We start from the raw sequence: 72089 nt of genomic DNA on the forward strand, positions 1-72089 counted from the left end.
TTTAGGCAAGAATTCCTTTTAGAGCTCCCAATTGCTTAGAACTTGAAGTTTGTATGTGTTTTTGAAGGATTTTTGGACTTGAATTTGAGGCGTAATTTTTGTATTACGACGTTGGATATTGAAGCTGCCCTCCCTAAATGCTGAAAATTAGGGGGTATTTATAGGAAAAATGGCTGGAAACTGCCAGCCATTGCCAGCGCAGCACGCCAAACCAGCGCTGGGCGCTGGTGACGTGGCATGCGTGCTGCCAAAATCAAGGACGCGGGCTCCGTCCTTGATTTGTCTTGTATTGATGTACCTTCGTACGAATAGTACGATGTTTGGCACGTAGTGTTTTCTTGGAGGTTAAGACTTGATTTTGCGTAAAAAAACAAGCCGTTTCGGGTTTTGAATTCCGGTTGTACGGGACGGGGCCCGACTTGCTCGGTTTTGTGGGTCGGCGCCCGAATTTGACTTGCCTAATATGATTTTGAGTGGAAAAGGCTTAGTAAAACCAATGGAATGGTCTACTAGATGAGATTGCACTTAGATTTTGAAATTGATTTTTGAAAATTGTATTTTGTACCGAGTTCCGGGAGGGGAACGGCCTCAGGGATTGGATTTTGGATTTTGTATTTTGGAGATGTTCTTAGCAATTGGGATTTCCGCACGGAGTTTCTCCAACCGCCTAGTAAGGATAATGGTATCGTCATCATCCCAGAGGGGAGACACAAATTAGGTGTCTACAGCCACCATTGGATATCCCTTGGCTTAAGGATCAAAGAAAACAAAAAGAGATTAGGGTGCTCAGTAAGGTATAAATTCAGGCCAAATACTCTAAAACCTGTATCCTTGTTACTGTCTACATCTTTGTTTGGTTTTTTTATCCTTCATTAAAACATGCTTCCTTCTTTCTGTCTCTAACAGGTTGTCGGAGATGCTGTTAGTCCTTCCAGCCAAGCATGTAGCCAAACCCCTCAACCATCTTCTTCTACTTCTACTGTTGCAACTAATAAAAGACAGAAGCAAAAGCAAGCAAAAGCAAGCAAAACAAAAACAACAACCGATAGAACAACAACAACCACCACCTAGGAAGAAGACAAAAACATATCAACTCTTTGTAAACAAGTGTTGTTTGAACTTATTTTGATGTTTACGTAACGGTGTATGACATTTAGTGCACTTACTTTGGGCAAGATAACAATGAACGACATGTAATATCGAGCCTTCATATGAAAAACAAATGGTATTTTTATTTGTGTGACAATTTAACGCGTGGCTATTTATTTTTATTTTATTACTTTCTACTGCTGCTACTACTTTCTATTGCTGCTAATTACACTAAGGTATATTGCTGCTGCTACTAGTTTTTGTGTGTTTGCACATATGCAGGGTACCAGTAGTCATCTATTTTTTGGCTTACATATTGCTGATGTCTGCTAGTGGTGTTATCAATAATGGCCAAAGTTGACTAGTGTTGACTTTGGCCAATACTTTCAAAAATAACCTACGTGGGATTCGAACCCACATTTTTGTACATTTGCACAATGCTCTACCATTGAGCTAGTAGGCTTGTATATTTTTTTTTTAATATCCTAGATAAAAGAACTTGAATTATAATCAAAAGATTTTTCACATTATCTTGTGTGGTCAAATATCAGAAACTTGATTTGCACAAGAAGTAGTAATGGTAAAGTATTTGTAGGTCTAACTACCATAAACTCCACGCATCTCAAGTTCACGGCCATTCTTGAACAAGGGCACAGCAACAACACATGAAATGTGAGAGGAAGTCATCAAAGGAGTTTCATTCTGAATATATAGTACAGGTAAAATAATACCCAAAATTTAATAGCATAAAACTTCACTAGCTCCTTTGAAACTCCTAGCGCAAAATTTAATAGCATACTTCAGAATGTACAAGTATATTACCTCCAATTAATAGCAAGTACCCAAAAATTTGCCTTCGATTAGAATATTAGATCAAGAGCTACAAGTATATTGCCCAAAAATACCCAAAAAATTAGATCAAGAGGTTGATCTAATACTCTAATTAACATTTTGTAAGAGCCCTTTTCCAACAATTTTTATGTTCAGCTATTAACAAACCTTGATTCAAAAATCCCCAATTCGATTTTTATATGAACCCTAAATTTAATAAGACGAAAAATTGAGAATTATACATATCTATTAGACAGATTAACAATCTCAATTAGTTTACCATGAATTAAATAGATTATATCTAGCAACAATTTCAATAATTAAGTGAAAAGATAAAACCCCCAAAATTTCATATTACCCCAATATTTCAGAAGAAGAACAAAAAAAAAATCCGTACCTGTTAATTAGAAGTTGATGATGCTTACATAAACAAATATAATTAGAGAACTACGATTCACGTTTTGAAGAATTGGAATTTTTTTCCCAAGAACTTGTAGTGGAAAAGTTAATTTGGGGAAAAAAATCGTGGAAGGAGTAAGGAGGGGATGGAAAACCGTAGAACAGTAAGGAAAAGGGAGGGAAATGAATATAAGTAGTTAAGTGGAACCCACATGGATGTAAATTTGGATGGATTATGTTAAATGGTGGTGATTATAAAATGTTTGATAAGTTTTAGGTGGTAAATGTAAATTTTTAACTTATAAGGTGGTAAATATAAAAAAGTGAAACTTTGTAGGTGGTAAATATGAAAAAATCCAAAAAATTACCTGTAAAAAGTTCTAATTGGAAGTCTCACCATCATACTACTCCATATCAATAAAGTATTGAGAAGAAGCATGGTATTTTGGAGCATTCCATTTAAATGAAATTTTAGAATAACCAAAAAATTGTTTCATGGTTTGAATGGTTTTATTGGGATTTCAGAGTAGATTGAGGATGGAGGTTTTGGAAGTTAAGGTTAGTTTTTATTTTTTTATAATTTTTACTTTTCTTATCTTTAATACCGAGTTATTTATTTTATTGGAAAATTTGTAATTATTAATCTAACCTTTGCCCGGTTTTCTTTAATTAAGCCTACCTATGCGATATTTCTAAATAATCCAACCTTTATGACCCAACTACTATTATTAAGCCTGGATGACCGGTTACCTGCTACAAACTCAAGGAAAATTTTTAATTATTAATCCAACCTTTGCCCGATTTTCTTTAATTAAGCCTACCTATGCGATATTTCTAAATAATCCAACCTTTATGACCCAACTACTATTATTAAGCCTAGATGACCGGTTACCTGCTACAAAGTCAACGTTAAAAACGTTGACAACCTAAAGTTGGTTTCCCTCCTAAAATATTGGACACGTCATCATCACTTGCCACCTAAACAAGGATTTCATTTTTTTTTCAAAAAACCCTTAACCCTTCTCTTCTCTGTACCGTGTTTCAATTCCTCTCTCCTCCATTACTGCTGCTTCAACCACAATTGTACTGGTTCATGACATCATTAGCGATTTTCTTGTGGAAATAGGTGACTTCATCCACGCGCATTCAAATTTCGTCTCCAAAATCGTACAATTGAAGGTGAACTTACGAACCTTAGCGTTTTTGTTCCTTTTTTGGTAAATTTTGAATTTTGGGCTTCCTTGATGGTCAGTTCGTAAAAACCCGAGCTGTTGCAATAATATAGTTTTTTTATGTTGTGGGATGTTGGTAATTGTGGTCTTGTTGAAAATTTAGAAATAAAAAAAACCTTGAATTTAAAGAAGATCCAGATCCAACAGGCAATTGCTTTACCCCAGCCATAGCAATTGCTGATTATTTTTTATGAACTTCGAATGGAGAGGTATAACCGTACGAGGGATCGACAATGGTGGAGAAGAGGTAGAAGAGAAATAATGGAAAGGAGTGCAGAGATGAAGCAGACAATCGCAGAGGAGAGAGGAACGAAAATTAAAATAGCAATTAAAGAAAATAAGAGGAAAAAAAATTTAAAAAAATTATAATTGTTATATGCCACGTAAGGGTGAATACCGCCTATAGCATGTTAGTAACTTGTTAGGCTTAATAATAGTAGTTGGGTCATAAAGGTTGGATTATTTAGAAATATCGCATAGGTAGGCTTAATTAAAGAAAATCGGGCAAAGGTTAGATTAATAATTACAAATTTTCCTATTTTATTTTATTTTTTTCCAAAACTGAATTTAATTGAATGTTTGTAAGTTAAGAGCGATTTTGGTGGGAGTGTGTAAAATTGCTCCAATGGGGGATTTGGAGGCCTCACATAATCCACTGATACTTTTATTATTATATAGGAGAGGATATTTACCCAACTCCACTTGATTTATTATTTTATTTCATTCAATTATTTTTCTTAATATCCGTGCCCGACCAAATGTATACCTTAAATGAATACGAAGGGAGTAATTCATACTCCCTATGTCCCTTAATACTCGCACTGTTTTGACTTTTTGCACTATTCACATAATTCACTTTCATCATATTTTATTTCTAATATATGAAAACAAACGTTAGTATATAATATATTGTTGGCTTCATCTTAATATATATTTTAAAAATATCAATATTTTTTATAAGTTTTTTTTAATATGTAGTTAAAAATATTGGTGGTCAAAGTTGTGCATTGGCAAACGTGTCCAGTCAAAACAGTGGACGGAGGGAGTACGTGATATTGAAATTTTATTTTGTTGGAGTAAACGTTGATTTTACACAATTGTTCTCGTTTCAAAAGTGGGGAACTCTCTCTGTTGCAGTAATAAAGCGAGTCTTCAAAGCATCATTCAAGCTCGGATCAATTCAACTTTAGATTTAACTGATCGATTCAATTCCCCAATTTGGAACCCTAAAAAGGGTTGTGGAGTTGCTTTCTTCAGCTCATCAATATGCAAAATTCTTCAGAAAATAGTCAAGCTAAACAAGATGAAAGGTGAAATGATCGTCTTATTTTTATGTGATTTAGTTAGTTTTCTGCACCTCTTGGTTGGTTCTTACCTTAAGTCATTGTTTAGTGTTTGTTCACTGTTTCTTTGATGATTAGCTTAAATGGTTTTAGGGTTCTCCCCCAACATTTTGGGCGTTTGATTTCCATACGTGGGGTGATATTCTTCTGTTTGCTAATTTTGTTTGTATTGAAAGTCATAGTATTGAGGAACTGAGCTTAAAAATTGATTGGTTATTAGAACAAATGGCGTAGAGGATTCACGGATGATGACTATTGAATACCTTCGTGCACGATTGCTTTCGGAGAGGTCGATTTCAAAAGCAACGAAAGAGAGAGCTGATGAGCTTGCCATAAGGGTTAGTTTTAGTCATATTTGGATTTGGGCTATGCTTTTCTTTTGTGGAAAATTCATTACTTTTCGCTTTGCAAATTTGTACATAGGTCACTGAGTTAGAAGAAAAGCTGAAAGTTGTGACTCTTCAGCGAAAGAGGGCAGAGAAGGCAGCTCTGGATGTTTATTCATATCTAGATAGCCTTGGGGTTAGTGACATTTCTGAGGTGTATGAGTCTGATTCCAATGAGGAAGAATCTCAGTGTGAATCAGAGATGGATAATGGTGACACCCCCAAAGACAATAACACATTTCCCTCTCCAGAAAATGATAAGGAGCTGTTAGATTGAAAGCCAGACTCTATCCCTTCATCTAGTAGATCGTTGTCTTGGAAAGGTCGCAAGGAGAACACTCGATTACTAGAAAAGAAAAGTCTCAAGTCTTCCATCCGAAGCCGAAATAGTCTCGCTGAAACTAACTCTTACCCTAGGCATCGCCTTGGCAAATCATGCCGCCAGAACAAAAGAAGAGAGCCAAGGTAAATAATTGTAGTTATTCCCAGATTTTCATGTTGTTTCTTTTCAATATTTTATTTTTCTCTTGTGAACGTACATTTATAATTGTGTTACCTCCATTTGTTGTTTACATCAGTACATATCAGAGTTTAATCTGTTTGGGGATAAATATTCCCTGCTTTTAATTGACATTTAAGATTTTCTTGCTGATAGATGAGTATATGACTAATGAATGCTTCTAAAGACTCTAATTGTGTCTGTCCATAGTATTAGGTGTTTTCTTATGCTGCAACTTACTTATGACCTTGGTAATCAGATTCACTATAATCCACTTACATCTCCCTTGATAGGTGTGATATAAATGGTGGTAACGGTCATTAATTAAGTTGTAGTTTTGCAAGGAAAATCGCATGCAAACATCCATGGTAAATTAAACTCATCCGTTAACATGTGTTTTCGTTCATAAATTTGAATTACCACTCAATACCACCTCTAAAGTAATAATAGATTATACTACCTCCGTTTTTTTTTGTTCTTATTCTTAGTTGTAGATACGTGGATTAAGAAATTTTTGAAAAAAGTACGTGATTTATGGAAAAAGTGAATAAAGTAAGAGAGATGGACTAAAGTTGAGTGTGAGTGTAATAAAAACAATTGACTAAAGCAAGAGTGAGTTGGTGGAATGGTGTAAAATTTTTTGGAGTAAGAGGGGTGACATAGCAAAAAATAGAATAAATAAAACGTGTGTGGAACAACAACAAAAACACCCCGAAACGAAAAGTGAATATAACAAAAAAAATGGGGTAGTAATAAAGTTGGGAAGGGGGGAGGGGAGGTGAACAATCCTTACCTTGGTCATTTTCATATGAGTTCCTTACAGAAGTTAAGTACAAATTCATTACAAATACCATTATTTTATCACCGTCTGCCAAATAAACCGTTTGGGTTCTTCTAGTTCCCAAACATGTCAAGTTGTCAACAATTGTCTTTCAGACTAGCATGATTCATGTTAACATCTAGTTATTCGGATATTCTTCTTTCTAACATTACTATCACATTTGCTAAGCATCCTTTGACTTTTGGGCATGAAATTAGATCCTTAGTTTGTCTTTGTTTCTGAACTTACTGAAGTAATTGGTTAAATTCATAGGTCGTGATTCTCGTGAATGGATTGTGTGATACATGTTATTTGTTTACAGTATGTTTTATCACAGTTGTTCTTCTGCTGGTGCTGGTGTTTTTCTTGGTTGAATATTTTCTCTAGTTCGAGGAAATTTAGCTATTTCCCTAGAGGATAATAGAAAGCCTTATTGCTGCAAATCTAGTGGATTGACTGTTTTGCCGATTGATTTTATTTTCTTAGAATTTTCTGTTGGGATGAGATGACAAGGTCATATTTACCAAATAGGTTCTTCCATTAGTGGAGGCTGAAAGATCCATTGTACACATTATTGCAGTTATGGTTATAGGGAACTGGGTTAGAAAGAGTTGACTTACTTCCTTTACCTCACAACTCATTTCAAATCAAGGATCTGGAATCACTTATTTGGGTGTGGCTGCATACAATTAATTCTATTTAACTCGACCTTTGCTGATGAGCAGTAGTTTAATATGCAGCACTGGGTTTTATCCTGATTAAGGTAGTACACTAGTACTCTTGGGATAGTTTGACTTATTGCCTGATTTTTTCTAGCTACATTTAACCTGTTACTCTCCAACAAATTAGCAAGGAATTCCATTAGCCTAATACTTGTTTGAGTTAATTTCGCTGCTAGATCATTTGCGTAGAGTAATTATTGGTGTTGCTTGATATTTTATGAAACCTAGCTAGGTTTTCATTTGTGTTGTTGCTTGTGGCTTGTTGTTCCCAAATTCAGTAAGGGTTTATTTGTATATTAAGTGTATCAAGTATCGTTGTAGTGTGCTTGATGGGTTTATGCTTCCAAGTTGGCAAAGTCATTAGAAACCACCTTTTTTTTTAGGGACATTAGAAACCACCTTTTAAAAGAGGGAATTTGTCAGAAATCACCTTTTAAACAAAATTGTGAGAAGAAAACCTAAATCATATTTTTTTTAGATGGAGTATTTAATTCCATTGAATACTTTACGTACTATTTGTGTGACCCTACGGGTTCAGTCAAGAGTAAGTTGTGGATTAATATCATTAATTCCACTTGAACTGAAGCGGCCTCTAGCTAGGCATTCAGCTCACTTGATCTCACTGAATTATTAACTTGTTAATTAATACTGAACCGCATGGTTGGCTCCACTTTCCGGCGCTCATTACCCACGTGGGATCCATGTGACCCACTTCATTCTTTTTCACGTGGGTCCTACGTGTGTGGTCAAGACAATATGAGTAGTTGGTGAAAGAGAAATTTTATGTGTTTTGCGTATCATGTCTCTCACTACTCTCGATCTAGACGCTCCTTATAATTGGAAGTTCTACGTTAGTCCCATGGTGGTGAGGAGGAGAGTGTCGGTGGTAGTTCTTTCTCTTCTTTTGATCTTATCAATGCTTTTTAACAACTTTCAGATGTATATGGAGAGTAACAAAGCGGGGATGACAGTTTACAATAGCCAAATCTATGATTATCATGTGAACCAATGGCATTTTCCTCTCCCGGTAAACCACCCTTATTTGCCTCATGTCAAGATCCGCCGCCTTCCTAACATCGACAATATGGACCTAGTTCAAAAAATATGCACATAAAAATGTTCTCATTCTTTCACTTTAAGAACGAATGGCATATTGCTCCCCCGGTAAACCACCCATATTGCCAGAGTTGTCCGAAATAAACTAGCAGAGGGAAAAGAGCCTAACATAGGTAGGAGTGTAGGACAAGAAAAAGCTAAGGAAAATGGGAGAGAAAGGAGGGAATATGATATAGAAAATGGGAAGAGAGTGATGGTTTATGTCACTCATCAAATAGTTACCAAAGCTAAGCAAAGCCCATGTCTCATTTGGTCTTGTTTTTCTTCAATCTGGTCTAACTAGCATAATTAAAAAATTCTAGCGGCCATTAAGCTAAACAGAATTAGCACAGCCTGACAGTTTTTAAGCATTCAGCCCTCTGTATTGAACTAACAACTTAATAAATACATTTAATGTAATTTAATTAACAGAACCAACTAAAATTTTGAACCAACATACCACAAGGAAAAATGGAAACTCTGTTAACTCTCTTACTATATCAAGCGGCACCAAATTACCACTCCATGCAAATGATGTGCCAAGAACGAAATAAACTAAGCAATATAGACGAGTGAAATCCCTCACTCTGGAAGGGACACACGTATCAAGTAAAACTCATGCCATGGTTATGATAAGCTTACAATTCACCCTTTCAGGCACAATACTCAATACTGATGCAAACACATTGTAACCAAGTTCTAACCATACGCACACAAGTTGGGTAGATTACAATAGTTTGAAGCCGAAGAAAGTATATCTAATAGGTAAAACTTAATGTTTGAGTGTTATAATGGTTTTGTGGTTTATGTTGCCAGGTCAACAGTTGAAGGGTCAAAACATGAGTCTTTTAAGTCTGATGCTCAGGAAAGCAATGCTGTGGACTGCTTGGTTCATGGTCTTGATTGTTTGAATTTCCAGAGTGAGGAATTGGAAAAATCTCATGAAAGATTCGGTGAGAGAGGTTCCGGAAAGGATAAAGGTTCTTGCACCTTTCAATCTCAAGCACAAGAATATGATGCTAGTAATTCCACGCATGAATGTGAATTTAGTGGTGAGATGGAAAGAGCTCTCCAACATCAAGCACAACTTATAAGATCTTATGAAGCTCAGGAAAAAGATCAAAGAGATTGGGAAGAGAAATATGGAGAAAATAATGTTAGTATACTCTAAATCTTTGTCTATGTTTACCCTTAACCAAAAAGTTTCACATATTACATACACGTTCATTGCATGTGGATTTTACCCTAACTTGTAAGGTCCTTGTTTAGATGATACTACAGGGTGTCACCCCATTGCATGATAATGTTTTAGCAGTTCACTTCCTCTAGGTGAGTCAGATATTTTCGGTAAAAGTGGATGATGTATTCACATCTTTTAATCAAGTTTATATTTTATGAAGAGACAACGGTGTATATAGTATTAAATTTGAAAGAACTCAGAGAAGAATAGTAGACTAAATAGATTTTAGGAACTTTTTAATGTTCGGCAAATTCCCGAGTAATGAGTATTATAGTTTCCAGAATATCCTTGCCCCTTCCCTTGCGGGAAGGGTTAGTGGTAGAGGTAGACATAAATCACATAATTGCATTTGCGTATGGTGTATTATTAGCTGTAGATTTCTTTCACCACCCAAAATGAAAGAGAATTACTGACTTGTTTGAAGTTTTATCATCTTGCATTTGCTTCATAGGAATTATGACAATACTTCTATCAGACCCTTAAGATATGCTATAGGTATAATTATTTATCATCACTCTATGCTTTGATGCTTCGACTTATGTTTCATATTCTTTCCTCAATTTGGTTCAATTTTATGTTCCACTTGCATCTCTGTCGATGGTGTGCAATTATGGCATAATTATTGACTAATTATAAACTTGTTAGGCATATTTCGTGTTGCTATCTTGTGTTGTCTGTTACATTTTGTCGAGTTGATGTTAAACACTAGTCTGCTGGTTTGTTAAACTCAAAGGTTCTGCTTTTAGGGAATATGCAAGATCTGATTATCCAAGTATAAACCTTTCCATATTGTAAAAGACGCCTCTTTGTTATTTTTATTTATTAATCATTTGCTAATAAAGTTTTCTGGGGCCTTGTAATTTACATCTACGCAGTAACTACCATAATCAGTTATTCACAGCTTCCACAACATCTCGTCACGTGTTAACTGTAAAGCCTATGAAGCTTCTTTACACGCTTGTGAATGATACAATATCAGCTAGAATTTCATAATCTTTACTTCTAATGTTGTCTAATTCCTCTGCATGACTATGACCACCTCCCTAATGCTGTCCCACATTTCAAAACTACCTCCTTTTCTCACTTGTGAATCTTTTTTGGACAAGATTATTTTGGTGCTGGGTATTTTCTTTAGGAAGACTGAAATTAAATACTCTCGCATTCTCTCTTCATGAATTCCAATCAAAACCATTAAGTCGAAAATTAACTGCTCATTTGGTACATAGTTACAGATTAGTGGATAGTAATAAGTTTGTTTGTAGTTTTACATGAATGTCAGAGGCTGAAATTCATAGCAATGCATCTGTACTGGCCATGTCTATCCTCTACTTCATTAGTTTTTATTTTCACCAGTATCCACAACTCTTGCTTGTATGAGGTATTTGAAGTGAATGAAGCTAAATGTCTTTGGTAGTAGAAATGCATTCGAAAGCAACAGGGCCGGCCCAAACAAATCGGAGGCCCTGTGCTAAAATTAAAAGTGGGCCCTTAAAAATATTAAAGACAATACTTCCTCAAAAATATGCAAAAACAAATACGAAGTAAATACAAAGTATACCCTAGAGTATTTCTAATGAAAACTGACCCTTTAAAAAAATTCTAGAACGGTTATAAAAATAAATAAATTAAAAGACAGATGCCAAATGATTAAGGAAAAAGAAACTAAAAGTACAATTTCTGACTTTCTCTGTATTGGGAAGGTAAAGGAAGAGAGGAAGGTAAGAAACTAGTGGAGGGCCACATACAATCATATACTATCACGTGATTGTGTGTTTAATTTTTCTCGTCTTTTTTTAATTTTTTTTACTGGCAGTACAGGTTTTAGCAAAGTTTGGGGCCTTTTTTCATTAGGGGCCCTGTTCCGTGTCCCACTTTGGGCCGGTTCAGGGCCGGGCCTGGAAAGCAAGATAGACATAGACATGGACAAGGTTATGTAAAATTGTATTCAACATGTTTTGCAATTACTCCAATCTATGCCCATGTAACTGGAGACCTGTTGAAGCTTAAGTAGCTCTCTCTTGATTCTTTTTAGTGGTAGCATTGACATGATGATAGTTATGAGATATGTTCCCTACAACTTTTTCCACAGCATCACGTTGATGGTCTATGTAACTTTTGTTTGATTTACTATTTCTGTGTTGCTGGGGAAAAGCTCACCAATTCTTTCAGCTTCCTCAAACAAGTTTGACAAAGTGTCGATTTCTCCAGAATATCTGAAGCTTTGTAAAACCCACGACTGTTGGGAATGTTGATAAGATTAAATTTCTGACAAGTAAAGGGTAGAAAAGAAATAATTTGAAGTGGAAGGGAGAAAGTAATCGTGCTATTGTTTTTTTAAGCTCGCTTGTTCTTAGTTCTTACCAACATTGTGCTGCTTTGCCCATGTAGTAGTTGTTGAACTTGTAGATTGTGCTTGTTACATATGGAATGAAACTACAATGATACCATGTGCCTGTTTAACAAATTTAGCTATTGGTGTAGCAGTTGTCAAATTTTGTTAATGGTTGATTATCAGTCGTTAGGTATTACCGATCTGTTATAACCCTGTTGATGCTATAGTGTTTGGTTAGCTGTTGCTATTGCGACTTTATGCAGGTTGATATAACGGGCATGCATTATTTATATGGATAGAGAATAAATTGTGATGAACATTTAAACATTACCTCCAAAAGGGCAGTAGCTAATTTTAGTAGCTTTTGCAAACAAGGCTACAAACTACTTAAACACTACCTAGCTGAACTGTAATAGCTGGGGTAAGTGATAGCTTGTAAAGAAACGAACTTCTGGGTAATGTCATATATGCCCCTTGTCATTTTTGTTCGTTGCTGCATTTGATTAATGCGACATTCTACGAAGTATCTGATTTTGACAGCTGAAATGTAGAATTTCTTCCCTTTTCCCGAATATTGATGAATCTAAACCTTGATAGTGCATGGGCATTGAATTTTGTAGGATTCATGTGAACCGGGTAGCCATTCAGACGTGACAGAGGAGAGAGATGAGAACAAAGCAGCAGCTGCTCAGCTCATTGACCATAATAAAGCTGGGATGCAGACCAAATCATCAATGACTGATTTGAATAGTTTCAAGCTATCCCCTGAGGCTGGTAGAGGTAGTTCAGAGAAACAAAACGTCAGTGAGATGCAGCCTCGTGGATCACCTGCTCCTGATTTTGCATTCTCTGTGGCGAATAGTAATCAATATTTGGAGCTTGCAGGAAGAAACTTGCTACATGAAGGTCTGGGCCCATCAGCATTCAGTGATAGTGCTTCCAATGATGAAGAACTATCTTCCAGTGTGGGAACAGTACTTGATGCCCTTCAAGAAGCTAAGCTACTGATCAAACAACAAATGAATAGTTTGCCAGAAACCAGGATATCTGTTGGGAGAGATATTGAAACTTGTGTTCCATCAAATAGAGATGTCGATTGGTTGAAATTTCCTGTCGGATGTCCTGGTCTTTTCAGAGTGCCAACTGATCACGAGGGTCAATCTCTCAGTCGCCAATTTGTTTCAAAGCCTAGTGGTGATTCCTTCTTCACCAGTCCGGACAACTCTATTAGGCAGCCAAGATTTGACTTTCATTTTGGCACCAACATATCAGCTTCTAGAAATTCAGACGAATTAACAAATTCAAATTCAAGCTTCCCAGACTTGTTCCCGCGTATGTTATCAAATCAGATGATGGGCAGCCAGTTCCTGGGGAATCAAGCTGGAATACTCCCATATGGAAACTCATCGTTCCAAAATCATGATGTTAGACCGAATACGTACAGATAGTGGAGTCATACGAGCTGCTCAAATTTGTATTTATCGGTAAGTAAACTTACTGACGTTAATAATTCAAATACATTAATTACCAGAATGGTACATACTGTTGGCATCTTATAGTAGCTGCATCTACCTGTGTATATAGTAACATTGCCACTTTGTAAAATTGATTGTTTGATATATCTTTTTGCCATCATTCATTTTATTTGTGTATTTTCCCTCTCTCACTCGTTTGAACCATGGGAAAAACAGAGATAATATTGCACTTCTACCTATCTACTCCGTATCTTTTATGAGTTCTACTCTATTACCGTTTCCTCCCCTTTTCGTCATTTTTTTTTGTCATCTCCTAGTTACCTCAATTCATTGTTTGCTTGGAATTTCATGTTTTATTAATGTGAGTTTCATTTATCTACTTATTACTCCGTATTAAATATTTAATTCAAAGCCCTTTATTCTAGGTCATTAATAAAAATACATATTCTAGGTTAAACTTGAGTTCGGATTAAAATGAGAAGAGCACTGTGAAGGAAATAATGCCCTTGGTCCAAGTATGCATTCTATGTTAAGTCTAATAAATGCGGTTCAGTATTAATTAACAAGTTAATAATTCAGTGAGATCAAGTGAGCTGAATGCCTAGCTAGAGGCCGCTTCAGTTCAAGTGGAATTAATGATATTAATCCACAGCTTACTCTTGACTGAACCCGTAGGGTCACACAAATAGTACGTAAACGGATCAAGTATTTAATGGCATTAAATACTCCATCTATGAATATTCGGAACCGACGGATCTTGGTTTCAGTGGGAGCTAAGATCGTCACAGGCAAGAAATGAATACTCCGGAAACGATGATATTGCCGGAAACGGAAATATGGATCGTATCGGAAATATGAATATTATCCAAGTCGTAGATGTTGCCGGAAACGGAAACATGGTACGTATCGGAAAATATTATTGGAAATGGAAATATTACCAGAATCGGAAATATTGCCGGAAACGGAAATATTGTCAGAATCGGAAATATTACCGGAATCGGAAAATAATTCCGGAAACGGAAATATTAAATATTTGTTCGAAACGGAAATTAATTCCGAAATCGGAAATATTAAATATTGTTCGTATCGGAAATAAATTCCGGAACTGGAAATTTAATCGGAAGCGTATCGTACGAATTAGCATCGGACGAGGCCTGCCGGACGAAGGCCCAGCACGAAGCCGGGCCATCGCCCAGCAAGCACGCGCGCCACAAGCCCAGCCAAGGCAGCGCCCAGGCCTACCGCAAGGCAGGCCCAGCGCGCGCCAAGGCCACGGATGCGTGGGCCGCGCTGCGTGGGCTGCTGCTCGCACGCGCATGGGCAGCCCTTGTGGCTGCCGTGTGTGTGTGAGTTTGTGCTCATGCGTGATTCCTAAATCTACAAGAGTTAGTGTATGATTAAATTCCTATTCCTAATTGGATAAATTAATTAAATAGAATTCATGTAGGATTCTAATTTCAATTAATTCGTATCCTACTAGGATTACGATTCCTTTTCCATAACTCTATAAATAAAGGCCTAGGGGTCATTATTTATACACAAGTTTTAAGTATTCAAAACTAAGATTTTTAAGCAGAAAAATCAGCCAATATTCTTGCCTACCTAACCGAAAATATTAGAACCTTAAGGGCGATTCTAGTTGGTCAATCTTAAGGCGGATCCGGACGTGCTGTGGACTATCTACGGAGGGACGACACTTGGAGTCCTAAAGACTTGTTCTTGTTCGGTTCGGGCGCAGCTAGGGAAGGCACGCAACAAAGAGTATGCATCTAAACTATGCTAAATGATTATGTGTAAATAATATGTTTCCTGGCTTTATGGTTTTTCCGCATGATTTATGAACTGTCATATGAATCATAACCTAACAGTGGTATCACGAGCCCCTTATTATTTTCATAATCTAAATTGCATGAACATGGTTAAATATTACAAATTTGCAAGAATTAAAAGGGTGATTAATTTTCGTAATTGTTAATTAATTGCAAATTGCGTTTATTTAATTATACGTACGCAGTTTTTCGGCAGTTTCTTCGTTACTCATCCAAATCGAGTGATTTTTGTGTCAATTCCGCATGTAAAAGGCATTCTAAAATTTTGACAAAAATAGTATTTTTCTGCCGAACCCAGAATTCTCAAATTCGAAGCCTAACTATGACTTTTCGAAGGTTTTAGTTTTTCGAATGCAAAATTTCGTAAATTTAAGATGTTAAATTAAATATTTGCGATTCTTGTTGATAAATCTTGAATTTTTGATTGACCTACTGCATATGTTTAACAAGTTTGAATGCCTAGTCTTGTTAATTATGCAATCTAATTTGTAATTATGATTAATTTGTTGAAAATTAGAATAATTTAGAATTAATTTGATTTTCATAATTAATTGTAATTTAATTAGAAACCTATGATTAAAAACCACCATAAAAATTGTAAATTTACGATAAATTTTAAATTTTTATGACCTAGACTTGAATCCATAACAATCGGAAATCAATTAGATAATAAATTTTCGATTTTTTCGCCCTAAAATTATGAAATTAATATTATTTATTAATTTGTCATTAATTTTAAATATAAATTTTAAATTTTTATGCGATTCGTTCATAAAACTTGCACGCACGAAGCAATGGACGCTTCGTGTTACCCTTAAGGGGTGTTGTATAATGCGGGCATGCGACGACGAGCAAAGGAGCTCGTCGCCCGTGCGGCACGAATGCAATGAGCAAGGGCGTAGTGCACGAGCACAAGGCAGCAGCCCTACCTTGTGTCGTGTGCCACGAGCAATGAACGAATGGGCATGGGCGAAGGGCGAGCCAAGGCAGTCGCGTGTGGGCAGCAAGCGAGCTGCGCCACAACGCGCGCTGCCTCGCACAAGAGCGCGCAGCCTCGCGCGCAGCGAGCGCAAGCTCGCGTGCCACGAGCGCTGCGCCCAGCATTACTCGCGCGCACAGCGAGCGATGTCGCGCGCCCAGCGAGCGATGGCTCGCGCGCCCAGCGAGCGATGTCGCGCGCCCAGCGAGCGATAGCTCGCGTGCGATGAGCGCTGGCGCGCGCAGCGAGCACCAATGCGTGCGGAGGCTTGCGATAGGGAAGCAGCAGCTATGCGACGAGCGCATGGGCTGCGCGCACATGGCCAGCAATGGCTGTGTGCGTACGGTCCATGGGCGTGCAACGCGTAGGATGTTTGCGTTACGATTAGATCGTTTTGAATGTTTAATTTGAAAATTTCAGTTCACGTAATTTTAATTAATTTTAAAATTAATAACTTGAATTATTTTCTTGGATTTTAATTTTGAATATTATAATTATAATAAATGTTATTTATTCTAATTATTTTACTAAAATTAAAATCATGAATTAATTTAAATACGACTGAAATTAAATTAAATTTTTGGATTCAATTATAAATTGATATGAGCTTTAAATTTTAATTAAATTTGTATGTTTCCGGTTAGACTAGAAATACATTTTTATGTTTAAAATTGGTAAAGCATATGAATTTATTGGTTTAAGTGGGAGCGCTTTTTAGTCATAAACTCTTGATTAGGTCTACAAATCCTTAAGGTTAAAACAACTTGATTAGAATTAATAAGGACTGAATAATTGGTAGATTATTGGTGCCCTTGATTAATTGCTGCAAATGTTTACGTGATGCATAATGTGTTTTACTAACCAGCTATGTGGGCCAGAAAATGGTGCCTCCCACGGAGATTTTCAAGACGGACTTTGAAGTCAAAGCTTCAAGATGAAGTCGGGCCATACTAGATCACAAATATCTTATGCATGTTTTAAGTTATTTATTGCTTTAAATATGTCTTAAAATGCATGAGATCAAAAGCTTGATTATGTTGCATGATTAAGGATTTTAGTTCACTTAAAATCTAACCAACATAGTAAGAGCCTTAAGTTCCAAACTTAAAAATTGAGTTAAAAGGTGCCATGCCAAAATATACACTTGCTTGGATATCCTTTACATCAATCTAGTAATAGTTTTCGCTCAGCGAGGTGTTACTTATTGGTCCTAAAGGGGCAAGGTACACAAATAATTGTGAGTACATGTTAGTTTTGGTGAAACTCAACGATATAAGTAAGGAGTCCTTTTATGTCGTGGCAAATTCGATAGGTTTACCTAATAAGTTCTTAGACGTACCTATCAACCAAGAATAGTTTCTAGACTATTAGCAAAAGGCTTTTGCTTACCTAAGATGTTCTAGGATTAAGTCGACAAACTGTGCTTAGTTCTTCAATGATTTTAGGATCTTGGAATCATTTTATTCACACCTGCCGGAACACATAACTTGAATAAAATGCTTAATAAACATTGAATTATGCATGTATGCTAGAATTTAAGTTTATTAAGAGAAACTGTGAATGGTTATTTATTTGTTTATTCTTTTCAATTGTAGTTTTTAATATGGCAAACAACAATTCATTCAACATTCGATCAATTCTCGAAAAGGAGAAGTTGAACGGGAAAAACTTCCTTGACTGGCAAAGGAACTTGCAAATAGTTCTTATGCAGGAAGAAAAGGAGTATGTCCTAGATGAGGCGATGCCCGAAGCTCCAGGCGACGGGGTCACTCAGGCAGCCCTCAATCGTTGGATTGATGCCAACAAGGATGTGAAATGTCTAATGCTCGCCACCATGAGTGCGGATCTGCAGAAAACGTTCATCAACTCAGATGCTTTCACAATCATCAGTGAGTTGAAGAACATGTTCCAAGATCTAGCTCGAGTCGAAAGATTCGAGACTCATAGGCAAATTCTTGAGACCAAGCTTAAGAAAGGCGAGCCCGTAAGTCCACATGTTCTCAAAATGATTGGACTCATTGAGAATATGAGTCGGCTGGATCAGCAATTTTCTCAGGAAATGGCTATAGACACCATCCTCCATTCTCTTCATAGCGGGTATGATCAGTTCAAACTGAACTACAGTATGAATAGTCTGGACAAAACGCTCACTGAGCTTCACGGTATGCTGAAGACCGCTGAAAAGACGCTCAAAAGTGATAAGCAGGATGTGCTTATGGTGCGTGGGGGCAAGTTCAAGAAATCTGGAAAGAAGAGGAATGCTAAGAAAGGTGGCAACAAGGCCAGCCCAACTAAGCAAACTGGCGCCAAATCTGCAAAGAGGAAGGTCAGTCAACCCACTTCTGAATCCGAATGCTTCTACTGCAAGAAGAAGGGGCATTGGAAGAGAGATTGCTTGAAGCTAAAGGAAGATCAGAAGAACGGAACAGTCGTTCCATCTTCAGGTATTTTCGTTATAGACTGTATACTTGCTAATTCAACTTCTTGGGTATTAGATACAGGTTGTGGCTCACACTTATGTTCCAATCCACAGGGACTAAGAAGAAGTAGAAAGTTAAGCAAGGGTGAAGTCGACCTACGAGTGGGAAATGGAGCACGGATTGCTGCATTAGCTGTAGGAACTTACTATTTGTCGTTGCCCTCCGGGCTAGTTTTGGAACTGGAAGAATGTTTCCATGTTCCAAGTCTTACTAAAAACATCATTTCAGTTTCTTGCTTAGATGCTAAGGGATTTTCTTTTATAATAAAAGACAATAGTTGTTCGTTTTATTTTAAAGAGATGTTTTATGGATCTGCTAGATTAGTCAATGGACTTTATTTATTAGATCACGACAAACAAGTATATAACATAAATACCAAAAAGGCCAAAAAGAATGATTCAGATCTCACCTATCTGTGGCATTGTCGATTAGGCCATATAAACTTGAAACGCTTAGAAAGACTTCAAAGGGAAGGAATTCTAGAACCATTTAACTTAGAGGATTATGGTAAATGCGAATCATGTTTACTTGGCAAAATGACAAAGCAACCTTTCTCTAAAGTTGGAGAAAGAGCAAATGAACTATTGGGTTTAATCCATACAGATGTATGTGGACCAATGAGTACAAATGCTAGAGGTGGTTTCAGCTACTTTATCACTTTCACTGATGACTTCAGTAGGTATGGTTATGTCTACCTAATGAAGCATAAGTCTGAATCCTTTGACAAATTCAAGGAATTTCAGAGTGAAGTAGAGAATCAATTAGGCAAGAAGATCAAGGCACTGCGGTCTGATAGAGGCGGTGAATATCTGAGCTATGAATTTGATGACCATCTGAAAGAATGTGGAATTCTATCAGAATTGACCCCTCCTGGAACACCACAATGGAACGGTGTGTCAGAACGGAGGAACAGAACCTTGCTAGACATGGTCAGGTCAATGATGGGTCAGGCCGAACTTCCATTAGAATTTTGGGGACATGCACTAAATACAGCTGCACTCACTATAAATAGAGCTCCGTCTAAAGCTGTCGAAAAGACTCGATACGAATTATGGTTTGGAAAGCCTCCAAATGTGTCTTTTCTTAAGATTTGGGGATGTGAAGTATACGTCAAACGATTAATTTCAGACAAACTTCATCCAAAATCTGACAAATGTATCCTTGTGGGCTATCCAAAGGAAACAAAGGGGTATTACTTCTACAATACATCTGAGAACAAAGTGTTTGTTGCTCGAGATGGTGTCTTTTTGGAGAAGGATCACATTTCCAAAATGACAAGTGGGAGAAAAGTAGACCTCGAAGAAATTCGAGTCAAACAACAAACTCTAGAGAATGCTCAAGATGACATTCAAGATGAAACTCAGAGATCTTTAGAAGAATCTGGTGAGAATCATGGTCAATCTAGAAATGTTACCCCGCGTAGATCGCAAAGATATAGATCTCAACCGGAAAGGTACTTGGGTATTTTGACGAACGAGAGCTATGACGTTCTATTACTTGAAAGTGATGAACCTGCGACTTACAAGCAAGCTATGACGAGCCCTAGCTCCAAGCAATGGCAAGAAGCCATGCAATCTGAATTAGACTCCATGTCTGAAAACCAAGTATGGGATTTGGTCGATTTGCCAGATGGCTACCAAGCCATTGGAAGCAAATGGGTTTTCAAACTGAAAAAGGGCAAGGATGGGAAACTTGAAGTTTTCAAAGCTAGATTGGTTGCAAAAGGTTACAGGCAAGTCCACGGTGTGGATTACGATGAAACCTTTTCACCAGTTGCAATGCTAAAGTCTATTCGAATAATGTTAGCAATCGCTGCATATTACGATTACGAAATATGGCAGATGGATGTCAAAACTGCTTTCTTAAACGACGTTTTAACAGAAACTGTGTTTATGACACAGCCTGAAGGTTTTGAGGATCCAAAGAATGCTAAAAAGGTATGCAAGCTAAAGAAGTCAATCTACGGATTGAAGCAGGCATCCAGGAGCTGGAATATACGTTTTGATGAAGCAGTCAGTGACTTTGGTTTCATCAAGAACGCGGACGAATCTTGTGTATACAAGAAGGTCAGTGGGAGCAAAATTGCTTTCCTAGTATTATATGTCGACGACATATTGCTTATCGGAAATGACATTCCTATGTTGAACTCTGTCAAGATTTGGCTTGGGAAATGTTTTTCGATGAAGGATCTAGGAGAAGCACAGTACATATTGGGCATCAAGATTTACAGAGATAGATCTAAAAAGATGATTGGACTTAGTCAAAGCACTTATATCAATAAGGTGCTTGATAGGTTCAAGATGGCGGACTCCAAGCGAGGCTACCTACCCATGTCTCATGGAATGACTCTAAGCAAGACTCAGTGCCCAAAAACACTTGATGAGCGTAGACGAATGAATGGGATTCCATATGCATCATTGATTGGTTCAATAATGTATGCTATGATATGTACACGCCCGGATGTTGCGTACGCACTCAGTGCTACGAGCAGATACCAGTCAGACCCAGGAGAGGCGCATTGGACTGCTGCCAAGAATATTCTGAAGTACCTGAAAAGGCACAAAGATGACTTCCTGGTCTATGGTGGAGATGATGAATTAATTGTTAAAGGCTATACGGACGCAAGTTTCCAAACCGACAAAGATGATTTCAGATCACAGTCTGGGTTTGTCTTCTGCCTCAACGGAGGAGCAGTAAGCTGGAAAAGTGCTAAGCAAAGCACCATTGCGGATTCTACAACTGAAGCGGAGTACATTGCTGCACATGAAGCAGCAAAGGAAGCTATATGGCTAAGGAAGTTCATAGGAGAACTAGGTGTAGTCCCCTCCATTAAAGGACCAATAGCCCTGTATTGTGATAATAACGGAGCTATTGCACAGGCAAAAGAGCCTAGACACCACCAGAGAGTCAAGCATGTACTTCGTAGATTTCACCTTCTACGAGAGTTCGTTGAAAGAAAAGAAGTCGAGATAAGCAAAATTGGAACTGATGACAACATATCAGATCCATTAACTAAACCTCTGCCGCAAGCGAAGCACAACTCGCACACTGCAGCTATGGGAATCAAGCATATTGGAGAATGGCTTTGATGTCTCTGTTTAATGTTTTAAAGTTTTAGAGTTTAAATCTTTGTAAAACATTATTGGTTAATCATTCACAATAAATGAAAGGAATTCATTTTTCCATTTAATTTGTGGTTTATTAAATGATGAGTCCCTTCAATTTGACGATATATTCAAGATAGACTGTCAGGACCAGTCCTGTGACTAAGAAATGTCTATCAAGTGAACTTGAATGTCAAAGGTTGAAAATGGTCCCTAATCGGAGTTTTCTATAAAATTGGACGCATAGAAAACGTTAGACGATTAGAATGCAAGATGACTAGTAGTTCTGTTTCTTGAACTATGTGGACATGGCAATGTCATAATCATTTGCATAGATACTTACTTTGGGAAGACTAGTATCGGACAAGACCTATGAAACTTTACTGTAAGAGATGAAAGTCTGTCATAAGTAAATTTCATTAAATTATTAGACACTAAATCCTCAATACCTGAGTGATTTGAGATTACTTGTTTGAGAACTGGTTGCTTTGACGTTGACCAACCGTCGCACCGTAAAAGGAGGCTATAAAGGCAACGCTCAGGTAATCACCTATCAAACGAAGTCTAATCTCAAGATCGCAAGATTGGGATTGTCCTCCCATAAATCGGGAAGAGATGCTTAAAAGTTGTACAAGGCCACTCGGAGAGCTAGAAACTGTGAAATGCATGGCCGTGCTCGGATGAATCATAGGCTATGATTATCTGTTTATTTGATCAGTTGAACTCTGAAACCGAGGAACGCCTCTGGACATAATAAGGATGACAACTCTTACCTTATGTTCAAGAGCAAGCATCGAGCGACAAAGGAATTAGGAAATGCACACTTGTCCCTAAGGACAAGTGGGAGACTGAAGGAAATAATGCCCTTGGTCCAAGTATGCATTCTATGTTAAGTCTAATAAATGCGGTTCAGTATTAATTAACAAGTTAATAATTCAGTGAGATCAAGTGAGCTGAATGCCTAGCTAGAGGCCGCTTCAGTTCAAGTGGAATTAATGATATTAATCCACAGCTTACTCTTGACTGAACCCGTAGGGTCACACAAATAGTACGTAAACGGATCAAGTATTTAATGGCATTAAATACTCCATCTATGAATATTCGGAACCGACGGATCTTGGTTTCAGTGGGAGCTAAGATCGTCACAGGCAAGAAATGAATACTCCGGAAACGATGATATTGCCGGAAACGGAAATATGGATCGTATCGGAAATATGAATATTATCCAAGTCGTAGATGTTGCCGGAAACGGAAACATGGTACGTATCGGAAAATATTATTGGAAATGGAAATATTACCAGAATCGGAAATATTGCCGGAAACGGAAATATTGTCAGAATCGGAAATATTACCGGAATCGGAAAATAATTCCGGAAACGGAAATATTAAATATTTGTTCGAAACGGAAATTAATTCCGGAATCGGAAATATTAAATATTGTTCGTATCGGAAATAAATTCCGGAACTGGAAATTTAATCGGAAGCGTATCGTACGAATTAGCATCGGACGAGGCCTGCCGGACGAAGGCCCAGCACGAAGCCGGGCCATCGCCCAGCAAGCACGCGCGCCACAAGCCCAGCCAAGGCAGCGCCCAGGCCTACCGCAAGGCAGGCCCAGCGCGCGCCAAGGCCACGGATGCGTGGGCCGCGCTGCGTGGGCTGCTGCTCGCACGCGCATGGGCAGCCCTTGTGGCTGCCGTGTGTGTGTGAGTTTGTGCTCATGCGTGATTCCTAAATCTACAAGAGTTAGTGTATGATTAAATTCCTATTCCTAATTGGATAAATTAATTAAATAGAATTCATGTAGGATTCTAATTTCAATTAATTCGTATCCTACTAGGATTACGATTCCTTTTCCATAACTCTATAAATAAAGGCCTAGGGGTCATTATTTATACACAAGTTTTAAGTATTCAAAACTAAGATTTTTAAGCAGAAAAATCAGCCAATATTCTTGCCTACCTAACCGAAAATATTAGAACCTTAAGGGCGATTCTAGTTGGTCAATCTTAAGGCGGATCCGGACGTGCTGTGGACTATCTACGGAGGGACGACACTTGGAGTCCTAAAGACTTGTTCTTGTTCGGTTCGGGCGCAGCTAGGGAAGGCACGCAACAAAGAGTATGCATCTAAACTATGCTAAATGATTATGTGTAAATAATATGTTTCCTGGCTTTATGGTTTTTCCGCATGATTTATGAACTGTCATATGAATCATAACCTAACACACTGATAGTTGAGATTATTAATGTTAATTTTTTCTGAAGAATTGTATAACAAAGAACAAGTAAAGAAATTATCCCGAACTTAGATCATTAACAAAAATACATAAAATAGAAAAGAAGAAGGCATTTAATTTATTTGGATGCAGTAGGCTTAGACACCCCAGCAGGGGCAGCACCTCCTTTAGCATCTGAAGGTGATTGCACTTGCACACCACCAGAATCAATAGGCTTAACCTTGAATCTTTCCTCCTTAAGACTCTTTTCATCTCCGAAACTCATACTCCTTTGTCTAACCATACCTACCATTTTACTATTCTTGTTTTTTAGTTGTTGCACATTTCTCATCTCGCTAAATATCGCGTCCAAGTGTTGCCTGTGTGCCGGCATTACTTTGTTGAATATGTCTTTCCTCCGCGTTTGAAGCTGCCTGAAGAAATCCAACAACGATACTAGCCGAGGATCAACGTCGTATGGTATCATCGATGTTGTCGTTGTTAGTTGTTCATTATTCAATGGTGTGGGTGTATTACTTGGTGTTGTCGAGTTGTTGACAATATTATCATCATTATTGCAGTGGTCGTCGCTTCCCCGCATAATAGTGGCTTGCTTGTCTTCTTCTTCTTCTTGGTGGAGATCTTCTTCAGGAATGTAATCTTGCATATCTAGCTTTGATGAGCTTCCAGAACAATTTCCCATGGTTTTTTTCTTTGATTTTATTTGCTTACAGGGTTGTAATATAAATACTTCTGTATAGTTAATGCTCTTCACGTCCATATTTAAATACGAAGTATAATGTTTGCTTACCTATCCAGGATATTCATCTTCCGTCCCTATTTTGGACCATAACCCACTTCTTTTTTAACTAAAATGACACATTTTTAGCATAAAAAAAAAATATATATATATTTAAAGAAGAGAAATTGATTTTTTTTTTGATAAACAAATTAATTCATTTATAAAAAGTCATACGACATCTACATAAAGATTTAAATCTAACAAATACATAACAATTGAATCAAATAAAAACTTCCTTTCACCATAGCTATGATCGTAGTATATCAAACATTCTGTATACCTTCTTTTATATCGCTGAGATTTACAGCCTTCATTTTTGTAAACCCTAAAAAGAGAGAGAAAAGAGGGAGAGAGGGGAGAAGCGGCTTAGTATTCATAACGTTGATAAATCAAGAACATAAATTGATTCATTAATGTTAAATCGAGTTAACCTAATGTTTGGGGACTCACCTTTTGAGTTTTTCTCCCTTTGGGATCTGCACCTTTTTTTTTCACCCTTTGGGACCTCAACTTTACTTTCCGGCATGTTAACTCACCTTTAACTCACCTTTAACCATAGCATAAATTTTTTTTAAAAAATTGAGATATGTTTGAATGATTTTACTAAGAAATATAGAGTAAATGCATAGCTACAAGCTTACGATTACGTACATAAGGAAAAAAAAAAGAGTGGCTTTTGGAAGTTTGGTAAGAAACAAGCTACATGCTTGGTTGTTAAAAATAAATCAAGCTACATGTTGCAACTAATAATTACAGTGTGTTCGATTTATCTGATTTTTACTTATATTTTTCTGAACTTAACTGAATTTAACAAAATTTGTTAGAATTTATCAAAAATTCAAAACTCATTTTAGTTATAAATTGTACTTGGTTAACCCGTATTTTTTCTGAACTTATCTTATCTGAACTTTAATGAACTTATTTTTCTTGAAATAAGTGGAAATAAGGTGAACATAACACTACTTTAGGGGAGTATATAGGTTCAAAGTAATTAAGAACAGAGATAAACACTAGAAATAATATTATAGTCTTGTTATCGTTGTTTGCAATAATCTGTATGGTATATATAAATTAGACTTAAACACAAACGTGAAAGCGTCTAATTAAAGTTCGATTGTGTAGAAATATAGTAGCATATGAACCTTGTAACTGATTGAAAGACATCCTTTGTTTTGGAACATGCAAGTTTTATCGTGTTTTTATAGTTTTAGATTGCATTGAGCCAAATTTATTGTAATGGGAAAGAATTTAGTTTAGTGAAATTGTATTTTAAGGTAGTTCCATATTTTGGGATGAGTGGGTAAATTCTACTTGAGCTAATGAGCTAAGAGAATACGCAATACAAGTTTAAACATCATTAAAGCTAATACGAAAGAATGAGAAAATAAGGTTTAGACTTTTAGAATGATGCTAATATTATGCCCCATCATGTATTATATGATCGTACTTAAATGCTTGTGTAAAAGCGTCTAACTAAAGTTCGAATGTATAGCAGTATATGAACCTCGATTTAGATTTGATTGAATAAATAAATATATCCAATTGAAGTTCGATTTTACAGTTGTATATGAACCTTCTTAAGTTTAACCGAAATCCAAAATGTTACGTTATTAATTGTTCCCAAGAACCCTGCTAAGCCAATGAACTAAGCTAATACAACAATAAACATTCTTAAAGCAAATATATAAGATAGAAAATGAGGTTTAATATTTTAGAAGGGTATCAATTTTTTAACTACTGACATTCTGGATTAAAAGGTTAGTCTATCTAAAATCTATTAATCTAAACCCTTTTTATTTTTTAATTAAAGAACAAAACTAAATATGTTTCACATTTGTTCATTTGGGGACTAACCTTTTAACTATGGGGACTAACCTTTTAACCATAGGGACTAAACTTTCAGACTTATAAGTTGATTTTGGCCGGAATATACTTTATGGGTCCTTAACGGTGAAAAAAAAAGGTTTAGGTCTTTAACGGTGAAAAATTGCAAAGGTAAGACCCCATTCTTTATCTTAACTCATGTTAAATCATACCACATCTGCAATAAACGTAAACAATCAACATTATACATCAAATCTAAGGGTGTTAATTAGATGGACTAGATTGACATTGCGATCCAGTGTTATTCACATTTTTTTTTTTGATTTCGAATCTGGTCAACTCGATCCAATTTTATTTTAAAAGAAACTTTATTTTGATAAACGTAAAATGAATCACAAATAGTACGAACACCGGATGCAGTACAAAAAATACTAAATGCAGAATTATTTAATGATTTTAAAAACAAAAGAAAGACAAAAACGCCCTTTTAAATTTTAATAACCTCCAAAACAAAATAAAAAACAAAACCCCTACAATGGCTTCAATTACGTTACTCGTCGTCTATACACGCTAGTTTCGGAACAACCAACCGACAATTGGCTTCCACTACCGAGCCCTATCACCGGAAACTGGTTTCGACTACCGGATTCTACCACCAGCAGTCCAGATCAAACCGTAAGCTAGTTGTGTCCGGCCAACCTTTTGTTGGTTGTTTCGGCCAATCTTTTATTAAGCTAATGGTCAATGTTTCCGGCAGTTAAGTTTTGGTGCTGCTTACGTTAACCGGCAGTCTACATTGGGTGCCGGGAAATCCATCCGACGGTCTACATTGGGTGCTGGAAAATCCATCCGGTGGTCTATTGTGGGTGCCGGAAAATCCATCCGGCGGTGCGGTTAAGGTTTTGTTTACGTTTTTCGGCGGTCTTGTTTGGTGCCGGATGATATTCAGCAGTGCAATTAAGGTCTTGGAAATTTGATTTTTGAAGTTTAGTTGGGTCCGTGTTATATTGATTCGTTTCACAGTATGATTTGACCAAAAATCTACCGTAAAATAGTCGTCTAATTCATCATTGTTGTCCATCGATTTGGAGCACAAGGTGAGAGTTAAGAGTTTTAGAATTATTATTTTACAAGTTATTGTACGGAGTATTAAAGTGATTATATAGATGTTGAATGGGAAAGAAAGATAGATTAGAATAAGGGCAATGTAGGATAATAATTTTTAAGTAATATTAAGTTATTCTACATTTAGGTAAAATACTACCTGCATTTAGTACTCCCTATGTAAATAATACTCTTTTTTTTTATATAAAGGTAAGGAAAAAAAAACTTAGGAGCCCCTCCGCACGAGGGTAAAACCTAAGTAATCAATGTTTACAATATCTTCTAATTTCGGACTAGAACTAGGGGTAATACATATAGGGTCAATAATGAGATGACTAACATTTGCAATCCAAACTGTCGCTCTATTTGCCTCTCGGAAAACATGTTGCGTGTGGACCGTATTAAAATGTTGGAGGAGAGTCTTGCTATCTTGAATGATATTTTGAAGCTTCCATGGGGGGTTCCATGCACCTTTTAGTGAGTTAATGACAAGTAAGTTGTCACCTTCAATGTAAATGTCCTTGATGCCAAGACAAATAGCCTCTTGGATGCCTTTGTGAAGAGCTATCGCTTCTGCCATGTAGACTTGAGTTTTGCCAAGATTGAAAGACTTGGCTGATATTGTTTTTCCATTGCTGTCTCTCATAATGATGCCTGCTGCCGCTGATGAAGACTTGCATGAACCGTCAAAGTTGAGTTTGAAGGCGTCCGTAGGGGGCGGAAACCATCTAACCATAATGGGAGGGGAAGTGGTTGGATGGTTGTTTGGGAGCTGAAGGGTGGTGAAAGGGGTACCTTTAAGTTGATGAGAATCCATAAGAAGCCTGAACTCCCATTCTTTGAACGCGTTGTAAGCTTTAAAGTAGCAACGACAAGGTGAGACATTGGTATTAGAAAAGACCAAAGCATTTCGTTCTTTCCAAATTATCCAACATAAATAAATGAACTTATGGAGCACAACCTGGTAACGTCTAAGGTAGTCTAAAGTTTTAAAAAAACCGGCCATAGGAAACGTACAGTCTAACCAATCAATACCTAGTATTTAAAACACATAACCATCATCATTTGAATGACACATAAGCAACCCAATCTTGAAGACACGTGTCCAAACTTTATGAAATCTTTCTATTTATTTTTTGTTATAAAAAAAATAATGGTCATTCATTATTCCACTTTATTGTCATTAGTTTTCATGTAGTATATTACTAATCCCCATCTCTTTAATTTATTAGAATTACTCCCTCCGTTCCATATTATACCCACGTTGACTAAAAACACGGGTTTTAAGAAAAATGGAATATAGTACACGAAAAATTGGAATATAATACATTGATAGTTGATTTGTATGAGAAAGTGGAATATAGTACGTAGAAAAGGGAATATAGTACATAAAGAATTGAAATATAGTACATGGGGAAGTTTTGTTGGGTTTTCAATGCATTTTAAATTAATATAGTACATGGGAAAGTGGAAAACTTAATGGCCAAAAATAGAAACATGACTATAATTTTGGGACGCTCGAAATAGAAACAAAATTATAAAATGGGACGGAGGGAGTACCAAAAATTAGGATCAGCACTCAACTTGATTATGCCTAACAACCATCCCCTACTTCATCTTCCCTATTCTTCAACTTCCCATTAACTCTCCAACCTTAATTATATTCAACGTCAATTTAATTAAATCCCCAAATCTTTTATCCTTCTCCTGTAGCATTCATTCAAAAGTTAACCTCCCACTAATAGAGTTTTTGACTGGTCCATTTTAAAACGGTAGGATATTATAGAGTGTTTTAATTCAACATTTCGATTGTTTATTTTCATGCATGAAATTCAAGTTGTAGTACCACCCCACCCCCCCCCCCCCCCCACCCCCCCGAGGTCTCTCTCTATCTAAGCACATTGTTCTTGATTTTTCTTAATTTTGGGACGCTCGAAATAGAAATAAGACTATAGAAACGAGACCGAGGGAGTACCAAAAATTAGGATCGATACTCAACTTAATGCCTAAACACCGTCCCGTTCTTCATCTTCCCATTAACTCTCCAACCTTAATTATTTTCAATGTCAATTTATTCAATCCCCAAATCTTCTCTCATTCTCCTATAGAGTTCATTCAAAATTTAACCTCCCACTAATAGAATTTTTGACTGATCCTTTTTGAAATGGTAGGAGGTTATAGGGTGTTTTAATTCAACATTTCGATTGTTTATTTTCATGCATGCAATTGAAGTTGTAGTACCACCTCCCCCCTCCCCCCTCTCTCTAAGCACGTTGTTCTTGATTTTTCTTAAGCATATTGGAAGTATGTTGTTTATTTTTCTTTCTTAATTTGTTGCAATTCATTTTGCAGATAAGGAGATCCTTATACTGTATGGTTTCCATGCAAATGATTAAAGGTGGGTAAATCGCCTTCAACATTTTGAGACTTTTAGGTGGTTTATTTGTATATGTTTGTTGTCAGGAAACTTACATTTTAGTTTTAATTCTCCTATAAGAAAAGTTTTGTCAATATAGTTCAATAGTTAAAATTTGTTAAGCATTTCCCTTAATTGGATATCATGAGTATAGTCGTACACTGTAACAGTGTTGTTTGATTTTTGTATAAATGATATGTTATTGGTGGTAATGGGTGATTTAAAGTGGATCTATTTTTCCAGGGGAGATGAACACAAGTAGAAAAATGTAATGATTAAAAATACAAGACTTCATAGGCAGTAACGTTTTATTATTGTCATTTGGTTTAAACACCTTCTAACACCAGCTTAAAAACAACATAAATTCTAAACTCCATTACACTACCAACATATAACCAGCCCGTTCATCGAACGGGACCAAAAACTAGTTTTTAGTTAATCTATGTGACCAAACATTTCTTGAATGCTCACATGCAAGTGAGGAAAATGTGGTCAATAGACTCACCGGAGATATTACATCTTGGACTGCAGCTAGAGGGAATCACTTTTCTTTGGAAAATGACTGCAAATAAAGAAAATCACTTTTCTTTAGTTGGGATACTTTTGTGGCATATTTGCCACAGAAAATTTTTGAGCTTTGGGGATATATTAAGCTTACAGATCCATTTGAATTTCCATTTCTCGCTTGAAACAGGGAGATCATGCGCAAGCCAAGTTGCTGATTTTACAGAGAATTCCCTCGAGTTTGTACATCCCCAAATAGGGTTATCCGGTAGATCGTTAACTGGAATGGGAATTCCTTTAATTTTTTGGACAATCTCAGGCGGGAGAATAGAAGAGAGTTTCTCTATGTTCCAATTTTTCCTATCGTCAATGAAATGAGCTACTGTAGTTTCCTCATTACTAGCATTTTGTGCAATAACAGGAAGGTCAATTAGAGCATATTGACCAATCCAGTTATCCCTCCAAAAGTTAATGGATTTACCATTTCCTAATCTCCATCTTATTCCTTTGCGTAGAATTTCTCGTTGGTTTAGGATATGGTTCCAAATAACTGAATCCCTTGTTTTCTTTTTAACAGTAAAAAAGGAGTTGTTGTTCTGGAGATATTTCTTCCTCATAATTTTTACCCAGAGATTATTTTCTTCCGTAAGAATTTTCCAGCCTAATTTAGCAATGAAGGCTCTATTCAAAGGGTAAGTTCTTCTTAGACCTAAGCCACCTTGGTCCTTAGGTTGGCAAACCTTTTTCCAGGCGATAAGGGGGAGAGCTTTACCTAGCTGGGATTGATTCCAGAAAAATTGACGGTGGATGCCTGTAACGCCCCGACCTCTAATTCACTTATTAAGGAATACTTAGCAGCGGAATTTACCTAATTCGGTCGGGACATTACTGCCGTAACTCCCTCTTGGGAATTACAAGGCAACATCATAACATAAGCCATTAAATCCTCCAAAATTAACATAATGATCCTTTATATTCCCAAAGAAAAAGTACATAACTTACTAAAAAAGCCTTTAATTAACTATCAAAACTTAGAATATTAACTAGGTGAATATTAAAGTGAAATCCTCGCCACTACTCGTTTCCATCGCTCCCAGCAGTACCTAAAATAGAAAATAAAAAATGGTGAGCCGAAAACTCAGTAACGAACTATTCTAGCAACGTAAATTCATTTCAATTCATTTTATTTAATAACACAGGGAGAATAGAATAACGTAAAACATTTTATAAAGTCCTTTATTTAATTCATTCATAACTTTTGGGTGCACATGCTAGCCGTGGCAAGTATGACATGGTGGAACGTCTTCCACGATGGACCGCTATCCATAAAACATGGGGCCTTGGCCCGAAAACATGAGAGCCTTGGCTCAATGGGCGGATGCCCCATGGGTACATGCATGACCGAGAATAGTAACCTGTGAACATATACTGCCAAACGGACTAGGTCTTTCACTTTCATTTATCATGTTTCGTTTAATTTTATATTTTAGCCTTTTACTTCAGTTGAAGTAACATAAATCCTTTAGATCATGAGATCATGATAAACATCATTTAGATCCCGGGATCAATAAAATATCAATTCTTTCATGGCATTGCATAAACATCATTTCTTTTTTGGTTTCTTATAAACATAATTTTATAAGAATTTCAATCAATCATATTATAATAAATAAATCAATCAAATCATATTTCATTTCCGCAATTCATAAAACATGTTAAAACATTCAGTTCATAAATCAGTCATAACATTATAATTTCGTAATCGCGTTTATAAGGGAATTGCGGGTACTAGCAATAGCCGTTACCTCATATCCGTGATTTGCTAAGGATATTCCTTGGTTCGTTCGTCCTGAGCTCCGAGTCCGATTTCTTTCAAAATATTAAATCATTGAATTAGTTATTAAACGATAAATAATCTAGAATCGATATTTTATAAATAATAAATTTTATAAGTAATGAACGAAAATATAATTTCGAAATTTAATGAAAATATTATTAATCGAAATTTCCATTGAATATATATTGATATTCATAAACCGATTTTCATGAAAATATTATTTAAATTCCGTTTTTGTTAAATAAAGCTAGTAATTTATTTTCGTAAAATCGATAATTAAACCTGAAAAATATTAAACAATTTATTAGTAAATATTTATATCATAGAAATTTATTAAAACATGAAAACTAATAAATTAGAAAATCTGGAATAACAAGTTGGTTTCTTACCCAAAAGCCCAAACTAGTGTGGCCCAATTTAATTGTGGGTTTTAAGGAGAATAAACTAAAACCAAATATTGATTTTGGTTTATGGAAAGGAACAAGGCAGAGGGTGGGGCGAGACAGGGGATCACGAAAGGGAAAGGAGAGGAGGAAGGGAGGCGGCGGTCTGGGCGGCGCAGGTTGATGCGACGGTGATGGTGGGGTGGTTTGCGGCGGCGTAGCAGTGAAGGGGAGGTGGTGAGTTGCTCGAAGAAGGGAGAAGCAGGGGAGGTTTGTGAGAGAGTTTCGTGGTAGTTTTGGGCGGATATAGGGGCGGAGCACCAAGGTTTTGAGACGGAGGTTGGACGGAGAGAGGAGGAGGCTAACTGGAGGTGGTGGAGCGCGACGGTGGTGGTGCAGCGAGGCAGAGGAGGAGGGGAAAGAAACAGGGGAGGGAGGCAGGGGAGTGTGACAAGGGGAAACGGTGGTGTGTGTGGTGGTGCTGGGGGGCGAAGGTGGTTGGGGTGGTTGTGTGGTGTTGGACGGAGGTGGTAGTCGGTGGTGGTCACGGTGGTTGCTGTGGTGGTGGTGGGTGGTGGTCCGAATCAGAGAAACAAAAGGAAGGAGAATTGAAATTCGTTTTTATCTTGATTTTTGGGTGACTGAATTTTACATTCCGAAATGGATTTTTTAGATGAAGAAGAGGAGAAAGAAAACTTTGAGTTTGCTATGTACGTGGATCAATTTCAGGGAAGAGAAGAAGGAAAGAAGAAGTTAACTTCTTCTGGTTCACGTGAAAAGCAGGAGAAAATAAGAGAAATAAAATTCTTACTCCCACGGGTATTTTGGTCATTTCACAAGATTAGGCCAAAATTTCTGAAATTTTTTGCTATTTTTGGAAACTACTAAAAATAAAAATGTTTAGTTAAAATAATTCTTAATAAAAATATCGTTAACGAAACATAAATAAATTTTCGTTTATAAATCTATCATTTAAAATAAATCGTAAAAACGTTTAAATTAACGAAATTCGATTATTCGTAATTATTTAAAACGAAATCAAGTTAATAAATAATTTTAATTTTAATAAATCACGTTTAAACATTTCGGGGTATTACAATGCCATCAAGCTGAAGGCAAGTTTTACGAGGCAAAAGAAAGGAGGAACAGATATAGGAGGGGAGGGCTTCTAGATTGCTTTGAATAAGAGTCGTTCTACCTGCTTTGGAGAGGAAGTTGGCTTGCCAAGAATTAATATGACTTTCATTTTCTGCATAATACGTAAAAAAATCTGCTCTAGTAGGGGTGAAACTCGAGAAGTGGGCACCTAAGTATCTAACAAGTGCCTCAGACTTAGTCATGTTAAAAATACTTGCTAGAGAGTCTCTCTTAGAGTGGGTGATGTTCTTCGAGAAAATAATAGCAGATTTGTGGAAATTTACAAGTAGGCCTGAAAGCTTGCAGAAGTCCGTAATAACTTTTAGTAGGTTTTGACATGCGGAGTTAATAGCTTTACACAGAAGTAAGTTGTCATCCGCAAACATTAGGCAGGGAATTCTAGCAGTTTGGGGTGCCACTTTAAAGCCCAAGCCCATAGTGGAATTAGCACTAACATTGTTTAGCATAATAATAAAGACTTCCATACATATAATAAAGAGATACGGTGATAGAGGGTCTCCTTGTCTTAACCCCCTGGACGGGGTAAAAACATCAGTAGTGGCATTGCTAACTTTAATGGAATAAGAAACATAAGTTACACAAGCTTTAACCCAGTTGATCCATTTTACAGGAAATCCCAATTTATCTAAAGCTGCCCAAAGAAAATCCCATTCTATCCTATCATAAGCCTTTTCCATGTCAAGCTTGAGATCGCACCAACCTACTTTAGACTTAGATTTTTTAAAAACATTCAGAATTTCTTGCACTAAAAGGAGATTATCATGAATTGATCTTTCTGGGGTGAAGGCATTTTGGAAAGGGCTGATGTGCTGTTGTAAAATAGGACATAGTCGTGAAACCAAAAGTTTGGAAATGGCCTTGTAAATGGTATTACACAGGCTAATAGGTCGAAAGTGGTTAGGGTTTTCCGGATTTTCATTCTTCGGGATTAGAGCAATGAGGGTATGGTTTAGAAAGGGAGGAAGTTTTCCGTGGGAGAAAAAACTCTTGACCATTGTTGTAACTTCAGACCCAATTATTTTCCAATACGCTTGATAGAATTTACGCCCGAAATCATCCGACCCTGGCGCTTTTATTGGGTTCATACTAAAAAAAACTGTCCTTTATTTCTTCATCTGAAAAAGGGGCAATGAGGTTTTCTACTTCCGAATCGGTCACTAAGTGTGGTAAAAAATCTAAGTTGATAGTTCGACCAGTCTGCACAGCAGATTTGAACCTATCTTTGAAAGAGTCGTGCAGAACTCTCTGGACATCATCCTGGCCCTCCTCCCATTGGTTATCAGAATTCTTTAGTCTGCATATGTGGTTCCTCGCAACCCTATGTTTCATAATTTGGTGAAAAAATCTAGTATTTATATCACCCTGGTTTAGCCAGGTTTTCTTTGCTGCATTCTTCAAAATATGTTGCCTATGCATCAGGATTTTCTCCCGTTGCTTGAGCATTCTATGGAGGTGACTTTGCCATATAGGGTTGAAAGGTTGGACTATCAACTTGTCTTCGAGTTCTTGAATTTTATCCGCATTGGTTCTAAGTTGCGTAGTTTTAAAGGTGTACTTGTGCCTAGCCCATAGTTTTAAATCATCTTTGATGCTTACTAATTTAGTTTTAATTCTAAAAAATCTCGATCCTTGAATATTAGTGTTCCATTTAGCTTTGATGATTTTGATTGGTTCTTCCTCTAAGGTCCAAGAGTTTTGAAATCTAAACAATCTATTTATCGGCATTGCCCCTGAATTTGTGTCAAAAAACATTGGAGCATGATCTGAACTAGTGAAGGTTCGTATTTAACTGTTGCATTGGGAAATTTATCAGAGAAACTATTACTCGCAATGGCTCTATCTAGTCGTTGATATAACCCGGGGTAGGATTACGATTTCCAGGAAAAAGCTTGCTGAAGACAAGTTATATCCGATGAAACTGTACGCGTAAGAAAACGTGGGAGTCTCTGACATTGGTTGAGAGCAACTAGGTTGCCCCCAATTTTATCCGAAGGGTGTAAAAGTTCATTAAAATCGCCTACTAGGATCCAAGGTAAATGAATGTTCTCACAGAAAGTGGACATTGTTTCCCAAAAGGGTTCTTTATCTATGTTTTGTGCTGGGAAATAAGCACCTGAGACTAAAACTTGTTCGTTGGTTGGCTTATACAAAACGTTAAGGTGTGCACATCTATCAACTAGAGTATAGTTTTGAACTAGTATAAAATCATTGTTCCAACAGACCCATATACCACCACTATGATTAATAGGATCAATAATTAGATTTTTTTAAAACGAAAGCCTTTGATTACATTTTTGCTTGTGGCATTATAAGTCATTGTCTCAAGGACAATTAAGGTATCAGGCTTAAAGGTAGTGACATAGTGCTTAATATCACCTATTGCTTGGAGTTTTTTACCTCCTTGGATATTCCATGTAAGGATTTTCATAAACAAAGGATAAATAGAAAAAAAAGCCTTTAGCCCATAGAATTCCATGCGGATCAAAGTCCGGTTCCAATAAACAAAACCAAAGCCCAAAGAAATTAAATTAATCAAAATAGAAAAATGTGGCCATTTATGCCTAAAAACATTGGTTTTCCAGGAGACAGGAACAATAGGTGAGTTGAGAGCACCACAGGTAGTGACCTTCGAAGTGCAAAGAAACCATAACCACAATTGCAGGAACTGCCTCATAGCATAAGTAGCGTCCATATAACTGAGAAAAATGGGCAGAAAATGTTGGGTTATCCAGCAGGACAAGTGTGAGTACACTATACATGTAGCAAAGAAAAGAGAAAGGGACCAAGGCTCAAGATTAGACACAATCCATGAACTAATAATCAAACTTAAGAAATCCTCAGGTAGGAAACAAAGATTGTTTCTTACTACATCATAGGAGAAGGACCAAAGGTCCCCTTTGAGCACAACTAGAAGACACCAATCAAAGAGCATCCTAACAATTAGGTTCCTCCATTTGATTTGGAGCCAGAAAGTGGTCCAAAGGAACACCATAACTCGGAACAAGGCACAAAATCTGCTCAACAGTTTATAATAAGAGATACCATGGGTCAAAAGCACAGAACAACATAAAAGGCACAAAAGAGGAGCATCATCAGTAAAACAAACCCAATTATCCTTGTAATAAGAGATAGTTACACTTGACAGCTTCATAAGAAGCATATAAACAACAGTAACTACATGCCTTACTATACTGTTAGCTACAGGTTTACAAAAGGAGGAATTAAAGAACCTGCAGACATACATGATCCAGAACTTATAGTAAAACATATAACTACTAAGCCCTAAAGGCATAACAATCAGTAACAACTGATCAAAATGATTCCAAAAACAGACCACCATCCCAAAATACAAGTGTAACTTAATTAGCATGATCATCCAGCAGAAGGTGAGGGAGAGAGATCACCATCATCTCTCTTCCTCCTCTTAGTATTCTCAGCATCCATGGGGGGAGTACAATCCGAGAACACAGGATCATTCTCATCAAAGCCATCACCATCATAAATTTCAAGGTACATATCTAGATCATGATCACCCTGCACATCATTAACACCTTGTGGAGCTAGCTCAAGAGGGTCAAAATCAGATAGAATATCCTCAAACGGTTGAACAGCAGGAGGATTCAGGGTAATGGTGTCACCAGTAGACACCTGGAAGTCCTGAAGACCCTGAAAGCTGTTAGCCAGAGGAATTACGGGCAAACCAACACCATAGCCTTGGTTGAGAGAAGACACTGGTCTAGCATGAGCAAGATTAGGTTTATGGTAAGGTTTAGATTGGTTTTTTCTCAAAATGGTTCTAGGTTTAGCTCTCCTCCTTGGCACCACAGCCAACCAGTTAGAAGGAGCAGCTTTACCCTCAGCTTCACCAGACACACCCACAGGCAGCTTGGCCTCATCAAATTGAGCAACAACCAGCTCAAGGCAGGGAGAAGGCATTTTGGGACAGGCATTAAGAAAATGTTTAGGGTCACCACAAAGAGGACACACTTCCCAGACTCCTTCATAAGAGAGAAAAAACTCTTGAATATCATACCCAAAGTTTAGAGTAATGGACCTAGGAACAGGCTTGGTGATATTAAGGTTGAGGCACACCCTAGCAAACTGACCCTTCTCAGCATTTTCATAGGTGAATTTATCAAGCTTAATGGGCTGACCAACACAACTTGCAATTTGGTTAAGGTAGTGCCAAGTCTAGTATTCAGTGGGGAGGAAAGGAATTTTCACCCATTGGTCAACATGAGTAATGGAGTAAACTGAGCTTTGAAAGAGGCTCTCCAAGGCAAAAGAACAAAGTTCAGCCCTTGAACAAACCAGGGTCTATTCTCCCACACTTCATCCTTATCCAAGGGGTTAGATAATTTGATAAGAAACCACCCATTACCTATGAACCTGAAAGACACCTCTCCTCTCATGAAATTCCAGTCTCTCTTTATCCTAGCAATAACAGCAGCTGGAGGCACAAACTCCCCACAAACTTTCCCAAAGAGACAGGTGGCTTCCATAAGCTGGATTTGGTCATGATCAAGCTTAGGGGCATCTAGAGTGATGGTGGCATTTTTCGAACTAGGAATATGTGGTGCAGGATTGTGTGAACTGTCCTTAGGCGGGGGATTGGGATCATTATCAGTACTGCTACCTCCCAAGAGAAAGGAGCTATGGGTGGAGTGACCGAAGAAGCTGGAAGAACCTGGATTACTAGGTAGGCTGGTAAGTCTGAAGATGGGTTCTTCTTAAGAAGTGAGGCATAACTAGACTCAACAGGATTGTTTGACATTAAAAGCAAATCACCAAAGGAATTAGCAAGTAATAAGACTAGCAGAGAAAACTTAGAACACTTAGAATAGAAGCAACTAAGAGGAGGAGCAGAAGTTCGAAAAAAACTGGTTTTAGAAATGAAGGTGCAAAAACTGTAAGTTTTGAGGCAGTATTTATAGCAGTAATGTAAGGACTTAGGAAGATCAAAGGTTGAGCAGCTAACACACACAACAAAAAGTTTAGACTGAGAAGGATCTAGAAACACACAACGCAAATGCACCAAAAGAGTAATCATCATCCAGAGAAAAACTAAACACAAACCAACAATTTGCATGCATTGAAAAAACGCGAAAACAAGCAATAAATGACAGAACACAAATGAAAAAGCAAAGAAAACCTTAGAGAAAAACTTCCCTGAGGTGATGCTTGAGAAAAAGGGAGATCTTACAACTTACGGATTTGAAAAAACACCCTCATTGGGCCAATTAGGACGGTGGGTATGAGTTAGTGGAGTAAATCCTTTAATTAACTCCCCAAAAACATCATTACTGTTGCAAAACCCAAGATCCAGTGACTCAACAGCTCTCACCACCCTTAGATCATCGATGCCTTGCTGATGAAGCCAAGATGGAAATCGGAAAAGTGGAAACTTGCCTCGATACAACCGAGGCACCAACCCATAACCATAGAAGCCATAATTACCCCTATTAAGGCTTGGTCTAGAGATAATTTGGGGAATCTCAAACAGATCAGAGGACAAGGAGAAAGACGAAACGAATTGCAGAGCAAAACCAAAATCAGAAGGCAATTTGAGCTTGGGAAGGGGGCTAGACCAATTTAGGGTTTTCCATCTCTCTCTAGAAAACTTGGGCCTCTCATCTTTTTTTTTTGCAAATAATACTCTTATTATCTAACTTTTCCCACATGTATAATAAAAATATACGAGTGTTAAATATAGGGTATAAAATCTTTTAACACCTACTTCCCCTGTTACATTAAATTCCTCACTTTTACTATTAATTTTTTATTTATTTTAGTAATCAGTAAAAAATTATCCGAATTTTTTTAATTAAATATTTCGAATTTAATTCAAAAATTAATTAAATTTTGAATTTTATTTTAATTATTTTCTTTTCTTTTTCGAATTCTAATTTAATTATTAATTATTTTAATTTTCAATTATTTTCAAAATAAAATCATGAACATAATTAAGTTTGTTTTGAATTTTATTTTGAGAAAAGGGTAGAATAAGAAAGGCATATAGGATAGAATTCTATGTGCATTAGTAGCTAGTTAATTCAAGCATAAGAAGTTACTCCGTAATTGTTTTATGTGCATGTATTAAATGTTTAAGTATTGCATTTAATTGTGCATATGAGAATTGTTTAATTTCATCAAACTTATTGTTTTATTTGAACTTTTGATTATGGTTTAGAAGGGAATTCGTTAGTAAGACTTTTAGGTTGTTTCTTCCAGGAATAAGATGTTTCTTTCCAAGTTCACCAACCTAGGATCTCTTGAGAAGTTGGATGAAGAAACCCCTTATCTCTATGTGAAGAAGATTGTGTTTGGTTGTGAATATTTTGCTAAGATGCAAGATCAACCCACATTCTAGTGAGAGAGGATATTATAACATCCACTATTGTTTGTTGTCTACCTAACAAGACGTCATACCTAGAGCTAATAGATAGGTTTAAAAACATGCATTATGAATATGAAACCACAAATTTGGCTAAGTATGGGATTAGGGATGGTAGGTGGAGGTACGATTCAGAACATCATTGAGGTAGCAGAAAGTAGTTTCAAAGAAGGTAGAAACATTTGTAGTCATGATTGGGATGCAGTTCTAGAGGAACCTATGGGAGTTGGTTTTCATAATGATCTAGAGGGAGATGGTGTAGCTGTAGAGGATGAGGATGTTGTGGTTGAGGTATAGAACCCTAAGTCAGTGGCCCAAGAGCCTACCATTGAGATTTCTAGTGATTCGGATGTTGAGCCTGAAAGTGATGGTGAGGTGGCAAGTGAGCCTCATCAAGATGAATACATGGAAGAAAACTCAAATCCGGAGGAAGAGTTCGACGATCTTAAAGATCTAGACTTTACTCCGCAGGCTTACAAGAAAAGAATGGATAGGCAAGATGCCATAAGTATTTGAAGTTGTAATAGTTAGTTATTTCTTTTATGTTTCCAAGAATAAGAAGCAAATACAATAGTTTAAAATGAAAGCAATAGCAGTTTGAGTTGTTCTTCTATATTCTTTAAGGATGTAATAAACCTTTATGGAGTTAGCAATAAAACTTAAAGTATATTTTTTCCATTTGAGAGTTCCATAATACTCCAAATCTTAAGTAGCATGCAAGGGATTAATGCTTTTTTTTTTTGTATGCATATACTCAATGTGAATTGTGGATTAATATAATTGCCACAAAAATAGTAAGTGATTGAATGCATAACGGGAATGAGGGACAATCTAGACCCTTATGACCAATATGATTCAAAATGTTATGCCTTATGTGTATTATGTGGTTATATGAGTTTGTTTGAGGACAATGCGTCCATTCAAACCCAATCCTAATAGTTAATATTTTGTTTTCCCTTTAAAAGAAGGATGGCAGGAAATCAAGCCATAGAAGAGGTGCTAAGGCAGCTGGCCTCAGTAACCCAACAGTTAGCCAAGCTAGGGGCAACCCAATAGCAATCTAGCTGGGGAAATGTTTAAGAAGATAGCTCAAAGCAAACCACCCTTGTACCAAGGAGAGTTTAATCCCACCATTTTAGAGAATTGGCATAGGGAATTCGATAAGTTGTTCAACGCAGTGAGTTGCCCAGAAGAGTTGAAGGTAAACAGTGTTGTATTTTACCAAAGGGATGAAGCTAACCTTTGGTGGCAACATAGTGAAGATAGAGTTAGAGCTCTCCCAGGTTTTTGGATGGAATTCATTTAAGAAGTTGCTAAGGGACAAGTTTTACCCTTCGTTCCTTAAGAAGTAGGAAGCTCAAGAGTTTATTGAGTTGAAGATTTGGAGTATGGATATTAGTGAGTACTACTCTAAGTTTATCGAGCTATCCAGGTTTGCACCTGAAATAGTAGCCATAGAGGAGCTGAAAGTAGATCGTTTTGAGCATGGGTTGACCATGGATTTACAATTGGGATTGTCTAGAGAGACCTTTATGTAGGGGAATATATTTAAATACATATAACATGTGCGGAACAATCCCCAAAGCCAGGAAACATGTATAAAGCACAAATTAAGCAAACTTACATTCGAAGCATTTTTTCCCGAGTTTATGATTCACAAACACGAACAAAGAACTCCAATCGTCGTTTCTCTATTTGGTTCACCGACACGTTCAGATCCGTCTTGAGATTCGTAGCTTAGATAATGCTCAAGAGTGTTTTGCTTTTGGGAAGAACACATCCATGGAGGCTAAGAGAGAATTAGGTTCTCTCTCTTCCTTAGGGTTTGATTTGTGTAATCTGAATTGTATGTTAGAAAAACATATTTTAAGGTTATTAAAATAACCTAGATAATAAGCAAGCCAACCGACAAAGCCTAAGGCCATTGGCCGGCCAGCAAGTCCACGAGGGGCTTTATGCGCGCACAGCAACATAGGCCGCGGGCCGCGAGCTGCTGCTTGCTTTGTGCCTTGTCCGCGCGCGCCACACAGCAGCGAGGCCTATGGGCCAACGCTGCATTGCCATGCACGCTTCACCCATGGGCCTTGCGCTTGTGCGCTCCGGCTAATGGGTTGCTTTCGTATTGCGATTAAATTATCCTTCGACAATTTATTTATCATTTCGTACTTGACGATCCAATGTCATACGATACAATTATTCGTCTCGCCTAGCTTACGAATATACGCAGTACAATATACGATTTCACGATCCAATGTTTAATCGTATAATTATGTTTTTTCGAACTAATTTCCCGAAAAGCTATTAAATGAATTTCCGATTCATTTAATCCGGTCATCTGTTACATGCCAATGGTGTGACCTTATAGGTTCAATCAAGAGTAAGCTGTGAGCCTAATGTAGATTAGAACTCACTGATCGGAAGCATTGCTCCAGCTAGCTGTTCCGATCACTTGATCTCGCTGAATTAATTGTTCGTAATTAATCTGAACCTTGGTATTGGACTAATGCACCTTAGGTGAAGGACATATTTCCTTCAGTCTCCCACTTGTCATTCAGACAAGTGTGCATTCCGATTCCTTTGTCTCTTAGTGTTACTTACTGAACATAAAGTAAGATCCAAGCCATCCTTATTAGGTCCAGAGGTGTTTCTCGAATTACGGAGTTCAACTGTTAAACTTTTACAGAAGGTTAAGCCTTAACCATTCTGAGCACGGCCATGCATTTTCATATTATCTAACTCTTCGAGAGGCATTGTAAAACAACAACACCATATCCTATCAAAGATAGGAGGATAATCCCTTCTTGTAACTTATAAACAACTTACTTTGATTCATATTACGCCAATAACTTCTTTTATAGTCTCCTTTTACGGTGTAACATTTAGCGAGCATTAAAGCGAACTAATTCTCAAACAAGCAGTCATAACTACTTAGGTTCTGAGGAATAGGTTCCAATCACCATTAATGAGAACTACTTATGACATGACTTTAATCTCTTAAAGTGTTCTCAAGGTCAACCGATACAAGATCCAATAAGTATCTATGCAAATGATTTCTGACATCCAGTCCATCTAGTTCAAGAAACAGAACTATAAATCAACTTGCAATCTAATCTTCATTAGTCATTGGTCGTCCAACCTTTCAATGACCTGGATCAAGGATCCTTTTGTGATTCAATATTCAAGTTCACTTATGGGTGTTTCTTTGTCAAAGAATCCATCTTGACATCCCATTTGAATGTTTTGAATCACTTGGAATTCATCATTTAATACTAAACCAAAATTAAATGGTCTATGAAATATAATTTCATAAATGATAAATGTTTAAACCAAATGCTTACCAATTTGTGGGCCTCTAACCCAAAATCAAGCATTTAATGTTTTACTAATATAGGCCTTTCACTCAATACTTACAAATGCATGGAACTCAAACTTGATTCCACTTCTGCATATGAGTGTTGTATCTCATTCGATGCAGAGGTTTAGTTTATCATACTTTGCGATTCTTAGCATCTTTTCTATGAAAGCCTTTTGATGTAAGATGGAAAGATCTTTGAATATGTTTATAGAATGATCTAGTCTTTCATTGCTGTTAGAATGATTCTCATATTCAAAATACAAAATTATCCAGATAGCAGACTTTTGATTGTAGGGGAATACAGTTAAATATTCATAACATGTGCGGAACATCCCCAAAGCCAGGAATCATGTATAAAGCACAGATTAAGCATACTTACATTTGAGGCTTGTTTTCCCGAGTATAGTATCAACGAACACGAACAAAGAACTCCAATTGTCGTTCCTCTATTTGATTCACCGACATGTTCAGATCCGTCTTGATAATTGTAGCTTAGACAACGTTCAAGAGTGTTTGCTTTTTCGGGAAGCACAGTTTTGAGTAGAGTGCAAAACTGAACGCACGTAATTTAGAATTAGGTTTAGGGTTATGGAAAAAACTGATTGGGGTGTGTGAAATATAACCTAATATTATATTTAGTGTAACCGGCCAAGACACAAGGCCTTGACCGGCCACATACACACACACCACACCGCAAGCCCATGCGCACATCGCACCGCAGATCGAAGCCCACAACGCAGCCGAGCAGCGATGGGCCATGCGCCTCGTTGCTTGCTGATGTGCTTGTGCGCGCACTCGTGGCCACACGGGCTGGCTTGCTTGCTGCGTTGCAAGCTCGCTGGCTTGTTGGGCCTTGCGCGCATGCACGCTTGGCTCGACGGGCCGGCAGCTCCGTTGCGGCTCGTATTCGCAACGAATGCCTTACGGCTATTATTTATCGTATCGTACACGACGAATCACTGTCGTACGATACGATTATTCGTTTCGCCCAGCTTACGAATATTCGCGATATGATATACGATTCTGATGCAAGGTCGTATCGTCTAATACGTTTTTCCGAACTAATTCCCGAAAAGCTATTAAATGAATTTCCGATTCATTTAATCCGGTGATCTGTTACATGCCATTGGTGTGACCTTATAGGTTCAGTCAAGAGTAAGATGTGAGCCTGATATTGATTAGAACTCACTGATCGAAAGCATTGCTCCAGCTAGTTGTTCCGATCACTTGATCTTACTGAATTAATTGTTCGCAATTAACCTGAACCTTGGTATTAGACTTAATGCACCTTGTGTGAAGGACACATTTCCTTCAGTCTCCCACTTGTCATTCAGACAAGTGTGCATTCACATTCCTTTGTCGCTTAGTGTTACTTGCTGAACATAAGGTAAGATCCAAGCCATCCTTATTAGGTCCAGAGGTGTTTCTCGGATTACAGAGGTCAACTGTTAAACTTTTACAGAAGGTTAAGCCTTAACCATTATGAGCACGACCATGTATTTTCACAGTATCTAACTCTCCGAGAGGCCTTGTTACGCAACAACACCATATCCTATCAAAGATAGGAGGAAAATCCATTCTTGCAATATATGAACACTCACTTTGATTCATAGTACGCCCAATAACTTCTTTTATAGCCTCCTTTTACGGTGCGATGTTTAGCTAACATTAGAGGGAACTAATTCTCAAACGAGCAAACATAATCACTCATGTTCTGAGGAATGGTTCTAATCACCATTAATGAGAACTACTTATGGCATGACTTTAATCTCTTAAAATGTTCTCATGGTCAATCCGATACAAGATCCAATAAGTATCTATGCAAAGATTCTGACATCCAGTCAATCTAGTTCAAGAAACCGAACTACAAATCTACTTGCAATCTAATCTTCATTAGTCATTGGTCGTCCACCTTTTAATGACCTGGATTAGGGATCCTTTGTGACTTCAATATTCAAGTTCACTTATGGGTGTTTCTTTGTCGAAGAATCCATCTTGACATACCATTTGAATGTTCTGAATCACATGGACTTATCATTCAATACTAAACCAAATTAATTGAATATGAAATAATAAATTTCATAAATATGAAATGGTTAAACCAATTATTTTAAACACAGATCTAACAGATGTTCTAAAACAAAACATAGAAAATCAAAGCCATTTTCCAATATGCTTTATTCCCATGGTTGCTACATGTGCGTTGTGCTTCGCTTGTGGCAACAATTTAGTCAATGGATCCGCGACGTTGTCGTCAGTTCCAACCTTGCAAATCTCAATTTCTTTCCTTTCAACGATTTCTCGAAATATATGAAATTACCGCAGTACGTGCTTGGACTTTTGGTGACTCCTAGGCTCCTTTGCCTGGGCAATGGCTCCTCTATTGTCGCAATACAAAGACATTGGTCCTTTAATGGAAGGGACAACCCCAAGTTCTTAGATGAACTTCCGAATCCAAACAGCTTCCTTTGCTGCTTCTGAGGCAGCAATGTACTCGGCTTCAGTTGTAGAATCCGTAATAGTGCTTTTCTTAGCACTTTTCCAGCTTACTGCTCTGCCATTAAGGCAGAACACAAACCCAGACTGTGATCTGAAATCATCTATGTTGGTTTGAAAGCTTGCGTCCGTATAGCCCTTAACAATCAACTCATTTGTACCACCATAGACCAGAAACTGATCCTTAGTCATTTTCAGGTACTTTAGGATATTCTTGGCAACAGTCCAATGCGCCTCTCATGGTTCTGACTGGTACCTGCTCGTTGCACTGAGTGCGAACGAAACATCCAGCCTTGTACAAATCATAGCATACATGATGGATCCAATAGCCGAAGCGTAAAGATATGTGCCATATGTCATGGGTAGATGGCCTCTTTTGGCTTCCATCATGTTGAACCTAGCTAGCACTTTGTCAATGTAAGTGCTCGACTTAGTCCAATCATCCTCTTAGATCTATCTCTATAGATCTTGATGCCCAATATGTAATGTGCCTCTCCTAAGTCCTTCATTGAGAAACACTTTCCAAGCCAAGTCTTTACAGACTCCAACATAGGAATGTCGTTTCCAATAAGTAGTATGTCATCTACATACAAGACTAAGAATGCAATTTTACTCCCACTGACCTTCTTGTATATACAAGATTCGTCCTGATTCTTGATGAAGCCAAACTTATTGACTGCTTCATCAAATGGTTTATTCCAACTCCTTGATGCCTGCTTTAATCAATAAATGGATTTCTTAAGCTTGCATACCTTTCCTTGGTTCTTTTGATCCGCAAAACCCTCCGGCTGTGTCATAAACACAGTCTCTTCAAGAACACCACTCAAGAAGGAAGTTTTGACATCCATTTTCCATATTTCATAGTCATGAAATGCGGCAATCGCAAGGATTATCCGAATAGACTTAAGCATCGCCACTGGAGAAAAGGTTTCATCGTAGTCAACGCCGTGAACTTGCCTGTAACCTTTGGCTACCAATCTAGCCTTGTATATGTATACAATTCCATCTTTGTCTTTCTTCAATTTAAAGACCCATTTGCATCCGATAGGCGTGAGCCCATCCGGCAAATCTACCAAATCCCAGACTTGATTTTCAGACATGGAGTCTATCTCGGATTTCATGGCCTCTAACCATTTAGTGGAGCTTGGGCTCATCATAGCTTGCTTTTAAGTCATAGGTTCATCACTATCTAATATGAGAACGTCTAAGTTTTCAGTCAAGAGGACGCATGTCAATCTGTCCGGCTGAACCTTAGTTCTATTTGACTTACGAGGGGCAACAACGTTTTGAGGAACTACTCCCACTGGCTCTTCTAAAGGCATTGGAGGTTCTTCACCTTGAACTGCTTCTAAAGAGTTCTTGGTTCGTTGTTCGTCTTGAATCTGTTCGAGGTCTATTATTCTCCCACTTGTCAATTTGTAAATATGATTTCTTTCCAAAAAGACACCGTCACGAGCAACGAATACTTTGTTCTCTGACTTGTTGTAGAAGTAATACCCCTTTGTTTCTTTTGGATGCCCAACGAAGAAATATTTGTCAGATTTTTGTTCGAGCTTGTCCGAAATTAATCGCTTGACATATGCTTCGCAACCCCAAATCTTTAGAAAAGACAACTTTGGAAGTTTCCTAGTCCATAATTCGTATGGAGTCTTTTCAACAGCTTTTGGCGGAGCACGATTCAGTGTGAGTTCTGCTGTTTGCAACGCATTTCCCCAAAATTGTAAAGGAAGTTCGTCTTGACCCATCATTGACCTGACCATATCGAGTAGGGTCCTGTTTCTCCGTTCCGACACTCCATTCCATTGAGGTGTCCCAGGAGTAGTCAATTCAGAAACAATACTACATTCTTTTAGATGGTCATCAAACTCGTGCCTAAGATATTCGCCTCCTCGATCTGATCTTTGAGCTTTGATTTTCTTGCCATGTTGATTCTCTACTTCATTTTGAAATTCTCAGAATTTCTCAAACGATTCAGACTTGTGTTTTATTAAGTAAATATAGCCATATCTACTGAAATCGTCCGTAAACGTTATGAAATAGCTGAAACCACCTCTAGCTTTCGTACTCATAGGCCCACATACGTCCGTATGTATTAGCCCTAGTAGTTCGCTTTCTCTTTCCCCCACCTTTGAGAAAGGTCGCTTTGTTATTTTGCCAAGTAAACAAGATTCGCATTGATCAATCTTCTCTAAGTCGAATGATTCTAGAATTCCCTTCCGTTGAAGTAATTCCATGCGCTTTGTGTTTATATGGCCTAATCGACACTGCCACAGATATGTGAGATCGGAATCACTAGTTTTAGCCTTTTTAGTATTTATATTATAAATGTGTTTGCTCGTATCTAGCACATATAGACCATTTTCTTGTTGTGCTGAACCATAAAATATTCCATTCAAAGCAAAAGAACAACTATTGTCTTTAAATTGAAAACTAAAACCTTTAGAATCCAAACTTGAAACGGAAATGATGTTTCTGGTGATACTAGGGACATAGTAACCGTTTTCTAGTTCCAAAACAAAACCACTAGGAAAAGAAATAAAATAAGATCCTACGGCTAATGCAGCAATTCGTGCTCCATTTTCCACGCGTAGATCCATCTCGCCTTTATCAAGCCTTCTACTTCTCCTTAGTCCCTGCGAACTGGAACATAAGTGTGAGCCACAACCAGTATCTAATACCCAAGAAGTAGAATTAGCAAGATTGCAATGTATAACATACATACCTGAAGTAGAAGGAACGTTCCTATTCTTCTCATCTTCCTTTCTCTTCAAGCAATCCCTCTTCCAATGCCCCTTCTTCTTGCAGAAGAAGCATTCAGAGTTGGCAGGAGAACGAGTCACCCTCTTCTGTTTACAAGAACATGTGACGTTGGACTTAGGTGAGGGGCTAGCCTTGCCCTTAACCTTCTTGCCCTTTCCCTTGCCAGATTTCTTGAAGCCCTTGCCCTTACGCACCATAAGCACGTCGTGCTTATTCTCTTGTTTGAGCGTCTTTTCAGCGGTCTTCAGCATACCGTGAAGCTCAGTAAGAGTTTTCTCCATGTTGTTCATGTTGTAATTCAACTTGAACTGATCATATCCACTATGAAGCGAATGGAGAATGATGTCAATAGCCATCTCATTTGAGACGTCAGAATCTAGAGCTCTCATGTTCTCAAAGAGTCCAATCATTTTAACAACATGTGGGCTCACTGATTCTCCTTTCTTGAGCTTAGTCTTAAGGATCAACCTCTGAGTCTCGAATCTTTCGATTCTGGCTTGGTCCTGAAACATGTTCTTTAACTCCGAGATGATTTGGTAAGGATCCGAGTTAATGAATGTTTTCTGAAGTTCAGGATTCATGGATGCAAGCATCACACATTTGACATCCCTGTTGTCCAGGATCCAACGGTTAAGGGCGGCTTGAGTCACCTCCAGCCCATCGGCCTCTGGTAACTCTTCCTCGAGGACATATTCTTTTTTCTCATGCATTAGAACTATTTGTAAGTTCCTTTGCCAGTCGAGGAAATTGTTGCCGTTCAACTTCTCTTTGTCGAGAATTGAAAGCAGGTTGAACGAGTTATTATTGTTTGCGGCCATTTGATTATTACATTTGAAAAGAATTTGCAATAAATAACCATTCATAACTTAATAACTTTAAAATAAATTCTAGCATGCAATCATTAAATCTATTAAACATTTCATTAATGCAAAAGGAAAAACATGGTCCAAAAATGAATGAAACGATTCCAAGACCCTAAAAGTCCTAAATCCTTAAGCAGCTTTGGCATGTCTTAAGTCTTTTAAGATTATAGGTAAGCAAAACCTATTTCTAGTAATCTCTAAATTACTCTTGGTTAATAAATTAATGCCATAATTTATCCCATTGCTACAACATAATGCCATTGTTGTTTGAGTTGAAACCACAATCACCGTGCTCCTTTGGGACGCCTTACCATCTAAATCAACTAATATAGCACCTCGCTTTGGCGTGAACCTACTATGTTAGATCCTTAGATTTTTGTAAGTGCTTGATTTGGAAGGCAACTTTTGAACTCAATATTACTTTAGACCTAGTTGTTTCTATGTTGGTTCTATTATTTAGTGAACTAAATCTAATCGAGCATACAAACAACGCATTCATGCATAATAAACATTCATTCAATATATAAAAGCATAAATAAAATTGGTTAACTAGTATGGCCCAAAACTCTTGTCTTGAAGCATCCAATCTTCTTCACCACCTTGTTAGCTTGGCATCGTTTTGAATATTCATTCAATGCTAACTTAAAGTTCTAAACTAGAAATACTTGAAATAATAAAAATTACATAAAAATTTCAATGGTTCGCAGACCATATTTTAAAACTTTACGTTCAAAGATAAAACGGTTCACATACCGTATTTAACTATCCTAGATTGCCCATACTAGTCACTTGGAGTACCTGCATTACATAAAATATACATTCTATGCATCCACCCATTCGTATCCTAAAACGAATGGCCCATTTAAATATGCAAGTATTTACGTGAATTATTTAAAATTCACGTTCACATAAACGCGTCCTAAAAGATTAATCAATTTCCAAATTATTAATCCTTAGAATTTATTCTAATTAAAATTTAATTTAATTAAAATAAAGCGATTAATTTATTTTAATTTCATTAAGCGGCTCCCACTCAAACCAATAATTATTCCAGATAATTAAATATTTAAATATTAAATTAAAATCACGGCCCGACCCAAGTTAAATAAAATAACTATTAATTATCCTGTTAGCCATTTTAATGAAAATACAAATTATAAAGCCCAACGAAACAAAAAATGCCCAAAAAATGCAATGCGGGCTAGGCTTGCGCCCAGCCCAGCGCTGCCTCGTGCTATGTGGCCTACGAGGCACACGAGTACGTCACCCATGCCCCCGCAACCATCGCACACACATACCGCAGCCTTGCGCTGCTGTGTTGCACTGCTGCTACGTTGTTGTGCTCGACGCTGCGCGCAACAAGGCAAGGAAGCTTGCCCTTGCTTGTTCGCAGCTCGCAAGACAAGGCTTGCTGCCTTGCTCGCTCACTCCGCCCCAGCGCGCGCGGCACGCAGCTCGCATGCTGCTGCCCGCGTTGCTGTGGCTCGGCAATGGGGAGGCAGCCGTGTGGCTACGGCAAGCCACACGTCCACACACCCCTTTTGTTCGTGCCTTTGGTTCGTGCAAACGAACCAACTAATTAAAAAAAAAACCAATTTCACGAACATATTTGCATTTAGTTATATTTCACAAAATTAACAATTTTTATTTTCGAAAAATAACGACTTTACGTTTTAATTAATTTTTTAACAACAATCCGATTTTGTTAAATTTATCAAATCTAGGCTAACTTTATTCAAATTTTAAGAACGATCAATGTCAACAACAAAATTTGAACTTTTGATAATCGAATCTAAAACTTTCAATCGTTTTAAACATTTAAATTTCAGATTTTTACCAATTTGGTTTATGTGTTGATTAAAATTAACGAATCTAATCAAAATTTTAACCCAATAATTTTTAAAATCTGCCACTTTACATGAAATTATATTCCATTTCCCAATTAACCAAATTTCCCGATCTAAATTATTTAAAAAATCAATTAGCGATCTAAAATTTAGGAATTTGGAGAAAGCAAAATTAGGGTTTATACTTAACATTTATAGCCGAAATTTTTACCAAAATTTAAAAATATAACCAAAAGCATTGTGTCAAAATTTCAATCAATTCCGAGTAGTTTAGGTCGACCAATTAATTGAAAAACTTTCCTAATTTGTTAATTTTAATTCGTTAATTAACAAAAACGCTCAAAAACACATACTTCGAGGCCTGTTTTTGCAATTCCGTTCTCATGAGTTGATCTTAGAAAATCGTTTTCAATCAGATTAGAGTTAGAAAAGTCGAAAATACAAAACTTTTTGAATTCAGAACTTATTACACGATTCATTCAATAATCCATAATAATTCGAAAAATTCAACAAAAATCCAAAAAATTCGACAACCTGCAAAAAAAAAAAAACCATGATAAAAAATTCTTTGAATACACAAGGCTCATGATACCACTGTAAGGGAATACAGTTAAACATACATAACATGTGCTGAATATCCCTAAAGCCAGGAATCATGTATAAAGCACAGATTAAGCATACTTACATTTGAAGCGTGTTTCCCCGAGTATTGTATAAACGAACACGAACAAAGAACTCCAATTGGCGTTCCTCTATTTGGTTCACCGAGACGTTCAGATCCGTCTTGATAATTGTAGCTTAGACAATGTTCAAGAGTGTTTGCTTTTTCGGGAAGAACAGTTTTGAGTAGAGTGCAAAACTGAACGTACGTAATTTAGAATTAGGTTTAGGGTTATGGAAAAAACTGATTGGGGTGTGTGAAATATAACCTAATATTATATTTAGTGTAACTGGCCAAGACACAAGGCCTTGACCGGCCACACACACACACACCGCACCGCAAGCCCATGCGCATAGTGCACCGCAGCCCGAAGCCCACAGCGCAGCCGAGCAGCGATGGGCCATGGGCCTCGTTGCTTGATCGCTGCTTGCTGCTGTGCTTGTGCGTGCACTCGTGGCCACATGGGTTGGCTTGCTTGCTGCGTTGCGAGGTCGCTGGCTCGTTGGGCCTTGCGCGTATGCGCGCTTGGCTCGACGGGCCGACAGCTTCGTTACGGCTCGTATTCGCGACGAACGCCTTACGGCTATTATTTATCGTATCGTACACGACGAATCACCGTCGTACGATACGATTATTCATTTCGCCCAGCTTATGAATATTCGTTATACGATATACGATTCCAATGCAAGGTCGTATCGTATAATACGTTTTTCTAAACTAATTCCCGAAAATCTATTAAATGAATTTCCGATTCATTTAATCCGGTGATCTGTTACATGCCATTGGTGTGACCTTATAGGTTCAGTCAAGAGTAAGTTGTGAGCCTGATATAGATTAGAACTCACTGATCGGAAGCATTGCTCCAGCTAGCTGTTCCGATCACTTGATCTTACTGAATTAATTGTTCGCAATTAATCTGAACCTTGGTATTAGACTTAATGCACCTTGGGTGAAGGACACATTTCCTTCAGTGATCAAATTGAGTTTATTGAAGAACTCCCAATAGAAACAATTCCCTTTCATTGCTTCTTAGGCAATAATGAATTCATTTCAATTATGTAGAATTGCAAATGATTCTATCCTTTTGGAATACTCCAACCAGTTCACATAGATGTGGGAGATACATCTTTCAACTGAGAACTTGGAAACTAATCATTGATTCAGTTTCCCATGCATCACATATGGTTTAGAACCTATGTTGCCACCTTTTAATCACGACTTCTAATTTCCCGTGTATGTTTGTGGTTTGCCTAACAACAAGATTCAACTTTTGCTTAGGAAAATGTATGTAGCATCAAAATTTAGTTCATCTTCACTTCCTCTTATCAAGTGCTCATCGTACATATCCAAATGTATTGGATTTTCTTGATATTGTTCTAATGCTATGTGATTAGATAGAAAGAGATTGGTATAAACTCGTCACGATCCAATGTTCACGGGTTATATTTGCGATCTATATATCACATCATACATGATTGATTGTAATGAAAAAACCATTCGCATTTAAAAATCTATCCATGTAACTTTATCTTTATTCTGTTTCAAGAGATACTAAATCTTGCTAAAATCTTGGCATTGCCATGTGATATAAGGTGAAGGCACCTCTTCAAGGTCCTTCATGCTTAACTTTATTAATAACAGCCTAGCTTTATACTTAGTTAAAGCATTCATTACTTAGACTTACTCATATGGGTTGAGAGTCTCTTTTGAGTCTCTCAATTGTGATTAGTAATTACTTTTACATAATCCAAACAACGCATTAGATCCTATCCAATAGATGTTTAACCCAGTATGTTCTAAGTTTTGCCATGGTTCTAATATTGACAAATACTTTCAAATCTAACCATTTAGAATTTGAATGTCATTTTCAATAGAGAGATGTGTATCTCATATATATAGAACCAATAAACTTGGTTTAGCTCCCACTAAACTCCTCATCTACAAGATGATCCATATTTTCATAAAGCTATGACTGCTCAATATCCTTGTTGAAAAATATGGTCCAATTCTCACTTGCATGCTTTAATCTACGAATAGATTTCTTAAGCTTGCTCTTTTATCTAGCATCCAAAACTTTTACATTGTGTGATGTACACAATTCCTTTCTACAAGTCCAATTGAGGAAGGTGTTTCATTTTCCAATTGCCATATTTCCATATGCAATGATTGCTAGATTTATCCAAAATAGTTCAAGCATTCCGACTTGGTGAAAAAGATTTCAACATTATCAACGCCGTGAAGTTGTTTATAATCTTTAACCACCAATCTAGCTTTTCCTTTGTATGTGTATACAATATCATCTTTGTATGTTTTGAAAACATGTTTGCAACCAATGGGAGTGAACCCTTTATGCAAATCAACCTTTTATGTTTAGAAAACATGTTTGCAACTAATGGGAGTGAACCCTTTATGCAAATCAACCTTTTATGTTTAGAAAACATGTTTGCAACTAATGGGAGTGAACCCTTTATGCAAATCAAACAAATCATAAATTTGATTCTTTAAGATAAAGATACTTCGGATAAAATGGCCTCAAACCATTTGGTATGGCCTCGAACCATACTTTGTGTTTCTGATGGCCTCAAACCATACTTGGTAATTTTTTAATTTGTCGTAGCTAACCAGTAACTCGTATGTTCTTGAAGCACTTCCAAAGTCTTCATATTTTTCATTCCTCAAGATATCTATGTATCTATCTTGGTTGAATTCTATTCCTTATACAATTTACCTAGGTATTGAACATCAAACATTAGTGTCTATAAAGACATTACTCAAGTCCTTTGAGTATTAGGATTCTCTTGAAGCACTTCCAAAGTCTTCCTGAATCTTTTCCAAAGGTATCTAAGTACAGAGCTTTTCCAAAGACTCCTAAGTATCCTACATTTGTTTGTTGCTTGACTCGAAGTTCTTTTGAGATCACTTCGAGGCCATTTTTCTCCCACTTGCCTTTTTGGAAATATGATGGTTTCCTAAAACACATTATCTAGAGCAACAACCATATGTTCTCAGATTTGTGGTAGAACCAATACCTTTTGTTTCTATGAGTCGCTCATAAAGAAACATATATCTATTCTTAAGTTTGTTTGATGTAAATACTAACTCCCACTGGGTTTGACAACCCTAGATATATATGCTGAAAAGATGTACTGAACCGAAGTTCAATCCTTATGACATCTTATCCTTAGCTTTGACAACTTTGTTTAGTGTGATAGTCATTTGAGAGTATGATTTAGAAACTATATAGGAAAATAGTCGTGATTATCGTTAATCAAATAGATTCCGATTTCTCCATTTGGACATACCATATTCTTATGGATCTTTGATTGTCATATTGTCATATAAACAATCTAGATAATCTTTCTTGGCTCATGCAAACATCACCTTGATCCAGTCTAGATGTTACAAAATTCATGCCAAGTTGATTTTATACCCTTATGTGAATCGCATTGAAGCACTTCACATATTTCACTTTGAGTAAATATAGCCATATTTTCCCAAGTCCTTGTGAAATAGATGAGTCATAAAATCCATCTTTGGCCCATGAACATAATTATCTAGAGTCTTCTAACAATAGTCCATTTCTATGTCATGTTCAACAAGCAAGACCCACGTGTCTTAAATTAAGCAACTTTCAGAAATCCATGCCATGGAATCTTAGAATGTTGTCTTGTTGATATGGTCGTATGACATTGCTAAAGATATGAGGAACACAAATCAAAATGTTTGATTTGAACCTTTTGAAGTTTCAGTGTGAAGAGGTTTGTTTGTTTATTAATCAATCATATGAATTAATCCTTAAATGACCATTTCATTCAAATAAACACTCAACGAATGTTTTTGTTTACTTTGAATGTGAGTCTTTCTGTTGTCCAAACAGAAATTGTTTATGATGATTAATGCAACATAATACCATTAAGTTCCAGCCTTTAGAAGGACTTTAAAACAAACATGATGACCCTACAATTAATGTAGCACAACTTTGCTTCATTTCCCACTTGTAGGTCAATAACCAGACTTAGCTCCCGGAATTTGAGTTCTTAAGAAGAGTTAGAACCTCAAGCGGTAATCTAATACCATAGGAGTTTATTTGCTAAGTCGTTTCTCTTTAACACAAACTTTTAGGTAGAAATTGAATCTTGAATTCCTTTCTTTTGTTCCCCTTTCCTATCCTTTCTAGCACCTTTTCCTATAGTCCTAAAGATTTTACTCTTTGCTTGATCTTCTTACTTTGTTATGCCTACAAAGTCCCTTTATTTTATTCATTTTGAATGACAACATCCAATGAGTCTAGTTCATTTATTGAATCAAAAGAAAATTGGTTGTTAACCATTGGTTATATATGAGCCTTTAACTCAATACTTCATTATTCCAAAACTACACAGTATTCTGAATATATGAGGTCAATTGGTCTACCATTCAAATTTTAGTTTAAAAACAACCATGAACATCACTATAAGAAAATATCATTCAAGATACGCTCTCACTCTCCTTTTCTTTGAGAATCGCTCTCAAAATTAGTTACCATTTGCAATCGATCGAGGAAATATCGCAGTTCTATTGTCCGAACGCAATAAGGTTGAAGATTTACGATTCTACAGAATGAACTAGCAAAGAAAATATTTATCATACTTTAATAACTTGAATAAAATCATTCACACAATCATTAGCTATTAAACATTTCATTCATGCAAAAATAAAACATGGTCCATAATGAATGAAACGATTGCAAGACCCTAAAAGTCCTTAATCCTTAAGAAGCTTTGGCATGTCTTAAGTATTTTAAGATTCTAGGTAAGCAAAACCTATTGCTAGTAATCTCCAAATTACTCTTGGTTAATAAATTAATACCATAATTTATCCCATTGCCACAACATATGCAATTGTTGCTTGAGTTAATACCACAATCAACGTGCTCCTTTGGGATGCCTTACCATCTAAGTCAACTAAAATAGCACCTCGCTTTGGAGGAAACCTACTACGTTAGATCCTTAGATTTTTGTAAGTGCTTGATTTGGAAGGCAATTTTAAACTCAATATTACTTTGGACCTAGTTGTTTCTATGTTGATTCGATTATTTAGTGAACTAAATTTAATCGAACATACAAACAATATTCATGCATAATATACATTCATTCACAATATATATAGTGCATAAATAAACTTGGTGAACTAGTATGGCCCAAAACTTTGTCTTGAAGCATCCAATCTTCTTCACCACCTTGTTAGCTTGGCATCGTCTTGAACTTCATTCAATGCTAACTTAAAGTTCTAAACTAGAAACACTTGAAATAATTTAAAAATTACATCAAAATTCAATGATACGCATACCATATTTAAAACTTTACATTCAAAGATAAAACGGTTCGTAGACCGTATTTAACTATCCTAGATTGGCCATACTAGCACTTGAGTACCTGCATTACATAAAATATATTCTATGCATTCATCCATTTGTATCCTAAAACGAATGGCCCAATTAAATATGCAAGTATTTACGTGATTTATTTAAAAATCACGTTCACATAAAACGCGTCCTAAAAGATTAATCAATTCCAAATTATTAATCCTTAGAATTTATTCTATTCAAAATTTAATTTAATTAAAATAAAGCGCCCTGTAAAAGTATTTAAAATAATTATTTCATTTTAATTTCATTAAGCGACTCCCAGTCAAACCAATATTTTATTTTGGTTAATTTAATATTAAATATTTAATTAAACTCACGGCCCGGCCCAAGTTAAATAAAATAATTAATTAATTATCCCCGTTAGCAATTTTAATGCAAATATTAATTTTTAAAGCCCAACGAACAAAAATGCCAAATATTGTGCAATGCGGGCTAGGCTTGCGCCCAGCCCAACAATGCCATGTGCGTTGTAGCCGTACGAGGCCACGAGCCCATTCACTACAACATATAAGATCAAAGAGGGCAAAAAATCTCGCCCTCTTTGATCCAAATCTCGCCCTCTTAGGCTATAAGGGCGACTAAAAAATCGTCCTTAAGGCGCCCTGTTAGAGCCGTCCTATTAGCTTCCTAGGGCGATTTTAATATTTCGCCCTCTTTGTTAAAGATCAAAGAGGGCAATTTGTTTCGCCCTCTTTGATCAACTCAAAGAAGGCGGTTGATATTATTTCGCCCTCTTTGTTCAAACCAAACAAGACAACTATGAAGTCGCCCTGGTTGTTCAAGTTCAATACCAGGGCAACATCAGAAATCGCCCTAGTTGTTCAATAGCAGGGCAACATTAGAAACTCGCCCTCTTTGTTCCCTTTTTTGTTTTTAAAAAATATAATAAATTAGGGAGCCCCACAAGGAAGAGACCAACAAGGAAATTTTATTTTTTACTGTCCATCACAAAAAGGATTTACAAGGAAATAAAAATCAACACTAAAATTCTGAAAATGATGTTAATCTCTCAAAGTAGTTGATATTTAACATAGAATCCTCTTCTTCTTTGCTCAAAACCATCCCCTACAAAACAACATGGAGATGCAAAAACTCTAAGTCAATTGTCAAGGACACACACAATTATCAACAATGAGGCAGATTCTAAACATGTTTTCAAATTTCCAAACAAATAAACATGATATACCACTAAATGCAAGAGTTTTTAAATCTGTTTTCCACCCATAAAAGCCATGACTACACCAAAACAACAATCAAATACACATTTCTCTACAAATGCGAATAGTTACCGATCAATCTCCTGAAAAAATTAAAATAAAATCATTCATCAGAACCAATGGAAATGTGCTCATTCAAATGTACAGCAGAAATGTACAGCAGAAATGTAATGCCAATATAACCACCACCTCTATGCAGAATGCCTAATTGCCTTGACAGTAGCAGTCACCTTCTTTTATATAGATGATAACAACCAGGTAGAATTCCTTAAGCACTTGAGTTAAGACATGAGTACTCAAAAGGGGAAATTAAAGAAGAGGAGAATGTAGGAATTACCCTTTTTCAAGGCGTATCACCCGAGAGTTGGTTGCGAGGTTTCTGTCTGCCAGCCATTTTGTCAAGTCGGGGGATAGAATTCTGTGTTTACTTGTGTACACAAGATTTCTCTCAACGATAAGGAAATGAGTCTAAATGACTACATCCACATCCAGCTTTTACCAAATTTCGGATACCTGAGTTTTCGTTAGATATGTAGAAATCTGTAGAGACCCTCTGCAAAAAAGAAGAAGGAACCATCCAAATTAGGTAAGGTTGTTAGTTTGTTACGACTTCCCGAACCAGATTACGCAAGACTGAGAGGTAATTAGTGAAATTTTAGTGCAAGAGGGTAGTATCAGACCAAAGAGGAAAGATCCTTTCAACTAACAAAAAACAGGAGAATCATAAACTCAAATGATAATACTCTGTATTCAAATAAATTACTTGTCTACCAGACTACCACCGCGATGTATATTTGGCGGTTCAACTATATGGATACGTTTTAAGGATGTATATTTGGTGGTTCAACTTTATGGATACGTTTTCCCAATTTTTAAATTCTGACATTCCCAAGGATACTGAAGAATGTTACCTAATTTCCAACAAGAGATTGGGTTTGGGAACACATTCACTAAGTAATTCCTATGTACTAATTCGTGTTCGAGGAATTAGATATTATGTAATGCTGGGACTAATAACCAATATGATCAATCTCAAGTACCATTTTTGGATCCTCAATACCTGTATAAGGATCAGATACAGACACTTGGCAACAGAATGTGGATCAAAAACAGGAGAAATCATATAATAGCCGAGTCTAACAATTACTACCTGTATCAATATTGGCTGAATGTTGTACATCTCTCCAAACATTGATAATATTGGCTGAATATTAGCACAATTAAATGCTTCTATTTCTCTCTTTCCTGCACTTAGAACCACCAAATTAGTAGAATCACAACTGATAGTAACTCACCAGAACATGGATAATTGGATATAAGCTATATTCATAGAGGATATAAACAAATAGTAACTCACCGTCAGCTTGTGTTGATGTAAGTTACAGTTAACTTGAACAAGACACATTAAATTCAATGACCTCAGACTCATCTTCACGCTGATTACTTCCGTCCTCTGCCTCAAGTTCCTAGGGAAATGTAAAAGGAGTGTTTAGAACTCAACTGATCCTTGATCCAATATGGTTGTCATACCTAAATGCAGAAGGCATCGTAGCAGACCAAAACAACCTTAAACCCCTCAATGGAAGACAACTAGGTTGTCACACCTTAATCCTTCCATACATCCAGGACATATAATTTCATACTATAGTATTTAACAGAATAAAATGTTATTTGCTAAATAAAATCTGAATTATCATTGTCTAATTGGAGCATACATATGAAATTTAAATCAACACATTTCAGTACATATTAATTTCATGATTCCGAAATATTAAAAAAAACGAATATAAATCATAAATATACAAATAATGCAAAACAATTCAACCAAATACCAGCTAAAAAAAAAACAAAAATAAGTAACATTAAGATAGGTACTTACCAATACAACAAAAGAATAAGTTTTAAACAATACAATTTTATTCAAGTTATAGACCAAAAAGTGTGGCAAGGATAACACATTTTTTGTAACCGCCAACAACACGTTGGCTTGTTTTCTTGGGTTACTTGCCTGTTCTGGAGTTTCAATCTTGTCTCGGCCACTAGAAATCATGTCAAACTCACCCTAAACAATAAGTTATGCACTCTGGTTAAAATATAAACAAGAAAATAATTGGAGAGCAATACGGGTATCTGCAAAGGGTGTCCTCATTACCAACTCCTTAAGGTCGTGTTCAAGGACAATTTTTCGCAAACACTATGAAACACCAATAAATCGTTCGTATTTGGTAATTGAAATGAACAGGAACAAAGGAAGGAAATCTAATAGTAACTCGATCACCATTCTTTCGAACTAGGTAATTCGTTTCACCATTACCGGACAACAAGGATATAACATCAAAAGACTTGCCAACCTCAATGGGAAAGTATTTTTGTAATTGAGAAACCTTGTTATTTATATCATCAGAGTATTCTGGGATCACTATCTTCAACTGTTTGGCTATAGGACATCTTACTCACCGGGGATTTTTCTTCCCATCCGGAATCACAAGCCACATATATTGATTTTGCAACCCTTTCATAACAACATAGTAACTCGAGTTGTCTTTCCCAGAAAAGTTTCTGCAGCTGCTCTACTACAATAGAGTATTTATGGATCAAAATATTTCTCTCAACATTCACATGAACACATTTAAAACTACCAGGATCACCCAAACCAAGGGACTTACATAAAAAGCCACATTGATTTCTTCCACAGTATGTCTGATCTTTTTATTTTAAAATATAGAGCTATAAAAATCTATGAATTTGTAGTGCATTTGTTATACTGGTATTTATGCTCATTTGCTAAAATCTGAATAGTATCATTGTCTAATTGGAGCATAAATACGAATTCAAATCAATACATATCACTACATATTAATTTCCTAATTCCCGATTCCTAAACAATGAAAAAAAAACGAATACAAATCATAATTATACAAACAATGCAAAACAATTCGACCAAATAACAGGCAAAAAACGCAAAAACATAAAAATTAAATTGAATTCGAGCAAATAATGATGAACTAGAAATAATCAAACAACATAAACGATACCAGTAATTGCGATTGGAGAAATTCTCGAGATATTATTGATTGATACCAGTAGCTTTTGATGAAATATATAGTTAATGAATCAAAGAAGCAAATCAATTTGATATATTTCAGTAAATTAGGGTTTGTGACCAATTTTCAAAGAATTAGGGGAATTTGAGCGTGAAATTGAATATTTAGGAGAGAGAAAGAGAGAAAAAAATGAACCAGTAAGTCTGAATTTGACCTAATTTTAACACAAATCGAGCAATTTTCGAAAATAAATTTTCAAGCTTACCAATTCAGCAGCGAATGAGTTGATCGAACGAGGATTTAGGGGGAAGAGTGAGAGAGAGCCCGAATAATTTTTGAGCTGGGAGTGGATAATCTACAATGACATTGGGGAAAAATGAATAAGGGATTCTGGGGTTTATCATTTTGCCTATGCTCGAAGAGGATGATTCAGTTAAGTTGTCATCTTATTTGTATCAAGGAGGGCGAAATGTCTCAACTCGCCCTCTTTGGCAGGAATTAATAGGACGATACACTTTCGCCCTATTTGATTAGTTCTACGAAGGCAAAATTAAATTCGCCCTCTTTGTGCAAATATGTCCGCCCTTTTTTATCTCTTTTTTTGTAGTGATTGCCCATGCCTCCCAAGCCCCATCGCACTCCCTCGCAGCCATCGCTGCTCGTCACCTTCGCTGTGCTCGAGCTGTGCATGTGCTGCGCGCAAGGCAAGGCAGCCATGCCCCTTGCTTGCTCGCAGCTCGCAAGCCAAGGCAGTGGCCTGCCTTCCTCGCTCCTTCGGCTAGCGCGCGCTAGCATGCCAGCTCGCTTGCTGGCTGCCCGCGTCGCTGCGCCTGTGCTGCGGGGAGGCAGCGCGTATGGGCTACGCCGAGCCACACGCACCGCACACCCCTTTGTCTCATGCCTTTGGTTCGTGCCATACGAAACAACTAATTAAAAAAAAAAAAAATCAATTTCACGAAACCATATTTGCATTAGTTATTTTCATAAAATTAACAAAATTTATCGTTTTTATTTTCGAAAAATAAGAAGTTGGTGAGTTAATTAATTTTTACAACAATCCAATTTTGCAAAATTTATTAAATCTAGGCTAACAATATTCAAATTTAATGAACGAACAATGTCAACAAAAAATTGAACATTTTGATAATTGAATCCAAAATTTTAAATCGTTCTAAACATTCAAATTCAGATTTTTACCAATTTGGTTTAAGTGACGATTAAAATTAACGAATCTAATCAAAATTTTAATCCAATAATTTTTAAATACTCCCACTTTATATGAAATTATATTCACTTTCTCAATTAACCAAATTTCCAGATCTAAATTATTTAAAATATCAATTTGCGATCTAAAAATTACAAATTTGGGGAAAGTAAAATTAGGGTTTATACTTAACATTTATGGCCAAAAAATTTACCATAATTTTAAAATATACCCAAGAACAGTAGGGAAATATTTCATTCAATTCCGAGTAGTTTAAGTCGTGCAATTAATTGAAATACTTTCCGAATTTGTTAATTTTAATTCGTTAATTAACAAAAATGCCTAAAACCTCATACTTTGAGGCCCTTTTTTGCAATTCAGTTCTCATAAGTTGATCTTAGAAAATCGTTTTCAATCAGATTAGGGTCAGAAAAATTGAAATTCCGTCACTTTTTGAATTCAGAACATATTACGCGATTCATCCAATAATCCAAATATTTCGTAAAGTCAATAAAAAATTCAAAAAAATTCGACAGCATACAAAAACATATAATTCATGCTAAAAAGTACTTTAATACATAAGGCTCATGATACCACTTTAGGGGAATACAGTTAAATACATATAACATGTACAAAACAATCCCCAAAGCCAGGAAACATGTATAAAGCACAGATTAAGCAAACTTACATTCGGAACGTGTTTCCCCGAGTTTATGATTCACGAACACGAACAAAAAACTCCAATCGTCGTTCCTCTATTTGGTTCACCGACATGTTCAGATCCGTCTTGAGATTCGTAGCTTAGACAATGCTCAAGAGTGTTTTGCTTTTGGGAAGAACACAACCATGAAGGCTAAGAGAGAATTGGGGTTTCTCTCTCTTCCTTAGGGTTTGATGTGTGTAATCTGAATTTTTTGTTAGAAAAACATATTTTTAGGTTATTAAAATAACCTAGATAATAAGCAAGCCAACCGACCAAGGCCTAAGGCCATTAGCAGACCAGCAAGCCCACGAGGGGCTTTATGCGCCCACAGCAACATGGGCCGTGGGCCGCGAGTTGTTGCTTGCTTTGTGCCTTGTTCGCGCGCGCCACACAGCAGCGAGGCCTATAGGCCACCGCTACATTGCCATGCACGATGCGCCCATGGGCCTTGCGCTTGTGCGCTCTGGCTCGTGGGTTGCTTTCGTATTGCAATTAAATTATCCTTCGACAATTTATTTATCGTTTCGTACTTGACGATCCAATGTCGTACGATACGATTATTTGTCTTGCCTAGGTTACGAATATACGCAATACGATATACGATTTCACGACTCAATGTTTAATCGTATAATTATGTTTTTCCGAACTAATTTCCCAAAAAGCTATTAAATGAATTTCCGATTCATTTAATCCGGTGATCTGTTACATGCCAATGGTGTGACCTATTTGTATGGCCTGCAAGTGAGAAAAGTTGAAGAAGGGAAGTCTGTTGGAGATAAGAGAAAGGATGTTGGTGGCCATGTGAATGGAGGACAACAACGGAATCAAAATGGGTTTAACAACTTTCACACACGAGGTAACCAAGGGAACTAAAACTCCAATGGGAATAACATCAATCAGAATGGAAAGGGCAAGGTAGAAAGAGTCTGCTATTGCAAAAAGTGTCCCCTTAATCACCCCGGAAGAGACTGTTATGCGAACAAAGTGGAATGTTGTAACTGTGGCAAGCTAGGGCATAGAGCTTATGAGTGTTTTGCTAAGGACTCATCCAAGGAAGGCCAAAATGGGAACTTTCAGAACCAAGTCTGAGAATAGTTATGGAAATGCTAACTTCAGACAAGGATACCAGAATGGGAAGCCAAATGGAAATAACGAGAACAATGTAGCCAATAAGGGCGCCAATAAGAATGGAGGTAGCTATGGGAATGCAAATGGCCTTAATAACGGGAATGCAAAAGGGAGTGCACCAGGGGAGCTTAATGTAATCAACAAGAGGCAGGCAGACGCATATACGGATGTTATTGTGGGTGTTTTTTCTATTAACTCCACTCTAGTTAGAGTTTTATTTGATTCTGGTGTTACATTTTCATTTATTTCTCGTTCTATATTGGGAAAGCTAGAGTTAGGTGACGCGGAAGTAGTAGACATACCAATAATAGGAGAGGTAGTCAAGTGAATTAAGGTTTTTAAGGATATTCCTATAACCATAGAGAAGATGGTATTTTTTGTCAAGCCTTATTGATTTGGAATTAGGATACCTTGATGTTATCTTAGGAACAGACTGGTTGAGTCATTGTAAGGCAAGGAGTGATTGTGAGAAGCAAAACGTTTGTTTGCGAAGTCCCTCAGGAAAGGTGATTCCGTATCGTCGTTTTGAGAAGCCACGAAGTGTTGGCATTATTTATGCAATGCAGCTAGTGTCGTTAATGAAAAAGGGTTATCCATTATATCTATCTAGTGTGAGAGACCTATCAAATGAGGAGAAGTTAAGGCTAGAGGATATCCAAGTGGTGAATGAGTTCCTAGATGTATTTCCAGAAGAGATTCCGGGTATGCCACCAAATATAATAATCAACTCTATAGTGGACCTAGTACCTGTAACAACACCAATATCCAAAGCGCCTTATAGTATGGCACCTGCAGAAATGAGTGAGTTGAAGACTCAATTAGAGGATTTGCTAAAGAAAGGATACATCAGACCTAGAGCATCACCGCGGGGAGCATCGGTTTTGTTTGTCAAAAAGAAGGATGGAAGTATGCAGTTATGCATAGATTATAGGGAGCTAAACAAGGTTACGATCAATAATAGATACCCTTTGCCTAGAATATATGATTTTCAATCAGTTGAAGGGGCATGTATCATTTCAAAAATTGATTTAAGGTCCGGATATCATCAATTGAGAATTGCGGATAAGGACATACCAAAGACTGAGTTTAGGACTCGATATGGTCATTACGATTTCACAGTTATGCTTTTTGGTATGACTAACACACCAGCGATTTTTACAGACTTGATGAATCGTGTTTTCCACGCATGTTTGGACAAGTCCGTTGTGGTTTTCACCGATGATATTGTTGTGTATTCTAAGTATGAAGAAGAGTATGTAGGAAACTTAAGGTCAGTGTTGGCTATATTAAGGGAGAATGAGTTGTATGCTAAGTTCCCCAAGTGCAAATTTTGGTTGGAGAAAGTCTCATTCTTAGGACATTTGGTGTCTAAGCAAGGAGTTGAGGTTGATCCAGCAAAGATCAAGGCAACTAGTGAGTGGCATATACCTAAGAGTGTAACGGACATTCGGAGTTTCCTAGGCTTAGCAGGCTATTATAGAAGGTTTACAAAGGATTTCTCGAGGATAGCTAAGGCTATGACTTCATTAATGAAGAAAGAGTCTATGTTCATCTAGAATGACAAGTGTGAGGAGGCATTTAAGATTCTGAAAACCAGTTTAACCTCTGCACCAGTGTTGACTTTACCAAATGGAAGTGATTGTTATGATGTGTATAATGATACTTCAAAGAAAGAATTGGGTTATGTTTTGATGCAAAACGATAAAGTGATTGCGTATGCTTCTCATCAGTTGAAGCCATATGAAGAAAATTACCCTACACACGGCATGGAGTTAGCAGCAATTGTCTTTGCATTGAAGATATATATGGAGGCATTACTTGTATGGTGTGAAGTGTAAGATCTACACGGATCAGAAGAGTTTGAATTATATCTTTACACAAAAGGACTTTAATATGCGCCAAAGAAGGTGGCTAGAGTTGATAAAGGACTGCGATTTAGACATCCAATACCATGAGGGAAAAGAAAATGTAGTTGTAGAGGCTCTAAGTAGGAAATCGAGCCATGGATTGAACTCTCTGGTAGTACCAGGCAAGTTGTGTAAGGATATGGAAAGGTTAAGCCTAGATCTTGTAGAAGGTGAGGTGTTGGAGAATATGTTGAGCGTTCTAACTATTGAACCAACAATCTTTGATGAGATCAAAGAGAACCAAGTAGGAGATATTAAGTTAGATCGGATCAAAGAGAAAATTTTGCAAAGACAGGAATTGGAATTTAAAATCCACGAGGATGGTAGCTTAAAGTATAAATGAAGGTGGTGTGTACCACAAAAGTGTGAGGAATCGAAGCAAAAGCTTATGGAGGAAGGGCACAATACACCCTATTCAGTGTACCCCGGGGGTGACAAGTTGTATAAGGATCTTAAAAAGGGTGTATTGGTGGCCTAGAATGAAGAATGAAGTTGCTGAATTCGTTTCAAGATGTTTGACTTGCCATAAAGTTAAAATAGAGCATAGAAGGGGTTAAGGAAAAGTTCAATCACTACAGATTCCAAGATGGAAATGGGATTTTATTTCTATGGATTTTGTCACGTGTTTGCCGCGATCGAAAGCACAAAACGATACCACATGGGTAGTGGTAGATAGGCTAACCAAGTCAGCAGTGTTTATCCCTATGAAAGAGACTCGGGAAATGGACAAGTTGGCAAAATCTTACATCATGTATGCTGTGAGACTTCATGGAGTTCCAAAGGATATTGTTTCAGATAGAGATTCTAGATTTGTTTTAAAATTTTGGTAAGTGTTCAAGGGAACTCTGGTACTACATTGAAGATGAGTAAAACATTCCACCCAACGACGAATGTAAAAACATAAAGGACTATCCAGACGCTCGAAAACATGCTTCTAGCTTGTGTCATTAATTCCCAAGGGAGTTGGGAAGAAAGCTTGGATTTGGTAGAGTTCTCGCACAACAATAGTTATCATGCCAGTACTAGAATGGCACCGTTTGAGGCATGGTATGGAAGAAAGTGTTGAATTCCACTATGTTGGAGTGACATTAGCGAGAAAGTTGTTCTAGGTCTTCAAATGATAGAAGATACGATGGACCAAGTAAGAGATATTAAAGTAAAGATTCAAGCTGCCCAAGATAGGTAGAAAAGCTACGCGGACTAGAAGCGTAGAGGGTAAGAATATGAAGTAGGGGATAAGGTGTTACTTAAGGTTTCACCCATGAAAGGAGTCATGAGATTTGGGAAAAAAAGGTAAAGCTTAGCCCAAAGTATATAGGACCATACGAGATTCTCAAGCGAGTGGGAAAGGTACCTTACAAGTTAGCTTTGTCAATGGATCTTCATAGAGTTCATAATGTGTTCCATATCTCGCACTTGAGAAAGTATATCCCATATAAGTGTCATGTATTGCAACTAGAAACAGTTGAGTTAGACTCTAGCTGGACGCATGAGGAAAAACCTGTCAAGATTCTAAACAGCAATGTACATAATACACCCACGAAGGATGTGAAAATAGTGAAAGTTTTATGGTTTAAAATAGAGTCTGAGGAAGCAACATGGGAAGTAGAAGATGAAATGAGAAAGAAATACCCAGAATTATTTTCCGAGGTTAGTTGAGTTATGGGGTCGTAACTCGTGTCTTTTAAGGGGGGTAGAGTGCGGTAGAATTTTGCACTTTTTACCTAAATTTCTTCTCATTTTAAACATTTTGTTGTAAATTTGCACTTAAAAGTTGTCTCTTGCACAGTAAGTGTGTAAGAAATAGTAGTAGAAGAAGCAAAGTAGCCAAAAAGTTTGGCAAGGTCGAAATCCATCAACTAAAAAGGAGAAAAGAAGCATAGTATTTTTTTTAAAAGCATAAAATTTTCAAGAAAAGCATAGTAGCAGTCAAAGTTTTTTTCAAGGAAAAAGTTGTTTTCAAGGTCAAGTTTCGGGACGAAACTTCTTTTAAGGAGGGTAGAATGTAATACCTGTGAGGGGGTCGAAAAACACGATGGGGCGCCTCTAAAAGAGTATACGGTCCGCACGAATTTTCCAATATCAATGTGGCAAGCATATTAGGTAAATAGGAACTAACTGTGGGCGTTAGCCTCTCTTTACTAGTTTGTAGGAGTCGCCATCCAATTTAAGAAAACTGATAAAACCCAGTTATCGTTATATGAATGGAGTGCACATGTATTTGACTCACAACGGCCATAGGTTCCCTTGTGTGGAGATCCATTAACGTACATCCAGCGGAGCAGAGATTGAGAATTCGAGGGACGTTTACTAATACGGGGAGCGCCCGACATTAGCCCACGCGGCTGTCCTGACTTGTTCAATGCGACGACGACGGGACATTCGTTATGCTACATTACTACTCTTGATTGATTTTAATGCACAGATATTACTAATCAGATGTTAAAACGCTGATTTAGGTTAATTCAAGGTGCCTAGTAATAAACCGGTTTGTCCAAGAATTATCCAATATAGGCGTGAGTAATATAAAATATTAAAGTGAAAAGATTTATATGGTGATGAAAGCTATAAAATATAGATTCAGGTTACAGTACAGCGTAGGCTATACTGCTGTTCTTAGGAACACCTACCACTTGACTTTGCTAGCTTTCTGTTTGGCCTTCAAAATTTCAGATGACCGACTGACTGCGGGACGAGATTCTTCCAGAGTTGTTATATGTTTTAGGCTTAAGGATTGAGTTAGGACTTGGGCAGCACTTCGACAGTATTCAGACTGATTCAGGTGGTCGTGCTGGCAGGGTCTGCTTAACAGAGTGTTAATGCGGCAGACACACGAATACGGGAAAGAGAAAAGTTTCGGTCAATACTCAAGCTTACGGTTTTAGGCTAGGAATGTGTGATATTTTTTGAAATTTAGAGCTCTTTTTATAGTAAAATAGGCCAGAATAAGATAGAATTGAGAAATGTGAGTTTTCTGCTGAGATGTGTGCAGCGCTAGAAATTTCCAGCGCTTGGATCAGAAGCGCTGTTATTTTGTAGCACTTCACATGTCAGCGACATATGTGTTTACTTGACAGCTGGATTAAAACTCTATCTTGCGTGATTGGGTGAGAACCAAATTGCAGCGCCATAAAATAATGGCGCTTCTGATTTGTGCGCTGGAATATTGTGGCGCGTACGTGCCAGTGCTAGAAAATGGTGTTTTACTCCAGTTTTCAAGTTTTATCCGGTTTTTTCTCGATTCTCACTCACGATTTTATCTTTTAGAATATGAGTTGGAATGCAACTCTTTATCCTTTATCCGATGACAAATCGTAATGCGACTTAAACACTCGGATGTTTTATCTTATACACTTACCATTACGGGAAGCGTTCAGGCATATCAGTTACTATAAATAGCAGTTTCTAAAAATGAAATTATGGTTTACGGGATTACCAATCAGTCATGTATCGTTCGTTGCGTGCTTAGGAAATCTTAATCAAGCGGTGTTTGGTTTCATCATCGAACACATTGTATCAGGCCTAGGGACAAATGTAGGCGTCTACAGTTAGCCCCCACTTTGATCGAGTCTGAGAAAGACGACAATCAAAGTATTGGTAGACGGAGTGCGTCTGGAACCTGACCTTGTTAAGACTAAGTCCAAACGAGGGTCTCACGAGCCCCCGAGTGATAACATTTGACTGAAGGGTCATCACTGGGAATACGGAATGACGGAATACGGAATACAGAATATTGACTTCTTTTATTAACGAGGAATGAATAAACCTCGAAACAGAATACGAACGACGGAATACAAAATACGGAATATTGACATTTTTTATTAACAAGGAATGAATAAACCACGAAACAGAATACGAAATGACGGAATACGGAACACAGAATATTGACATTTTTATTAACGAGGAATGAATAAACCTCGATACAGAATACATAATGATGGAATACGGAATACGAAATACGGAATTTTCAGAATATTGAATTTTCAAAATACAGAAAACGAATTTTTTTGTAATATAGACTTTTCTTTGTTTTTGAAAATGAATTTTTTTCAGAAGCGTTACCTAAATGGGCTACGGTGATTTTCTGCAATGCAGTTGCCTATTAGTGGGCCATCGGAATAACTTATTATTATAACAATTACAATATTTGAAATACCGTTACTTTTCCGCGAGAAGGAAAATGGAACAAAGTTAAGCAGTTACTTGGCAAGAAATGGGGCGAAGTGGCCCATCCTTTTGTCTGAAATGGAACAATTGTGCGCTGGAAATTACCAGCGCGTGCATGTGAGCGCTGAAATTTTTCAGCGCTGGAAAGTTCCAGGGCACATCTTCTTTAAATTCGAACAGCGCAGTGGCAGTTCGCCATTTCTGTTGCTGCTTGTTCGAGTTTTTCGAGTTTCTTTCTCAATATTCTTCATCGATTCTGCTCGGATTTGCACGATTTATTCACCAAAATTGTTCCTTAGTCACTGTAGATCACGTATATGTAAGTAATTTTGAGTTTAACTTGAGTTTTGGCTTAATTTTGAGTAGAAATTCGTATCATATTTCATGCCCAAATTGAATTGGGGTTTTTTTATTTTTGCCCCAATTTTTAGCAATTATTTGCTTGTATGTGATGTTTTTGACATGTATGAGTGCCTAGGCCTGTTACTTTCTGCAAGTATGTTGATCTTGGGTAATTTTGAATTTGTTCAAAATTAGCCCCTAGTGTGCCTACGAATTGGTATTGGGGACACAATGTAGGTGTTCTTGGTGTATTGCTTGCTCTTTACATAGTCCGTGGATGATAAAAAAACGCATGGTTTTGACGTTCAGAGTAGTTCGTGGTCAATTTCGCAAGTATAAACTTTATTACTAATTATGAAGTTAGCAACATGCTCATACTTAGGGAACAAAATTGTTTGCTGCCACTAGCTTGTCGTGTTCGAAATTTTAGAGTGTAATTTCTTGCATTACTAGGCTCAAGGTGTGATGCCTTATGTTTTTCGTACTTCTTGCG

General features: G+C 37.1%; 2 protein-coding genes across 4 annotated transcripts; one reads left to right on the forward strand and one right to left on the reverse strand.

The window, feature by feature from the left end:
- Positions 1–4640: 4640 nt before the first annotated feature.
- On the forward strand, positions 4641–24877 carry LOC110775347 (uncharacterized). Of its 3 annotated transcripts, none has more exons than XM_056826436.1 (4): positions 4641–4861; positions 9233–9572; positions 12609–13472; positions 24408–24877. In XM_056826436.1, the coding sequence occupies exons 1-3, from the start codon at positions 4818–4820 to the stop codon at positions 13434–13436; spliced, it is 1212 nt and encodes a 403-aa protein (XP_056682414.1). In that variant the 5' UTR covers positions 4641–4817; the 3' UTR covers positions 13437–13472; positions 24408–24877. The 3 variants fall into 3 exon arrangements, with proteins under 3 accessions (XP_056682414.1, XP_056682415.1, XP_056682413.1); XM_056826437.1 differs by having other exon boundaries at positions 24655–24871; XM_056826435.1 differs by lacking the exon at positions 24408–24877 and having other exon boundaries at positions 12609–13642.
- A 2028-nt stretch (positions 24878–26905) lies between these two features.
- LOC130471653 (uncharacterized) lies at positions 26906–37471 on the reverse strand. Its single transcript, XM_056841900.1, has 7 exons — positions 37452–37471; positions 37208–37331; positions 36747–36797; positions 34142–34910; positions 30878–31534; positions 28308–28658; positions 26906–26916 (listed from the first exon to the last, which is right to left on the reverse strand). Exons 1-7 carry the CDS (start codon positions 37469–37471, stop codon positions 26906–26908), a joined length of 1983 nt encoding a protein of 660 aa, XP_056697878.1.
- Between the last annotated feature and the right edge of the window lie 34618 nt (positions 37472–72089).

The sequence above is a fragment of the Spinacia oleracea genome, chromosome 4 (genome assembly GCF_020520425.1).
Source record: "Spinacia oleracea cultivar Varoflay chromosome 4, BTI_SOV_V1, whole genome shotgun sequence".
In the NCBI taxonomy this organism is placed as follows: domain Eukaryota; kingdom Viridiplantae; phylum Streptophyta; class Magnoliopsida; order Caryophyllales; family Amaranthaceae; genus Spinacia; species Spinacia oleracea.

Bases quoted from the DNA above. Each gene is read 5' to 3' on its own strand.
- LOC110775347 (XM_056826436.1), top strand. From the start codon at position 4,818: ATGCAAAATTCTTCAGAAAATAGTCAAGCTAAACAAGATGAAAG. The intron at 4,862-9,232 runs GTGAAATGATCG...TTATGTTGCCAG, and splicing joins CAAGCTAAACAAGATGAAAG to GTCAACAGTTGAAGGGTCAA. The intron at 9,573-12,608 runs GTTAGTATACTC...TGAATTTTGTAG, and splicing joins AGAAATATGGAGAAAATAAT to GATTCATGTGAACCGGGTAG.
- LOC130471653 (XM_056841900.1), bottom strand. From the start codon at position 37,471: ATGCTAATTAAGTTACACTT. The intron at 36,798-37,207 runs GTTTGTTTTACT...CATTTTTCTCAG, and splicing joins CTTATTACAAGGATAATTGG to TTATATGGACGCTACTTATG. The intron at 28,659-30,877 runs GTAAGCTTAATA...GCTACTTTAAAG, and splicing joins ATGGAAATTCAAATGGATCT to CTTACAACGCGTTCAAAGAA.